Genomic DNA, 72,089 nt, shown 5'->3' with positions numbered 1-72,089 from the left:
CCTTCATTCGGTTTAATATAAGCCCTGTAAATCTATAATGTAGTCAGGACTACAGGAACATACTCTTATCTTCTTATCATCTGGCACTGCTGTGACCCTGTGTCGTGGTTTGGCCTCAAACAGCAACAAAGAACCACGCGCTGCTCTCTCGGGCTTCCCCAATATGGGAAGAGTCAGAAGAAAAAAGGCAAAACTCATGGGTTGAGACAAAGGCAATTTAACAGAACAGCAAAGGGAACAAGAAAACAGCAAAGGGAACAAGAAAACAGCAAAGGGAACAAGAAAACAGCAACAATAACACGGAGAGAGGAATATACAAACACAGTTACAGAACCGCCACTCACCGACCGGAGCCGGGACGCCCCGGCCACTCCAAGCAGTGACTTTCTGCCCCCTCCCCCCGCAGCTCAGAGTGGGCATGGCTCACATGGCATGGAATACCTGTGTCCCTGCCGGAGCCTGCAGAAACCCTACTAACCGTATCCCCTCCAGAACCAGGACACTGTGGTACCACCTCAAAACACTAGGAAAGGAAAAATTTCTGCAGGAACTGGGTGTGCTTACCTAGAAGCATTGCCAGGCTGGAGGATTAATAAGGGTACAGTAAATTTTGTGATCCATAGTCGTTAGAAAGAGTCAACATGGTTTTTTTTTTTGGAGTGGTGGAATGTATTCATAGTCCAACTACAGTTCTAAACACTTTGTATGATTTTTGAAAATTAATTATCCATTTACTTCTCTCTGCATCATATCTGTCAAAGTAAGGATTTCAGACACTGTAAGATCACCTGTTTAAATCTGAAACACAATTGTGCATCTCATTTTGACTGTACTATGCTCACAATTACCAGAGATAGAGTTTCCCTCAATTTATTTTTATGATCCTGTATTTGGTCTGGCTGGGAAGGAGTTAAATTTCTCCATAGCACCCTGTGTGGCGCTATTGTGAATTTGTGGCTAAAAGGGTGTTGATAGCACAGCAGTGTTTTGACTACCGTTGAACAGTTCTTGCACAGCATCATGGCTTTCTCTTTTTCCAACTCTGCACCCCAGTGAGTAGGTTTGTGGTGCACAAGAAGTTTACAGGTGATGCAACCAGGACAGCTGAACCTAACTGACCAAAGGGATATTCCATGCCATAGAACTTCATGCTCAGTAATTGCTCAGTAATAAAACAGAGCAAGGGGAATTTGGGATGGTGGCCATTGCTTGGAGACTGGCTGGGCATCATTCTCCTTGTGGGAGGTGATGAATGATTGCCTGTGCATCACTTGTTTTGTTTTCTTTTGTCTTCCTCTTTCCTTTGCTTACTAAACTATCTTTATCTCAACCCATGAGTTTTCTTAGCTTTGTTCTTCCTATTCTTCCCCTGTCCTGCTAAGGGAGGAGAGAGGGAGGGAGGGAGTGGTTGAGTGGTGCTTACCTGCCTACTAGAGTTAATCCACAACAGATCCTTAAAATGTTTACCTCACCTGACTTCAGCTATCAATAGATATGGTTCAGATAACGAGGCTAACCTAGGCTTTTTTTCACAGCTCCCTCTATAATCAAGTGAGAGGTACAGGTAAGGACTCACTTCACTTATTTCAGGCAGCTGTCCCAAGGGCTGACTTGCTGTCTTTGTCAGTCCATCTCATTAACTGAAGAGGCAACCTAGAAAGTACCTCAGGTAATGATGGTAGTGAAGCCAGAGGACCAGCGTGGACTTGCCATGGGCAAACCGTTCAGTATTCGCTTCACTACTTGGGCAGGTTATGGATCCCTAGCTTTGGATTGCCCAGACAGAAATATGCATGCACTAATACATTCGTGTGCTGATACATGCGTACCATGTTTCTTGGACAAGAGATCCAAGGCCAGAACTCCAGGGAGAACTGTCCTACCTTTTCTGTAAGGTTCATGTACCAAAGCCACCAAAGGGGATTTCAGTCTCTAAAAGGAAAGAGGAAACCTTTTAAAAAAGAAAGCATTTGAGTCTGCTGAGTGAAACAGATTAAAATCAAATATTTGAAAACAAAGCCCTCCTCTAACCCAGCATATTTTCACAGCATGAGTCCTTCTCTCCAGCTCTGCTCTTCAGTCCAGCAACTTTCCGTAGCTTCTTCCATTGCCACAACTTTTGCAGAAGCTCCCTCGGGCCTTTGGGTGGGCTCCCTGATGCAAGCTGGCATGCAACTGCCCTGAGGAACCCTGCCATGGCAGGCTCTGGTAGATTGGATTCTGTTTTGCTGTCAGAAAAGAGGCAGTTGCCCCATTTGCCCAGTGAATTGTGCTTGAACCTCTGTCATAAGCATATAGTCTTCTATGTTAGTCCAAGGCCATATCATTTGAGCAAAGAATAATATTCTGTACATGGTAAAATCATAGAATAATAGGGTGGCTTGAGTCGTAAGGGACCTTAAAGATCATCCAACTCCAGCCCCCCGGCCATGGGCAGGGACACCTCCCACTAGACCAGGTTGCTCAAAGCCCCATCCAACCTGGCCTTGTTGGGGCATCCACAAGTTCTCTGGGCAACCTGTTCCAGTGCCTCACCACCCTCACAGTAAAGAATTTCTTCCTAATATCTAATCTAAATCTCCCCTCTTTCGGTTTAAAACCATTAACCCTTGTCCTATCACTCGACTCCCTGATAAAGAGTCCCTCCCCATCTTTCCTGTAGGCCCCCTTTAGGTACTGGAAGACTGCTATAAGAGCCTTCTCTTCTCCAGGCTGAACAACCCCAACTCTCCCAGCCTGTCCTCATGGCAAAGGTGTTCCATCCCTCTGATCATTTTTGTGTCACTCCTCTGGACTCACTCCAACAGGTCCATGTCTTTCATGTGCTGAGGGCTCCAGAGATGGATGCAGTACTCCAGGTGGGGTCTCACGAGAGTGGAGTAGAGGTGTGGAATCACCTCCCTCAAGCTGCTGGCCATGCTTCTTTTGGTGCAGCACAAGATGCGGTTGGCTTTCTGAGCTGTGAGCACAAATTGCTGGGTCATGTAGAGCTTCTCGTCAACCAACATCCCCAAGTCCTTCTCCTCAGGGTTAGTTCTCAGTCCATTCTCCCAGTGCCTGGGATTGCCCCAGCACATGAGCAGTACCTTGCAGGACCAAATGTGAACAGACAAATCAAACAGCCCATCCATGAGAATCAGACATGCTATGCTTTTTTCTGAGCACAGGTAGTAAATCTGATGTGCACAGGAGGCATTTAACTTCCGTTGCATGTGCAGACAACGCGAGACAAGTATGTTCAAGGGGTTTAGCCAACACTTCCTGGAACCTGTGCAGTTGTACAGCACTGGACTGGCTGCATATGGCAATCCACCACAGCGCGCAGGAACAGTACATCCAACCAAAGCACACAGCAGCCTGAAGTCTTGGATATATGACTGAGAGCATGCCTAGTGTCTCCAGATGAGCAGCAGTCTGATAAAATCATCTGCCCTGCAAAGGCTATCAGTCAGTCTAGGCATGTATTGCGTTTCCTTATGGTCCACTTTAAAAGAAACTCCAGGTGAAAAATAAAAATGCCCCGGAAAACCTAGACGCTTGGTAGGCATGCCCAAGTTGGCTTCTGTGGTATCACAACTCTCTTGCTAGCAGTACCCACATTGGCGTGTTGAAATCTTAGAGAGGCTTGTCTCCATGAGGTTCAAACACAGGAATGACTGCAGTGTAGACAATCATTTGATAAATGTTATGAAAGGAACAATAGAAAGACATGTGTTGCCAAGCACAGTTCTGCGTTGCAAAGGGAAGTAATGGAAACACGAGGTAAAATATTATTTTTGGATATTGGAGACTGCACAGTATGGAATGGTTTTGAATTAATTTATATTTGTTTGGCGGCTTACTTGATTAGGACAGATAACATTTGGATTTTGTTTTGTATATTTTCTTCTTACCACATTTTTTGGCTTTTAGACATGAAACATCATGAAAGTAAAATTAGGAGGAAACAAGTATTGCCGTATTCTAAAAACTGTTATTTGCATTGTATGTCCATTCTTTTCTCCTAAGATATTGCAACACACCTGTGTTAAAAATTCAGCGCTGATTGTGGAATACAAAACAGTCTCCTCTGATTGCACAATATCTCTTGGATATCACTCCTGGCGTTTTGGATTGAAAGTGCATACACAGGAAGAAAATGGGGGACATGCTGAACTTCAAAAAAACACTTGGACAAAAATGACTGATGAGTAGAAAAAAGATAAAATTATTTGCCCTGGGGGTTGCTGCTGTGCCTCTGGTGCTCATCAATAACCTTGCAGAGTGATAATCCCAAAAGCACCCCTATGACAGAGCCAAACAGGGCAGTAAATTGAGTATTACAAATTAGTAGTAATAGCTGCCTGTCAGGTGCTAAACTTTGAACTCAGGTTCTACATGGTGTAGATGGATCATCATAGTGCATATGCAAAAGGATCTCCTTCCCTGCAAAATAAAAATCAGGTTGTGAGTATAATTAGCTAATATTCTCTGAAAATGTCATTCTTTTTCAGCCCACTTCTCTGACTCAAATCCCCAGGAAAGTGATGCCATGAGCAGCTCTCTGCTTTGTTCTTATATGTGCCACTGCTGAGCCTTTCAGATATTTTTCTTACCAGAGATTATGCTAGTAAATATATGAATTCAGGGTAAAATTTCTGCTGTCAGAATTACTATATCTGATGCTATAGAAGAAAATAATTTTTTTTTCCTCTTAGAACATAGATTGTGACCATATGCAGTGCAGCTCTTTTAATTGTTCCTGCTTTGATTTCTGTCCTTTAGACAGTTCCCATACTGGAGAGCTCCTGGAAATAATTTTGGAGTCAGAAATTCTTTCTGTGTAAAAAATTTGAGACTTCCTGCAGCTGTGGGATATGCGCCAGCAGACAGGAGATTTGGACTTTCTTGCCAACTCCTGCACAGTGCATGGCAGCAGAAAGGCCCATAATATCAAAGTTTCATGTGGAGGTTTTCCACTTAAGAAACACGGCAGCTATGAGTGTTAAACACTAGAACAGAAACAGAAATAAAAATATCATCTGGTTATTCAGGACAGCTATGTACATAGCTTTTTCACACTAATTTCCATGAAGAGGAAACAGTATCAGACGTGGCACCTGGCCCACTTACTTCTCTGTCTGGCGCGTCTCTTCCCCTTATCCACCCCATATCCTGGACCTGGACCACACATAAGGGCTTCATCAGATTGATGGTACCACATGAGCATCCCGAGCCCTCATTCCAGACAGAAGGGCGGGCTGCTCCCAGAATGGGTCCTCCCAGAACAACCTCAGGGGAACACGCTGTGCTCTAGAGATGGGAAAATATGCCAACTGGGTCAAATGGGATATCGTTTTTGTTAGCAAGATAGGAAAAAAGTGTACTTATTATGAGTGAAATTCTAGCCCTAGGGAAAGTCAGGAAGACATTGATGTTAGCTTTAACGATGACAAGATTTAACTCCACAACTTTATTGTCAAATTTAAAAGCATGGCAAAGAGAATATGAACCACTTGGATCCAAATTACCTCTCATGAAGGTTTCAGACCGTTTACTCGCTAGTTTCTGAAGTTCCAATTTAATGGCTGGGAAACCTGGATTTCTCTAGTAAAACTCCCATTAGCAGCCAACCATGAACTGGTAAATGGGTACAACGCTATTCTGCTTCCTCTGGAAATCTTAGCTGAGGTCGCTAAGTTCAGGAGTTCAGAAGTCTCTTCACTACCTGTTGCTTTACAAATTCTGGGTTTCCCTAAGACATTTATTTTAAATAAACGTCCACACTGGACAAAGCCACGGCTAAGGGTGGTGGTATCCAAGCTGGGCATATGTGGCAAGCAAGTGTATGAGGAGAAGAGTATTTATGGTAACAGGTACAAAAATAGACATGTTAAATGAGAACAAATCATTAGTTATTGGACTAGAGTTATCATCTAACCTTCAATAGGCAATGCAGTTCCATCATGGACTTTTGACTATGGACTTCAAACACAGGGCTATGATATAGTAAGTGAGGACCAAACTTCAGTGGCTGGCTGGAAAAGACAGACAGCTGGACCTTTTCTTTCCTTTAATGGGACCTGGTCCAGCCACACCGCACCACAGCTCTTCCCTGCTGCTGCTGTGCCACGTCCCATGCTGTCTACCAAATGCCGTGAGAACAAAAAGCAGAAGCAAACATAAATATTTGTTCCTTGCCTCCTAACAAATTTAGAGTGTTTAGCTAAGGTTAAAATGCTTAGCCATATGCTTGTCATATGTTTGTTGCTGTGGCTTTTCTTTGTGCTAAATAATGGTTTTATCCAACTTGAAGTTCAGAAGTTGACTTAGGGGAGGGGAGGAGACAATGGTCAAAGGTAACTCATAAGGGACAAATTTCTCATTTCCTCAAGGAAGGAGAAAATGCAATGCAATGAAAAAAAATATATTCTTGCCTTATAGAGCAAAAGCCAAGCTAATCACAGGATAGGCCTGCTGGGCCTCAGGAGTGTCAGTGAATCTAAGCACTTAACATTTAGTCCTTACCTAAGCACTTTCCTAATACATGCTATTCAGTGCAATATTTTCTGCAGTGAGGTAGGGGCTAACCAAGCTATTCAGCATCTAAAGATACAGTACCGGAATGTTTTGGTCAATAGTTCTCTAACATCTGCTACGTCTGTTTAACATCATCCGCTGCTCCTTGCTGGTGCCTAGGTATAGTCTATACAATCAATAAGGTTTTATTCCGCTGCCCACACACAGGCTTCTTCATTAGAAATGTTCTGGTGTATCCAAGGGATCCACACGGAGCTGGCAAATGTGTTTCAGGATATGCAGGAGATCAGTGCCCTTCTGGAGTCAGACAGGATCCCTTGGGACATTAAATGCTCATGTACTAGCAAGTGTATGGATGTTGATGAAGTCTAGAAAGTTATTTAGCTGACCATTGCTAAGTATCTGCCATAGGGTCAGGTTAATTACTCCATATGGCTCCATTGAATTTATTGACTGGATCGACACTGAGTGCTCAGACCCTATTTCATGTACAGAAACCTGCATAAAGCTGGAGCTGAATTCCACACTCACAGAGCATAGTCCAGAATTATTTGTTTAGATCTTTCTGGATTTTAACCCTGCTGTATTGCTATGGAGATGTGGATTCTCTCTTCTGCTTAGAAAAGACAGGGAACATTTCAGTTTTGCAGTCCTGTGCTTTTGATCTTCGTTTGCACCTTAGAAGGATTAAAATCAGAGCTAGCTTTAATTCCAAATGCTATAGCCAATCTCTTTCTTTTGGGAAAAATCAAGTCTCTAAATGACCACATTTGCTTTGACCACAGATGGATTTCAGCCTCCATGCCCACATGCCACAGACTGGATTCCTCTGGGCAGGACGTGTGCCCCGGCTGTGCGTGCAAGCTCAGCACTTCCCTGCCAAGGGAACGCTGACTGCCACAACCAAACCTCTGCTCCATTCCCTCTTGCTGTCTGAGCTATATCCTGACATCTCCTTGTATGTAATTAACTTTCTCAGCTACAGTGTTAGCCAGCTGCAGGATTTTTACTCAATGACACATTTAGACCCCTGCCAAAAAAGGCCTTGTTTTTTCCTTCTTTGTTTTGTTTTGTTTTGCTTTGTTTTGTTTCTCTGTAACAAAGACAGCCAAACACGTTAGCCTTTCTTTAGGGATTCCCATACTCTGGGCAACTGTACCATATGCAAATCTTTCTCAGAAGGAATTCTCAAGACCAAGCAGCTCCAATTACACACTTTTTTACTTCATGGCTGTGTGAGACCAACTTCCCAGCTTTTGGTGTTCCTGGCCCAGGGCCGTGGTCCACATCCTTCCAAAATTGCTCTCCTCAGCTGTGGGTCATACAGATAGTTTAGAAGAGCTTACGTTCCCCTGCCATGGGCAACTCCTGCAACATTGTTTAAATATATCCCTAGCGTAGACATTGATAATGCAAACAGTTGGGAATCAAATGTGTAGTTTTACAGAGAAGCATCAAGGCAGATGATTCTATTGGCAGAGCTGTGCAGCAGTGTGTTTTTATTTAGATTTCAGGCTTCAGTTGCCTTAGATGAACTAACTGCTGCTAAATCCCCCAAAGTGGCATGTATTCATGAGCAAAGCAGTCCAAGGTACTTAATTTTTTTCTAGTTCTTTGAGAGGTGTTGATATACACATAGGTGAGCAGTCAGACAGGCAGTGACCTGAGGCCTGTGGTGAAACCAGATCTGAATGACAAGGGATCCAGCCCCATCGTCCTCCCATGGCATCTTTCACATGGAACACACCCACACATACAATTAGTCTAAAGGCTCTGACTTCAAAACCGTGAAATGCACAGTTACTTGAAGTGGAGTATATTCAAGGGCAATATATGGGTCGCTACAGCACTAACTATACAAATACTTGGTACAAGCACCATTTTCCAAAGAACATTTTTTAAACAAATTGAGTATTTCATTAGAGAAGATATACGCGCACACTTGTGTTCTTTGCGAGCTACTTGCAAGATAAACCTACACAATATGAATAGCATTTAAAAATACCTGTTGTGCTTTAGCCATTGCCAGCGGCTTGCATATATATTGCAATCCAAGACAAGTGGGGAGCTCAGACAAAAAGTTATGGTTACAGGGCACATGACAGAATTTTTGCAATGTTGAGAGGACAGAACTTCTATCACAAATAGCAATTTTTTCAACCTGCAACAACAACATTTGAAAAGAAACACATGATGTGTCCTTGAATGCTTCTTGCCTAGGAATTAAAAACAGCAAAAGGAACTACACAGCAAAATGTGGTGCAGCTTTGAATGTGGAAAATCCTGATGTGAGTCAGAAGGGGTTTACATTCAGACGCAGACTTCCTTAGTTCTTTCATATGGCTGAAAATTATGAAATTATTTTCATGACCAATCATGAAATCTTTCTCTGTGGCTGAAATCATGAAAAGTTTTTAGCTCCGAGCATTCCACACACATTAGGACAGAACATTTTTTACAGAGTTAGTGTTGGGGTTCTTTTAATTGTTTTTAAGGGCTGATGCAGAGATTCTAAAACAACAGATACATTTGCACTTCATGAGATTAAGCCTGATTTATTCCTTAAAGTCAGGAATTTTTTCCCCTACAAAACAGAAGCTGACTTCACAGACCAGGGAATACATAGGGGCAATATACTCCAACGATTGTGCCCTGGATAATTTAAAACAGCATATAATTGAATGTATTGCTGGGCACTATAACAATTTTTTGATTTATGCAGATTTGGCTGAGAAGATATTTTAAATGTCTCTCAATTCATATTTTACTCTGAGGTTTGGCTATGTAAACGTGATGTTGTTCTACTCAAGATACCTGCTGCTTCCCTCTAATAGACATCTGATCTTCTAAATTTACTGCTTAAAAAAAATGGTTTCTCTTCTCTATTCCATGCCACACTGTACAATCTTTTCAGTACAATTTTACACAAATTGAGATTCCAGAATCTTTATTGCTAGCCCTGGAGCCGGAAAGAGCTCACAAAGTCTTTTAGATTTTGTGTTGAATTTTGCAAGGTTCTTAGCTAGTTAAAAAAAACAACCTTCTAGTTGTGATCTGAGCAGATTTCATCAAACACATCCACAGTTTAAAGACACTCTCAGACAGAATATTCAAACCATTCTAAAGTCCCGCTGCCATAAAGTTTTTAAGCTTGCTGAAAGGACACTTCTGGTGGTCTATTTAATGTCCATGCAGAACATTTGACAGGACTTAAATAACAGTATTTTTTTGCCAAATGAATATCAAATAAGCTGAAATCTGCATTTATCCTTCTTTTACTTGAAATGGCACTTGTTATGTTTGGAGGCTTCAGAAAGCTTGTAGTATTCATATAATTATCTCTGTAGTGTCAGCAGCAGTCCAGAGAAAAAAACAGAAGATGGCAAACTGTTCTTCTTCAGAATATTGGCAGTGTGTGTACGAATCTGGTCATCCAGATTAAAATCTAGTAGAGCTAATGCAGTTTACGCAAATATTTCCAAAATTGCTAGTAAATCTCTATTAAGACCTCCCCGAGCTTGTCTCTCTTCCAGCCTTCCAACCAGTTCTGAATTTCAAGCTCAAGCTATTTTTAAAAGACTCTCAGTGGAATGTTATTTTCTTGTGATTACTTAGAAGGCCTCATTTACATGGCTTCCCTGCTACAGAGTTGATAATTCTCCATCTTAACGAAGTGCAGAAGTACTTCTTACCGAGGAGATAATATTCTGTTGATATATTTATGGTAACTGAAGAAAAACATACATTGTCCACTGCAAAGCCACCCACACAACTCCAGACGCTTAATCCTTTCTTTAGAACAACAGCAAAGGAAAGCCATGTGTCTTGATGTTTTTCTTGAGCAGCTCATCAACTTCTTAACCTTCCGAAGGTGAAATCCACCCTGGTAGAATGGGATATACATCAGGCCTATATGTTACTTAGTCCTGCTTAAATCCCACTTGTGTTTGGGAGCATAAGTGACTCGTGATTGTTGCACAGGCCTTGTGCAGCCTATCAGAAGTAAGCAATGATTAGGGATTATAGATCATAATCTCTTTTTCAATTAATGCAAAAATTCCCAGAGTAGATACTGAGGGTATTTTCCCTCTCCTGAAATTCATGGCTTCTCCTTATGCCTGAGCCAAGTACATCACATCATTATTTCAGGCATCAGACAAGCTCTTTCTTCTTCCTTTCCTCTCGCACTTCCACCTGATTTACAAATTGGCCTCAATCTGTAAAAATGCAGTACGACAGTCACTGCTAGTAAAATTCATTTGGCTAATTTCAACCTTCCAAACTGCAAAGCTACTTTGAAATCAATAAAATTTAAATTTTCTCATAGCTGATCTGATTTGACCATGTAGTTTAGCAGCACAGACTGAATAACCAAGGTACAATATATCACTGGTGAATTTCCACACTAGGTTACCCACTTGGCAGATTATGTTTTGTGTGCTCCAGTAAAGATATTTATTAGCTTATATTAATCAGATTTTAAAAGTGAAAATGACATAGGTGTTTTTCTAGGCTTGACCTAAGCACAAACAAAAATCTTTCTGACAAATAAAACAAATTTTAAGCAGTACACCAAAAACATATCACAGGAATAAGGTTCAATGGAAAACCAGAGCACAAATACACACTATGGAAAAAAAAGTATCCAGAAAAAAATGTATTTATTGAATACTTACCAGTTGATCACTGCTCCAGGAGTCAGGGCCAACCGCTTTTGGCAAAATAGGCCTAAGCTGAAATCCATGTTGTAGTTACTACTGTTTTGTTTGTGGTTCGTTGTTTTTTGGGTTTTTTGTTTGGTTGTTTTTTTTTACAAAATCTCCTTTTATATAAAAGAAATCGTGTGACATCTTAATTAAATTCCATATTTACAGTGAAATAGATTGAAGTATAGACTCATAGAGAAGCAGAGATGATGACTGATACAATTTTTGTTTACTAGTTTTTCATGTTTTTCAAAACTTGCCTGGATTGTTTTGATGTTGCCTTGTACAACAGAGTGAGTTTAAGTTTTTCCAAGTAATTTGTAAGTTTTAGTTTAAAAGAGAAAGACAATGTCATTACAGTAACCAAGACAGGAGATCGAAAAAAAATATGCAGAATCTTGTCTCTATACAACTCATGATCTATAGAGGAATTTTTCAGGGGAGAATAACTTATTTTTTTTTTAGTAAATTTCATGTCAGCTAAAATTTTGAACTTTATTCCAGTCACAACTAACTCATTCTTTAAAGTTTATTTAAGCTTTTTATCTTTGTTTTGAAGGATGGACTTGGAAACTGGCGTGACACTTCTCAGCTTCATGTTACAGCTAAACTGGAAAAATGATGAGGGCACTATTTTATCATCTCTGCAGTTTTCTGTATTTTTACTTTCACTCCATGTAAGTATCAAACAGTTTTGTTGGCTTGATGTGAGGCATGCAAACTTTTTAGCTAGTAGTAATAAAGAGTAGCAATGGACAGTACTCTCATCTGGGCGCTTTTGACTCCCTGACCCAAAACCCCAGGTGCCCAAGAGGTACCTCACAGCATGAAACCAGAGCAAGATTTGAGTTCAGCCCCAGTGGGCTCTTCAGAGAAACACCATCTCTGTTTGGAAGTTCAAAGGCAGACAAAAAAGTGGAAGAAGGACAGGTCTGCCACTTCAGAGAGGGACACATGGCTCCACTGGTTTCAAGGAGGGAACACAGAACACTCTGTTTTTTTCTGTTCTGTGGAGTGAAATCTCATTGGCAGCTGCAAGGCATGGGACTTGCTCCTGGAGTCCATCTGCTGCTTTAGTTTAGTCCAAAAAGCATCAGGTTCACACACTCCAGGATGACTCTGCGTCAAGAACCACAACATGGAGTGATCAGGAGATTCCCATGAAAATCTAACTCCTGATCTCACCTAAGGTACTAACATAGTTCAGTCAGAGTTCATTTCCTAGTGTTTTGACTTACACCTTGGAAAATTCAGCAGATGCAGTTCCAGCAGCACTGCAGGCAGGAGGAAATAAAGTGATCTAAAACAATTGTCCCTCTCTCCTTCACTCACTGAAGCTGTACAGGGAAGGTTAGCAGAGGAACTAGGCATTATTCTACCCTTCCCTCTGTCAGAGAGTTGTATAGTAGAGAGAAAAATCCGTGTTATAACTGGACTGAGGACTGGTTCCAGCAGTAAACAGTTTATCAAGGGATCTTCAGGAACTGATACGGTTATAAAACTATGCTCTCTACCTGTTCCTTAGCAAGTTCACCTATTTGACCAGAGACACGGTTCCTTCAGTTCACCGTCACCACCCTCCTACTTTCACCTGTCTCTGCCTTTGCTTTATCTAATCTTTTTTTCCTTTCTTACCCACGACTGCTGTAGCTCACATTTGATGTACTGTCAAAGATACAGTAAATACACTCCAGCCAATACAATTAAAAGTCACTGGTGGATAAAAAAAAATAAAATTTTGAAACATCAGATTTGTAAATTATCATGTGTCTTGTGCATTTCTCCCCTTTCCTGAGCCTGTTTTTTCCACTGCAGGACCTTTCAAGAGAAGACTGTCTCTTGCCCTCTGCCTACAGAATGGGCCCTAATGATCAGCGGAACCTCCAAGGAATACTGCATTGCAATCAACAAGCAAAACAATAATGTGCAAAAAGAGAAGAATGTGTCTATCAGACAGAAGGATCTAGTTTGTCTGTCACTATTGCATAAATGTAATAGATTTGACCAAAATTTTTCATTCGGGTTTTCATTGCCAAGGAAGCTTTGGTAGATCATTTTGACCCAGACAAAACAATTATGGAATTGTCTGAACTATAAATATTTCTGTTTCTTTCTTCAACCTTGGCTCAAACTTATTTTTCCGCTACTTAAGCAATACTATTTCATTCTGAAAGGTTCAAGGGGAGTGACTAAAAAAATTAGTAAATAAAACAAATGTAAGATAGATACATAACAGAACCTCACTATAGTTTATCTAACCCTCACTAGTCATGAGAAAAGAGTTCTGGGGTCTTACAAGGTCTATACCCTTTGGGTAGCTTTCCAAAGATTATGAAGATTGAAACTGTAGTCCTGACATGAATTAATGGATAGTGTTCTGCAATCCCCTCGCAGGATGATATGCTTTTATGTTTATGAAGAAACTGGGGAGGTTATTGAGTAAAAGTGCATACTGCAGATTCTCCACATAGTTTTAATCCCCTTGAGACAAGAAGATGATGCAAAAAAAGCTCTTAGCGTGTCCTGATAAAAGGTAGCAGAGAATTTTAAAAGAAGAGAACATACTGCTCCAGGCCCCTTCCCAACAATCCAGATGTGCCATTCTTCTCTACCCAGTGCTGAAGACTGGTTAAGTTACAAGCTGTATCTGCAGAGGGCAGCCATTCCTCCCCTTTCCAGAAAGTTTGTTAAAGCACTTACGCAGTGCTTGCTCCAGCTGTCAGATCCTTAGGGCATCTTGTTGCAAAAACTCTCAATCTAGACAGCTATACAAATCTCAGTGTTCTTGGAAGCAAGTCTGATTTCACGATCAAGCTCTCCAAGAGCTGACCTCTGTTCTAGTGCAGAATAGCATAGCTCAGGTTGCACACTGTGGAATCAGCAAGGTAATAATTCTTTGATAAGCAAATGAGACCTAGGCTAAAGAGTGTGGTAAATCAGACCAAAGAACTCTGGCAAACAGAAATATTTTCCTGTCTGTGTAGTAGAGAGTACAGCTGAAACTGGGTTTGCGGCCTCAAAAGTCACAAAAAAATCTTTTGTTTGTACGACATCTGTTGATGGTGAGTTTTTACATGCCTTTTCAGAAACCTAATTAACCCATGGAGAATGCTGAGCAAACTGTACTAATTTCAATACTTATGTCTCAGATATAGTCTAGTCTGAAAAAAAGTTGGACGAAAATCATCAGAACAAATGATAGGTAATCTCTGAAAGAAATAATCAAGCTGACAAATACAAGATGGAGAGCAATAACTAAAGGATGTGATGTGGGACCAACAGTTGGTAACCAGCTGAATCTGTCAGCGCTGTCTTATAGCTGCAAAAAAAATCAACCAAACAAACCATGACTGCATATTCAAACAAAAGTCCAGCCTGCAAAACAAATGAAGTCGTTCTGCTTTCCTCTGCACTGTGTAGACATTGTGTAACAGAGTACCATGTAGCGGGTAGGGCTCTGTATTTCAAGAAAGATGTGAACTAACTGCAGACAGTTGAAAACTGATCAACTGCCTGGAAAATGGGAGATAAAAGGAAAGATTAAGCAAACTGTGGTTGGTATAAAACAGGGGAAGACATAATGGTCGTAAATGGCTCGTACAAAGAGTTTATTTTAAAAAAAAAAAAGTATTTTTCCCAAGGTCCACAGTGGATTGGAGAAGCACAAATGGAAAAAGCTGTTATTTGTATAACAAAGCATTGGATTCAGTAGTTTGAATGGGGAGATTAGGGAATAATGTCATAGTTTCAGTTGGGATGGAGTTAACTTTCTTACTAGCAGCTGGTATAGTGCTATGTTTTGGATTTGGGATGGAATAGTGTTGATAGCGCACTGGTGTTTTAAGTTGTTGCTGAGCAGTTAAGGACTTTTTTTGCTCCTCAAACCACCCCACCAGCGAGCAGTCTTGGAGTACACAAAAGGTTAGGAGAAGACACAGACGGGACATCTGACCTCAACTGACCAAAGGGATGTTTCATACCACGTGATGTCGTGCTCAATATATAAAGCTCGAGGAAGAAGAAGGAAGAGGGGGACATTAGGAGTAATGGCGTTTGTCTTCCCAAGTAATCATTAAGTGTGATGGAGCCCTGTTTTCCTCTAGATGAATGAACACCTGCCTGCTGATGGGAAGCAGTGAATGAATTCCGTGTTTTGCACTGCCTGCATGTGGCTTTTGCTTTACTTATTAAACTGTCTTTATGTCAAACCATGAGTTTTCTCACTTTTACTCTTCCAGTTCTCTCCTCCATTGCACCGGGGGAGAACTGCGCAAGTGGCTGCATAGTCCTAGCTGCAGGCTGGGGCTAAATGACAACAGCATCACTGGTAAATATCTACCAGAACTGATGCAAACACAGTTAATCCTGCCTTGGATGTGACAACACTTATTTTTCTACCCAAACATGGACTAGAAATAGCCATTGAATTCTTTAACGTTCACTCAATTATGATTCATGTGCCTATACAATAATGAGCAAATCTATATAATGTTTCATTCTAGTTGTAAATTCTTCTGTCACTTTGTTTCTTTTACAATGTCCTAACTTTAATCCGTATTGTCTTCATTTAAAAATATAAAATTACACTGACTGTTTATGAAATTTTTTACAGTAATATGGGCACATCTATGTGTTCATGAGTGTGTGAAATACCTGAAAATGCATCTATTGGAGTGAAAAAAAGAAAACCATGTGTGGTTGTGCATCTATGACTTTTGCAATCATGTCTAGTTTATTCCGCTTTCCATTTAAACTGGTTCTATTTGAAAAAATAAAAATTAGTGCCTTTTGTCTGTATCTGTGACTTTGGGCATCTAGCAAAAGATTTAAAACATTTCCTAATTACTATTATCCACTGATTTCTAAATACTACCAAACAACTACACATAGCAGGTATTAGATGACACTTTTCCCTAAGAGATTTCTCTGTTGTCTGATTCTTCAGTCCCTACACCCCCAATCTCATCCCAAATTGTAAAGCTCTTCCATCGCCCAGGCTCTTAATCTGAGGCCATGCTATTTATCTGCCAATGCTCATATTAAGCGCTTTACTTGCCATGCCAAAAGGAAACTATAAGTGATACTGAAACACCTTGTTAAACCACAAATATCATTGATAGGTAGGGACTGACTCATAGAAACTAGGCATGGCAAAAGTGTCCTAGGCCACATGCTATGAGATCATTTATTTAATATGTATTAGTTTAACAATGTAAATATATAAGCCTTCAAAATTAACCATATTTTGTACTGGGAATAGGCTATTACAAAGACATTTGGCGCTCTTGAGAACACATTGAAACCACCGATCTGCAACTGCACCCAGTTGCTGTGGAGTTCTTGTTTCAAGCACGACCCTTTCAAAGGGTGAGGAGGGGTGCAGAGTGGTCCCTCCATCCATCCAAACAGAACTTCAGGACCAAGGTTTTATTTCTGAGAGTGCCCCAGTAAGAGCAGAGATGAGTTATGTGAAAACGGGAAAACAAATTTTTATTACTTTTTAAGTAAAACACTGATGTTTCTCCATGACAGAACTGCTTGAAAGAAAAGGATGAAGCCTCCACCAGATCAACCTGTGTCATTATCATAACTCATCCGAAAAAGCCAAAGGTCATTTTTGGTGGGATGCCAGCAAAGCTGATGCTTAATTTCGACACTGCCTGTCTCAGTTAACTCCCTAGTGAAGAAGCCACAGAAATTCATGCAGTGGGATGACTGCTGTCCTGCTGGAAAGCAAAGCTTGGTATTGAAGCATGGAGAAAAAGTAACTCTAGAGAACAGATACAATTTCTGACTCTAATTCCTATGCGGGATTATACATCTGATCTTCTGGTTTCTGATAAAGAGAGCATGAGTGCCTTTTTAACTGATCTCTGTGGTTTGCAGAAATCTTTCACACAGTGTTTGCAGATCTGAACCACCTGGTTTGGCAGGCAGGACTGCTTTTGTGTTTGACTAAAAGACCACCAAACTTCATAACCTGGTATAAACTGCAAAATATCTAAAAATATACAGAAGAGTCAGCCCTGCCAAGACTTCTAGACCACAGAAGTTCAGAATAACGGTGGGTTGCATCTGAATAACAACAATTTGTCAGGGTCCTGTGTGGGCTTCTTCCCTCCCTCCCTCTCTCCCAGGGGTTCAGCTGGTGGCAGGCAGGGCCATCACCCACGGTAGGAGCTGCTGTGAGGGAAGAGCAGGAAAACATCCTGGACAGGGCTGAGCCCCCTTTCCTTGGGGGTTGCCTCAGCCAAGACTCGTGCCCTCAGCCTCGCCATGTTTTCCTGAAGCCATGTCTGACACAGGTTCCCCTCACCAGGCCCAAATCCCAGTGCCCCCCACCCGCAGAACCACGTCCTGGCCCACACTTGGCCTGTCCCCAACCCCAGGGAGGTGCCCAATGACTGATTTTGGGGCTGCCCCAGTGCCCCCCTGGCTGCCCTGCTCTTGGCTGGCAGCTGGGTCCTGCCCCAAGGGACCCTCACGAGCAACCCCCCCAGGTCACCAGGGAGCCCCACATCTGTGAGCCCTGGCACGGGGCACAGCAGTCAGCCTCCTGCTCCCCCGGAGGTCCCAGGAGCATGGCCCCCTGCCCCACACAGCTGTGGCAGCGCCGGGTAAGAACCTGCGCCAGGCAAAAGCTGTCAGTGGGAGAGAGGCAGCAGCCACTACAGAGTTATTATAGGCAGGAGTAAGGACTGACAAATAGCAGTGGTGGTGGAGCAGTTGTAGGTGGACGATCTAAATCCTCTGTGTGAAATTTCAGTGCTTCTTTCTCCTGTCTAAATCCAGAGACTTCTTCAATTCACCATGTGCATTAAAAAAACCCACAAACAATTAAAGTTTAACACAGGAAAGGCACTGGACAATTGCAGGTAATATCTAGGTTTGCTGGTGATTAAAGGGAGAACCAGGCAGTCCCTTTCAATAGTTTGTTCCTTTTTACTGACATCTCTGTTAAGCCACATGTAAATTTTGTTTGCTTAACACTGTCAGAAAGAAAGAAGTCAAAGATTTGGACCACAAGCATTAGGACTGCAGGTCAATCATGAGATCCATGTTATGGGACTTAGATTTCAAATAGTCTTACTTTCCTGAATAAAACTAACTCAACAGATTTTGAGGAGAGTAGCATTAAAAAAACATGTCCCTTTCATCAAGTTGCACAGCAGCTTAGCTCCCAATAAAAGTGAAAATAATACACTGCACACACAGGCATTGTTCATGGGATTTAGCACACTGAAAGTAGTCCCATTATCATACTCCTGGCCTTAGTAAAGATTTGTTGTGTATTAAAAAAAAGCCAAACAACTGCATCCAGAAAGAAAGAATCTTAAAGCATTCTTGTAGGTAAATTTACCTCATTATTTGTTTTACAAGCTTCAGGGCCAGGATTTCTGAAGCTCCTTTTTAGTCTGCTTTTAAAGTGAGAATACGGCCCATCCTTCCTGCAGGGCTCCCCTACATTTCAAGTCCTCATCACTTCAAGGTTGTACATAATGGAGTTGTTTAACTGTGGCAGTAGGTGGTCTAATGAAATATTACTGCACCATTTCTTCAAGGACTCCTTTGGCTTCTTGTGTCATTTATCCTTCTCAAAATCACAGTATTTACTTTGGACTGTTTTGCTGGAATTGCTCCTTGGTGCCTGATTGATTTGATGAAAAGAAGGACAGGCCGCCAGTGCCCCTTGGCCCCCTTCAATAACAGAAATGTTTCTCCGAGGCTGGCAGCCTGCTTTTGCTCTAGGCGCTGATCCAGGTTTCCTCCGAGGAGCAGCTCTTTGATGATGCTCGGAGGAGTCCTGTTGACATCACCAGAATTGGCTTCCCTTGCACACTGGCGGTAGGAGATGCAATTCAAGGAGACATGAAAGGCACGGGAGGATGGGGGAAGGAATGGTCTTCTGCAAGTCGCAGATCAAATGCCGTGTTTCTCCTCCAGAGTCAGAAGCCGGGAATTGAGGCTGTCAGGCCGAGAGCAGCTGAGGCTCCAGCTGAGCTGCTATTGTTTGTTTAGCGACAACAATTATTCTCAGCTAGGACCTTCAGCAAACAGTATGGGTTTGGAGAGGCAGGACAATGCTGCTGCTGCTGTGAAGTACCGACCATCTCCCTGTTGTGATAGCAGTGGAAGCTGAGAGCTCTCAGCACTTTGTTGGCAGTGATCATCACCTCATGATTAGGCTCATGGACAATTAAGGCTTTCAGATATTCCCACACAGAAGTGATAAGGAGTTGCAAACATGAGGTTCTGATTCTCACTGCTGTTATGAAGTGTGACTGCGGAAACATTTATTTCCGCTTCGCGTATTTGTCCATATGTGTACTCCAGTATCGGTATGCATGCACAGTATGGGGTTGAAATTTAAATCTTTGGCCAGCAGTATCTTCTGGGGACATTTCTGCTTCTTGCATGTCTACCTGCTGTGGTGCTAAAAGTGTGAAGGACAGTTCAGGTATAAAAGCACAGTTTCTTCTCAGCATTCATGTTCTCCCAGTATAATCATTTGTACCATAGTCAATATATGCAGTAGTGTTAGCTTAACAGTGTTTATTAGGTAGCTGTTCTCTGAAAGTTCTTTAATCAGATTTAGTTTGTTTTCAGAAAGCAAATGAGCTTCCTTCTTTGTGATAAAGTGTTCCACACTAGGATTGCTGGATTAAGACACTGCCCATTTTTTAAGGCAGAATTACTTCTTTCTTAATGAAAGTACTTCTTTAGAAACAAGGACCTCAGAAACTGCAAGAAGTATCTAAAGATGTTGTTTTCCTTTTTTTTTAAATTGTCGTACACCCTTCCCTATTCAGTACAGCTTAACCCCATCTGAAACCCCACAGTCAAGAGCAGAATTTCCTCCAGAGTTCTGTGTGCTCAGGATTCATCCCCATTCCTCCTGGTTCGGCAAGCTCTGCTCACCCTCATCATTCTTATCCTGAAGGGAATGTCACTGTCAAAGGGTGCATTTTTAGGACAGCAGTAACTGAATATGCAGTCTAGATTAAACAGATCTCTTTAATCAATTTTTTTTAAAGAAACCTGATTGGTTTATTCAGTCTTGTATCAAAGGGACTCTACAAACAGAAGCATGTACTTCAGAAATGAAAGAGACCAAGTCAGCATCTGCAGCCATATCCTTACCTAATTATCTCTGTGGAGACTGGAATGACTTCTAACATTGCTTACAGAGCCCAGTGGCTTTGTTACATTCAGTCATAGGAAGGGCATCAACACTGTACACATTTGCACCGTTAACCTATGCCCGTGATGGTCCAGAATGGAACTCACAGCACTGAGTAAGATCACAGGGGCAAAGGGCATCCAGGTTTTGAAATAGCCAATCACTCCTGCTCTCAAAAGTAGACTAAAGTACACCTGCAACAGGGGACAACCTGATACAGACAAGTGGAAATGCAACCAACTGTCCAAACAGAAAGCAGGTGGCACAAAATTTGAGTAATGGAAAACAAGAGGAGTATTTCGGCCCCTATAGTGTATTACTTCTGAGAAAAGATTGATATTGGCTTGCCTGGGAGGAGGGGATTTCAAAAAAATTTAGGTCTTCAAATATGTGAAAGGTTGCCACAGAGTTTGGCAGTGAAGTGTTTTCTATGTTCACTGTGGATAGGACAAGAAGTAATAGGCTCAAAGAACAGCTAGAAATACTTTATGAATTAGAGAAATTCTTCTGTCTGTAACTGTAGTTAAGCAGAATATGTAGGGCAGTTCTGAAATCACTATCCTGAACAATAGACCAAGAAAATCGTCTGTCAGGAATGTCTTAGCAGAGGTTGCCCTGCCTTGAGGAGCAAGCATGGATCTGGGCTGTATACCTTTCTTATTCTATGGCACTGCTTTGATGTAGTATGAAAAGGGCCGAGGTCCATGCCTTAGAGAGGTCTTCACAAAAATATATTTGTTAGAAAAAACTGCGGTTCATTGTTCCATCTTCAGTTTTTATTCTACTACTCTAAATTTCAATTCAAACCAATCTTTCTTAGTTTTTCTCTTTCCCACCATTTAAAATTCAAGACTTTTGTTCTCACCTGTATAAGCCTGTTCTGTGTAATTCCCCTCACCATCGACCTTGCTCAGAGCCACTTTTTCTCCATGTGGTATGACCCGTATCACTTACCACACTGCCACCTGCACAGTCTTTTCCCTGCTTGACTTCTATGCTTTCTGTGTGTTCCTCAACATCTGAGATCTCACCTTCAGAACCCTCCACGATGCTTCTGTCTTCTCTAGTATTAAAACTATTCTGCAAAATAAACTTATTTCATTATCTGTCAGTGGACAGCTTCCACAAATCATAAACCTGCATCATGCTTCCTTATAGTAGGAAAAAATCTCACACAATGTATTAGGAGTTATAAAACACGAATGGTACATCTAAGCAGCCCTTGAACAGTGGAGTCTTCAAATCTAGGGCATTATTTCAGTCCCAAATATAATTAAAGACCATCCAGGTGAATACTAACAGAAGTATATAAAATGAGAAGCTAGGAAATATGCTCAGCTTCTTGGTGCTTATTTTCTTTTTTAGAATAAGATGAATTGAAGAGACATTGTGTGCTTTAGCAATTTCTGTGAGAATGGGAGAAATTCAATTAGGCCATTCAGGCACAGCAAGTACTAATCTGGGGTAATAAATCCTCTTATTCAATGAAATTATCTAAGGTTAAATGTATTTGAATATTGGAACTGATACAGAAACAGAGTCAAACAAGATAGTTTCCTTAGTTCTGGATTAAAACATTTTGTCAACCAATGAACCAAAGTTAAGTTGATCAATATATCTGCAAAAATCAGTCAATAATGATGTGATTGTGTACATTTTCATCTGGTTGGTTTGCAGGCGACATGTTTTCTTCAGGAAGTCAAGAAAGAAGATCAAATACCATGGCTGTCTAAGGGGCTATAAAGAGCAAAAATGGGATCAAAGACCTTATAAAGTTCTGTCTCGGAACTATCTGACTGTTTAATTATTTCAAACTAGTTTCTGTTGAAACATAAAGAATAGCAGATCTCAAAGTGGTATGATTTTTTTTTTTCTCTAAATCTTTTCCTGTCTTTTTTCCCTGGATGCATGCTTTTAACTTCTACCCATATCACCATAGACAGCAATGTTTCTGTCCAATAACATGGAGGAAGGCAACTAGTCTCAAAGATCTTATCTGCTAGTGGACAAACCAAACTCATTCCTTTTGCCTATTCAAATCCTGCATAAGACTTCACATCAGGTACTAATGAGAAAGAACAAAAAGTGACATTTGGGAAAATTGCGTTATGTTCTCAGTTCCTCACCGACCTTTTACGGGAATTTGGGGAAACCCCTTTACCTATCTGTTACACCGCTCTCCGCCTACCTTTCCTCCACTCATGACTTCCAACACACGCCTGCACACGTGTGTCTTTAGTCTGTCTTGACCATTTAACAGATTTTCCAGGACAAGAATCTGCAACTGTGTTTGTGCGATGCCTAGCAAGTAATCCCTGAAGCTTGGCTACAGCTTTCAATATTAATATAGAACACAGAAATGATAACAACGACTTGGGTTTGTTTGTTTGTCTTAAATTCTTGTGAATAGGCCATTCATATGAGGGGTTTCCCAGTATTGCCAGTGGCACAAATAACTCCATGGGCACTGGAACTAGTGACTGGCTTTCAATGCATTTATGTCTTCTAGCCAATTTTTCACTGAATTATATGAATGCTGCCTCATGAGCTTTACCTTTATTAGACATCAAAGAGAAAGAGATTAGAGATCCGCCAATTATGAGAAAAGATTTCAGTCTTTCTACGACTTACTAGTAAAATGAGAATCCACATGGAAGATCAATCTTAATCAATTCTATCTGTGAAAAATATCATATTTACTTAATAATCTTTGAAGTGTCTGTCAAATTCAGCTCTGTCAAGTTGATTAAAACTAACCAATGAGCTTAAAAGTTCTGTTAGTGATTTACTAGCAGATGACAGACTGATGGATAGTATGATCATGCCAGCTTAATTTATTTGAGAAACCAGGATTAATAAAAAGCCTACGTCAGTTCCCAGTTAGTTTTTCACTGTAAAATTGGTCTAGTAGGTACAAATCATATTCTGTATCCTTAATGGTTTACTTCTTTTGGCTGTTCTTTTTTTTTCTTTTTTTTTAATACGTTTTATATTTTTCTTATCCAGACTGCAGTCAAGGGAAAATTTTTTCAGTCAGAGGAATAAAGAATTGGAAGCCCTTGAGAAGAAGCATCATCATAGTGCTCTGCAATCATCTGATTTTCTGATGCAGAGGAGGTATCTTGGGACTAATCAGGCAGTTCTGATAATGGTTAAACCCAGTGCCAGCTCTACACATCTGCTGGTCTAAATAGGACAACACTGATTTCCTGCGTCTGTCTAATAGAGTAATCAGGACTCTGTCTTCCCTCAGAGCTATGTAATTTGATGTCCTGCATGTGGTACTAACTGTAGGTTAAATATAAGATAACTATACAACCTCACGCATATCATGGTTCCTTTTTTTTTTAAAGTCAGATTTAAGTTCACCTTTGAAATCCCAAATTACTTACAGATTTTCTTAGTCTAATTCGCTGTTGAAGCTTGGCCATTAGTGATGAAGCACCTGAATCTGGTGCTTCTAGCAAGCTACGTAATAGCTCCTTTAATTTTCCATCATCTTTTATAGAGCCACTGACTGGTTGGGAAGGGAAGGGACCTCTGGAAATTGTCTAGCCCAACCCCCTCTGCTCCAAGCAGAGCCAGCTGGACCAGTTGCTCAGAACTGATTTTTGGTTTAGTCATAAGGTTTCTTATACCCCAGCAAAGGTCTATCTATCACAGCAGCGTTCCTAAATTTTTAGGAGATGATTTATATCTATTACAATATTGTTAATATCTCTAGAATTAGCAATGTCAAGTGAATGCAACAGCTAGGAACCAGAATCACAGCCATTTGGATCCTTCTGTCTGGTCAGAATCTTTTTACTTAAGCTCAGAAATAAGTCATTAATGAGTCATTCTATTCAAACATCGCAGTGCAGAGGTGTGAGTAAAGCAAAAGTCGACCTGGATGAAGTCGATTGAGTGAACACAGGTAACGAATCCTTCTGAACCAGCATAGTCAAAAATGAGGCCCCATCCCTGGAGACGTTCAAGGGCCAGGCTTGATAAGGGTCTGAGCAATCTGATCTAGTTAAAGATGTCCCTGCTTACTGCAGGGGGGTTGGACTAGATGACCTTTAAAGGTCCCTTCCAACCCAACACATTCTATGATTCTATTTGCCTGGATAAAATTAAAAGCACCTTGAAAAACCTTTATGGAATGATTTTTCTATACACCACTAAGAGTGCATAAGAGAAATGTTCTCACTACAAGAAAATATCAGAAAAATAAAGAATATCTCTAGTGTTATAGTCACTTGTGAGTGGGGCACAACAGGAGAGGTGCTTTCCTTCTGCATCCTGAAGAATATTTTCTAAGTGCATACCTCTTTTGGCTTGGACTTGAGCTTTTCAGATTTATTTATCCTATTTTATACATCTATATTAAAATAAAAACTTTGTTGTAGGAAAGCCTGTTTTTCTTCACTAACTGAAAAGGAAGTATAAAGAATTTGGCCAGGTATAGATGTCTACATCTCAGATGATTAAATCCCATTTCTGGTTTGGGGTTTTTTTCCATTTATTTACCAGAATATCATCTGTCTCACACATCTGGAAACAGACCATTTCTTACAGCCATAGCTGCAAATGGGACGTTGCGATACACAGATCAAATGGCCAATCCTTTATGACCAGTATTCCTTTGGGAAATAGGATTTAACAGTTGCCCTCAGCTCATCATTAACAAACTCAAATAATTTCTGTTTCCATCTTTAAGAAGTATCAGTATTTCTTAGATGGATCAGTGGCCTTCATTCTGTTCTGAAAGGATGAAGAAAACAGAAAAATCTCCCACACAACAAATATGTAAGTGAAAAATGCCACCTCTGTAAGCTCATTCAGAGGAACAAAACTGTGTTTTATGCATACATCTAATTCTTCAGCCTGCCTTTGCACAAGTGAAACAAGAATTTGGCTCTCTGGTTTTAAAATCTATTTAATAAAAAGTACAAAGCAACAAAGACAGACTAGCAGCTGGCTTCTGATGCACACAGCACAGCAGTTCCCCAGGGGATCCTGCTAGGCATCTTAGGTGGTTCAGATACTGACTGATGATCTCTGCAGACAAGATCCTGTATTGCTGCAAGTACTGCTTATGACTTTGAGCACAGTATTTCTCTCCCCCTGCCCACCTCTTTTGTGTGGTTTTTCAGTCCCTATAAAATTTTGTGCGATTTTATTGCTGCTGCTTTCCCTGCACTCATTCCTCTAAGCCACATCTGGTATGTTACATGTCTCCATCTGAGATATTTCTGCTGGCTTGCCAATAGCTTCAGTAAAGTGGTGTTGGCATAGGTACTTTAAAAAAGCAGAGGCCCCTTTGCAGCACAAATCATCACAATATGTCTCCATCTGCCACTGAGCCAGTAAGTTTAGTATGGATATTTTGGCCTATGACTATTTTGAATCGGCAGCCATGCTTTTGTTAACAAGAATTGTGCAGGAGGTTCGCTTTTCATTGTGATTTTCAGGCAAACCCCTGTGCATATGAGCACTTACTTTGTATATGTCTGTATACAGGTTTGTGCATATGCAAGTGTACTTAAAAATGGATATAAGCACAAATGCTTCGTGACTCACCCAGGGTGAACAAAATGAATATCCTTGACCCAGTAATCAACAGAAAGCCTATATTAATAGACTTTATTAATAGAGTTTCCCGAGGTTTTGTGCCTCACAGTGGAACCACACAAATTCAGATGCCTTTCCCCCTCCTCACCCTGCAATATCTCTGTCTCATCACAAGGGCTGAATTTTCCTTTCCATCCCCAGCAGCTGCTCTGGCACTCGTGAAGCTCACTATCTGTTTCTGAAAAAGTAAAAAAACCCTCTCTTTGACAATTAAACAATTCTCTTTATAGTATAAAAAACGTGTTTCCTTCATTATAAAAATAAGGAGGATGTTTTTTGCAATGTACCCCCTGAAGTTTTACCAATATCAACATGAAGTATCATCGATGGAAGAGAAAGAAAACAAACAAACAAACCTTAGATAGATCAGGTAACAAATATATTTGGCATGCACAGTTTCTTATTAGACAAGTTTTTTAAAAAATCCCTTTGGCTTGAAACACTTCAGGATATTTAATCTGAAGAAAATTTAGAAACCCCTAAAAGCCCCCATCAGGAGCTGCTATTTGATGTTGCGAGACATCGAAAATAGCTGTACAGATTCCTCCTATCAGCCTTTTTGTCTTCGTCCTTCTCCAGTTTCCTTCTCAGCACCTGCTGGTCTGTGACAGTGGGAGATTCTGCCTCCAACCACCTTGGCATTGCTGTGCACTTCTGAGAGCTGTGTCAAGTAAAATAGGGATGATTTTCTACCTTTCTTATAGGTTTATCCCCGGGAGAAATGGAACTACTTCTCATGTGATAAGAACATCACAGCGCAGTGCATAAACAAGTGTCAAAGCCCCAGATGATGAGACACAAAAATATGGATATAGCAGGAAATTAAAATCCTCTGAGATTGTTTCCTTTTGAGTTAATAACTCTTTCCACGGCTTTGTTTTTATCTTATATTTCTAATAAAAAACAGTTGCGACATAAGAAGCATCAGGCTTTTTGCTAAAAGATGATGTATGTCCCTCAAAATTATAAACATGTATGAAAAACTGGTAGTCCTAATAAGGCAAATTGTGAACATCGGTTCATCCTTTATGGACACGTCTATGCAGAGCAAAGACTGAGCAATAGAAGAGGTAAAGGTTTCTCGGATACTTGCTATTTCTTACTTTACTTATTAATCACTTCACAGTGAAACACTTACAGTTTCTTGCAAAAATTCATCTTTCTTCTCGAGAAACACCAGTTCTGCAACTTGAATTATATAGACGTTACAGCCGAAAGGTCTTCCAAGCCACTTTGCAGTGTTAAAACTTTTCTAGAATATGGCAGGAAAGGGCACAAAAATATACATTGATAAAATCTTTTCCGTATCCATCTTGAAGTGTCAAAATTTAAAAATTCATATTACTATTTAATCAAAAATGGACAGAAAACTAAAATTCCTCTTTATAAGAAGGCCATATGTGCAAGTGGAGCATTAATTTATTTTGAAGCTATGGAAATTAATGTAGTAGTTTTCCAAGTAATCTTTTGTTTCTGAAAGTACTGCAAAAAATACAGTGGCTCCACTCTGTTTTGGGAATTGGGCAGGACCTAAATAGCTGATATGAAGTGAAATAGGTTGTGGTGTACCAACTGCAATGTTAAATCACAATATTTCATGCTCTGTTGGGAGAAACAGTACAGGGGTAGAAAGTATGTTCATAATTATGGAGATAAACAATGTACACTTTTTGAGAAATAAGAGCCACCACATTATGAACTTGTCCTGGACAGGATTGAAGATGCATAAGCAACAGTCCTTCATGGTGCTACAACACCACAATGCTTTGCATTGGAGTCATTATTTCATCCCCTGGGACACACACAAGCATTATGAAATCCTAGTTCATAGAAAGGAAAAACAACACTGGCATGAATATTCCAGAAATAAGCAAGTAAAACTCTTTAGGTTAGTCTATATGCATCATTCAGGTGTTAAATCTGGAACTAGACTGTAGACAGATGCATTGGCATGAGGGTAGGGAAAGTATTTTAAGTATAGGCAACACAGCAGCTATGGAGCTGATCTGCAGACATCAGTGTTTGAAGTAATTCTCTGTGGGCTTAGCACATTTTCCCCTTCTCCTCTGTAGGGGACTGCCCACGGCCATAGCTGCATGCCGGATTCCTTACCTTGGCCATTTCTTTGGCTGCTGCAATGGGTCAAGCGGAATCATGTCACAGGTGCCAGCTCCTGCTTTCAGTAACTCAGCTGTACTATTTCTCTCGCCAAAAGGCAGTCAACGAGCACTGGAGTAGAACCGTTCTTCCTCTCTGCAGAAGAAAGAAATGGTTCTGGCTAGAACTTTCCTTTCCAAGATTTCAGTAAAAACTTAACCGGACATCAGTTCTTCCACATAGTTAAGAACGATTGCTAAGTTTCTCATTTTTATTCACAGAAAGTTACCAAAGATGGAAATGGAACAAAAAAAAACCAAAACAAAACAAACCTAAGAGTTGAAAGATTTTACATGGAAGAGCCTTCAATCACTGCAGAAAAGTGGATATTATCCACTCATTTTCAAATGTAATACAGTAAGTATTTTCCCCCCTTTTGAAAATATTCCACAAAGATTATTTGTCTTACTAATAAACTCATAATACAAGAGATGCCTGAGTCATTTGTTAAAGTAGCCATTAGCTCTGAACCATTTTTCTGTACTCAAAACTGGAGATATGTTTGAAAGTCTGGGCCTTCCACTGTATAGGTCTCAACTTACCAAATCTAACAAGTTAGCAGAAGAGTGTTCTTTTGATCTATCTCTCCAGCATGGTGCCCCATGGTTGGATGAATAATCAGAATTTTCAGATGTAAAAAAAGGAATACGGAAGCATTCAACTAAGACAATTTTTGTGATTTTCTGTCTTCATTTTTCTTAGGGGGACATTAATTCATTGTTAGATGAAAGTCTGAACAGGAAATAACAGGAGCTGATGTTTTCACATCGCTGTCATAATGACTTGTGCCTGTTTGTTTTGAAATGGATGATCTTGTGATAAAGACATTGACCTAATGCTCAGAAGCCCTCTGTTTCATTTCTGTTCAGCCACAGCTTCCCTCTCCCTCTTGTTTAACAAAGGGAGACTATTATCTTCTCACACCACAGGAAAGGCTGATGCTAGGCATGAAGAATGATAGATTTCATGATTGTCCAGTGATGGAGGATACAGTTCCTACTCAGCATTGGGTAATCTTCCTACTATAACCACGAATGCTTTAATTTCTTTCCATTTAGTGAATAATACTGATTTAAGGTCTATTTCAAGCTCTGGACACCTGCCTTCGATGGAGATAACATGTAAGATGATCCAAGCGAGTAACTTATTATATTTGACCATTTTATTATTGTTGAATAAACCAAGAAAGCTATAAGGCCTTCAACTGAAAGCAAGGAATTAAATCCTGTGGAAGGATTTGGCTCTATATAAATAATAGTCCTCTCAGTTCCCTCTGTGTACAGTAGAGGATTCTTCCTTCTCAAACAAGTGGGAGCTTTTTATTGATACGTTAATAACAAAACTGAATGCAGAGTGACACTTTATTTCTGTCTTTTTTCTGCACTTAACTAAAAAGAAGAATTTCCAAGAAGAAAAAAAAAAAACAAGAATGTGGTTGCTTGCCATTTTACTGCCTATGGATGCTCCATTTCTCTGAAAATTGTATAAATCTTAACTTGAACATGTAACAATGTTCTGGTTTTCTCCCAGCTCTTGATGTCCTTTACAAACATTGGAACTTCTCTCTTTGAATGGAGAAGTGCTATTGTCTAGAGCAATGATTGCCAGTATCTTTGTAACTGAGTCTCACTTGAGAAAGGTAGTGATCTTCCACGTGTCACTGGTTTCAGCTCTAGACATTGTCCCCAATTCTTCAGCATCAAAGCTGAGCTACTGTGTATAGTTAAACCCATTGGATTACATCCATGACCAGCTGGGTGGTCCTTTACTTCTGACTGCAAAATTCTAGAGTGGAGACACTTCAGCTGAATCTTCAGAAATCAGGACAGATTAATTTTCTTGGCCTCCACGATCCAACTCTAAAGAACTGGAGCCTCACCAGCAAGGAAAGTTTGAACAATTGGTAGCCCCTGCTCCTGAATAGCTGTTAAAGCAAGCTGAGATATTGGTTTTGCTATATCTTGAACCATTGTCTCTTTATGATAGGTAGATCCTTCCTTACAGTTTCTGTTGGATGTTGTTGCTACTTTCAAGACGGCAGCAGCAGGGACTCTAGGAAGAAAACTGGACAGAATGATCAATCAGAAGACTATCTGAGAGAAACCTGTCTCGCATGAAACTGAAAACTCTGGGTTTCATTTTAATCACATATTCAAAAAAGTGTTGGTCAAAAATTATGCACTGCAGCAGATGACAGTGCCTGCAGCTCTCCACCCTCTCCCTTGCTTTCTTTTGTGTCAGCATGATTTAAAGAGAGGAAATCAGCTCACAAAGGGAGTGTGCAGACTATATCTCCTAAAAGTTACTGAATGAATACGTAATCTCAATGACTAAAAACAAGTCACAAGTTACCTTATTATAGCTGTTTTAAGATTTGAAGTATTATATGCAATGCATGCCTCCAGCATCCAGAGACCGGTGAGCTCAGCAGTGCTGAAAGGAGTCTAGAAATGTTCAGCAGATGTCTGAAAAGGAATTCACTTTCTTCTAAAGGAACAACACCAAACATGTTCACGTCTAGCTCTACAAATACCAAGATGAATGGGTACTGATCAATGATCATTGACAGGACAAAAGGTTGTGAAAGCTCTGTCCAACTCATTTGCCTGATTCCATCTGTGGCCAGTAGCAAATGGCTAGGGAAAGCATCAAGAACAAGACAAGCAAAGAATGACACCCTTTGCAAAATATGTAGATTTTTTAGTGTGTGTAGCATCCTATATCTTAACAGAATTGCAACATGACAGCCAATCTTTTCAGCAAGCAGAGGAAATTCTTCTACCTTTGATGTACTGCATGACCCCATTACAGACACATGCACACAGGCAGTAAAAGTAAAGCAGTAAAAAGTTTTTCTAACATGCAGTTTTATGATGAAATATATACTGTTCACTCCTTCCTAACGTCTGTGAGAAATAAAGCCTGTCAATGAAATTAAACAGTAACAGACCTGAAATCGGTAAAAGGAAATTTACACTGCGTATCATGTACAATCAACCTCAAGAACTTTCAATAGGTTGAGAAGTGGGATTAAAAACCCGATATATTTATATGAATGACAAGAATATTTGCAGTTATATTAGTGCAAAATAAGCCATGCAGGAATGAAGGCAGAAACCACTCATTATCAACCTGGGCCTAGGAATGATGTTTCCCTTCTAGGCATGCTAACATATGATTTTTAATGATAAAGATTTTACACCTTCCTCTGGTGCATCTGGTACTGGCAGCTTCCAAGAAGCAGGATAATGGATCAGAAGGACCCTTGGTTTAATCAATCCCAGGTTTCTTTTGCTTCAAAGTCTCCCTTCCTGATCTACAAGGGTGGTCTTCTCCACATTGGGAACAAGACTGTGCCAAGTTATTACACAGTTATTTATTTTTCAAATGGCTTTAGAGAGCAGATGTTCCCATGCGAGCATTGGAGCTCTTCCGCTATGGAGGCTTGCAGCACAAGCCAAACCATGAATCTCCTCCAGATATCACTCAAGTCCACAGCAAAACTCCCACTGAGCTGACCAAGATGAGGATTTGGACCACTGACTGTGATCGTCTGTTCAGCTTCTGCCCCCATTGCGTAGCTACCAAGGAGTATGCACAGATGTTAGCATTCATGATGCTAATATTTGGGCTGCCTGATTTGTGAAATCACACATATGATCTGGGGTGGATTTTTTTTCCTTCCTTTCTGGAAAAAATCGTGGTAAACGTATTACTCTTACAATGGAAAAATCCTTAAATGCTGCGAGTTCAGCTTAACTTTTCAGAATTCAGAGGCTTATTCAAAATTTATGTGAAAAACCCATGTTTTAAAAGTGGTCAAGAAGTCTCATCAGAACTTAATTTCAGGGGGAGATTTCAGGATTTCAGTATTTCCTGGTTTATTGGTTTTAAAGGGGAGGAAATTTATCATTGACTTTTAGTAGATGGGAGTCTCATACTCAGGGAAATGAAAAAAATTCTGCCTAGTATCACACAGGAGTCAGTGGCAGAATCAACGCCTGCTCTACTCTGCTTCCCTTTGTGAGAAAAACAGGCCGCCTTCTTCCGTGCCTGTATCTCTCTGGGAACCAGAAGTGCAGAGGCTGCAAATTTTTTGAATATGTATTTTTCCCGAATCAAACAAATATTCCTGAATATCTTCAAAAGCCTATAATTAGAACAATGGACAGAGGTCAGAGGATGTCACTGCTTTATGTGAACCTGCTCATTCACAGTATAATATTTGCTTTTTTGATCCTTCCCTCTCTGTTTTTCTTAGAGACCCTGTACTAGTACTGAAGTGCTGCTGTTATGGTTTCACATTTCCAGTCATTTTGTTTCCCTGTCTCTGTTTTGCAGGCTTGTGTTTGGTTGCCATGAAGGGATTTATTTTTTCCTTCAAATCATTACTAAGCACTCATGCTTAAAAGTCTCTTGGAGATCCATACCAGAGATTTAAATAAGACTCTTGAGAACATGGGTTACAAGATATTGATCACACTATTACCTGAACAATGTCAGGAAGCCACCTCTCAAGAAGCCTGAACATTTGTATTATTTTAAAGGACTCTTCCAGAGATTGTGCTGAAGACTATATGGCTTTCTTGTGTAATGTCCTGAGTACTCACACCAGAACCAAAAGCCAAGGAGAGCAAATAGCTGGGATATTTGTAAGGCCAAGAAAAGTGAATATTTGTGATATTTATAAGAGAATATGACTTGATTTCTCACCTCAAAATTGACATTTTGGCACGTTGGGTATTCTTATGTTTCCTAATCCAATTCAAATTCCCCTCCCTGGGAGCAGTTCATACTCATGGCAACAATCTCTCTACGCGAAGAATTTTTTCTTGTATTTTATTCTCTTTGGTTAGTGACGATCCACTTGTTCCAGAAATTCTCCATCAGGAAGGCAATCCTTCCTCACACCAACGAATCCTAATGACTCAGATGGGCCTCACCGCGGAAGCAGTCACAGAATAGGACTGTACATTTGTTCAAACACATCGGCCACGACACAATACAGAGAATGTGTGCATGAGTCCAGCAAAAAAAGAGAAGCAGGACCAAAATTTCTCAGTCGCAATGCCATAAAGAAAACTTGGGATAGTTTGCCAGATAAAAACATCATGGGGAATGATGACTTGTCAGAGAGACTAGGAAACCTGCTGTTTATAACCTTAGAGGACAGTCGCTGATTTGTAACCAAGCAACAGCTTTGCTGGTTTGCTTGACATGAACTGGCTTATAGCAAGGCAAGAGGCTTATTTAACTGAGGGCTTTGGGGAACGGAATACTTCCTTTAAAGAAACATTTTAACTATAAAAAAGGTAAAGAGAATTTTGTTTATAAAACCTTTTTACAGTTTATTTCCTATCATTAATTTCTTTATATATATATATATATATAAAAAATGAGGATCTGACTAAATGAATCAGGACGTTAAATGATAAAGTTCCGTCCGTGTAAACAAATAAATAATTATTTACAATCTTTGGCAAAACAAAATGAAATTTCATTGATCTCACTCTCTCTCACACACACTTGCAAGGAAAAAAATGAAAAAGAAATTAAAAAACATCATAAATAATTTACATAAAATAGGAAAATTATGATACAGTCCAAATATTAACATCTTCACCCCCACATTGATGTCCCTCTCTGACAAAACAAAAAACCCTACACAGCCATTACAGTCATTACATTTAATGAAGTCACCCTCCCTTCTGCTTGGGACTTGGGGATACAAATTGAAACACCAAGAGTAAGAAACTGAAACATTTAAAAACCTCATTAAGAGGATTTGGAGAAAAAAAAAAAAAAAAAAGAAAACAAAATCACACACCAGCAACAAAACAAAACTGAAACAAAAAAAGAGTTGATAATATGAACACTATAAAATGTGCAATACAGCCAGCAACTGTGGATTCCTCTCTAATGAATATAGCAAGAAAATCTATTTCAAGGGAGAAAAAGTTGATTCAACATTTAGCTCACTGTGCCCTATAAGGCGGCAGAGGTACTGTATTATTCTATTAGTAAACCCATCTATGAATAAAATTACACCAGCGTGTGTTCTTTTTGTGAACAAAGCTCATACAACTTAAACAAAACAAAAAAAAAAAGTGTTAAACAAGTTTATACTATTGTGTATCTGAGTAACTGTTGTATCTGTTTAGAATAAACACTGGTATCCCTTCAGCATTATTTAAGAAGTGCTATATACAGCAGACAAAGATAACAATATAAAATATTAAAATTAGGGTAACTGGATATATATTAAGGTTCCATTTATAAATTCGTTATTATTATTCATTTAACTTTAAAGCATACATGAATATAACCCATGAAACTATACTTAAGTGTATACTATGCTTTGACAATATCTAAATGTTGTGATATGCTTTTAAAAATAGCTTTAAAATATCATTATTTGTGAACGTATTACTGGTGATATGTATACTGATATGATGAACGTATACTGATACGACATGCTTTAAAATAAATTATCAGAGAAGGTAGCTCAGTGTGATAATCATAATAAATACTAACAAAATATTTATAAATGGAACCTTAAATTCATATGTTACCAAATTAAGTAACAGTGGCCTTGCCACCTTTTCAAAAACCCACATCAGGATTCAGGATGTCAAAGTGCTTTCTGCAGCAGAGGTGGGAAAGTGGTTCAGGTTCATTTTGCTCCACGTGATTATGGTGTATTCTTTATTACAAGGAAATGCAAAATATGATGGAAAGGGAACAACTGGAAATATTTTTTTGCAAGTCAGACAGTAGTGATAGCTTTGGATGTTTAAATGAATCACTCTTCCCTTTCCCATGCGAGTTTCTAGTTCAGTTCTGTTTGGCCTGAATTAAGTCTCTACAAGACAATGCTTTAGGTTGCAAATTTGACATTTCTACCTACTGTAATTCTAATGGGTGTTATTAAGAGCATCCTTGTCAACTAAAGAACATCTTTTTGGATCATAATATGTTCATCATTGACCTTTACTTTATTATTCAAAGGCATTATCATTGTTATTATAGATATTGTTGGCGCTGCCCTCCATTACTTTGTTAAAATTAGACCCCAGGCTTTGTGTTACTGAAGTCCAGCACTGATCAGAGCAAGGAAGTGTCAACCATACAACTAAAGTTATTCAAACACCTTTTTCCTCACTTAAAGACAATGACTAATAATCATCACCCCCCTCTTTTTCTCCATATATATAAATACATTAAGTAATTACATTTTTATATGTAAACGTCATTCCTTAAAAAAGACAAAAAAAACAAACAAACAAACGTGTTTTGCTAAGTTTTCACTGTACAAAAGTGTTCTAATGTATCAATCTGCTTTTGCTTCAGTGGTGGGTCAGACGCTCACGTTTAGGTTTCATTAGTCCTGGCTGTGAGAAGGCACTTGGGTGGAGGGATGGCTGAGGCACTCCTGGCAGGAGGGAAGTACCTGGTGAGTGGAGCACGAGGACAGAGGACAGGAGGTACACAAAAATAGAAACTGGGAGTACCAGGATGTACTGAGGTGTCCAGGTTGCATAGCATTTACAGTACTTTGCTGGTAATGCAGCAACCATTGCTCAAGCATCTGAAAGAAATGGGAAGAAAAGATATTAGCTGTGGTTGGTTTAGTCGGTTAGAAAGTCAACTACACAAGAAGAGAGCTCCAGCATGATACTCTATAAGGATGCAGCACAATGCTTCCTGTTCTGCACTTTCCTACAAATGTGAAGACATTTTTATATAAATAGGTATCTGCCTATACAGACAGAGACACACGCATATGTGTATGTGCACCTATGTATCTAAATGTACATAAAAAAAATCATATATGAGAAAACCCGGAAAAGCATTTTCTGTATTTCAAAACATTTTGAATAAGGCACTATAGTCACACATGCTCGTTAAAAATATCTCTTGTCTCCTTCATGCCTGTTGAAAGAGGGGTGATCAAGAAGTAGTAGCTCTCTGCGCACACGAGACACTGAAATAGCCTACAAAGCGAAGTGGATATACAGAGCGAATTCTAAGCACGTCTCTCGCTCAGATATTTCTATTTAATTTTTTCCAGGTGGGTAGTATTAGACATCTGGGTTTTGTTATTCAAAGTGAGATTACTACAGGGGCAAAGGGCATTTGTGGTATTTCAACAAATCAAGGTTTACTAATATTACAGATTGCTTTCCATTACTAGAGGATACTTTTCATTTCCATATTTCGTGCTTGCTCCACAGGTTATCAAAGGTTTCAGCATTTTCCAGACATTTTCTGTAACTAACCTCTGCATTCATATTTGAGGTCAGAGAAATAGACCATCTCTTGAGAGAAGACAAAGAGACCTAATCGTCCACCAGCAAAGGTTGTATCATAGATTGGTCCAGAATCCACCATGACTTGTTTCCCTTCATACACTAAAACTCTGTAAAAAAGAATATGATTTAAATTAGACAAGGAGGATAATGCAGAGTCCAGTGCTAAGGGCTGGTGAAAGTTCCCAAGAACTGAAACAGAATTATTTTTAACAAGGCACCAGACAACCCAACTTCATTGTAAGGATTGCTTCTCATCTCTATTTCACACCCACCTGGCCGGCAGCCACAACACATTAATCAGAAGCAGTGGAATTGTTCCATAAGTAATTTTATGCAAACCATCTGCAAAAGATTTCCCAATTCTTTATTTAGAACAGTCATGTCTCCTGGAATGAACTATGTGATGTACTAGCACTCATTGATAAGACCCTGTCCCTGTGAACTCAGAGGTTAATACAAGACCTCGCCACATCACTTAACAAAGTCGTCTTTACAGCTGTGTGAACAGCTGATTTATTTATCTTTAGGTGCAAGGGTCAACATCAGGAATTGGAAGAACTCCCTTTAGAGTGAAAGAAAACATTAATTGGAGACACGATGAATCTCAATTTCAGACATTTTTAGAGCTTAATGAAAGATGGAAGGATTTGGACACTAACAGCTAGACTAATAATAAATTGTAAAAGAGGGAGAACTTGGGGTGGGGGTTTTTTGGGTTGGTGTGTTTTGGGTTTTTTTTGTAGTGTTTCAGGCATCCACCCTGGAGCCAAAAGACCTCTAAAGACATCTCTTCATTTTCCTTCTCTATCAAACAGACTGTAGTTCCTTGAACTTGGATTCTCCACTTCTCATGGGAGAACCTTGAGAATCCAAGGTTCTTCGGATCTCAGGCTCTTAAAATAGCCTTAGGGCCAAATGAGAAGCGACTCTATAGTCTGTTAATTTGAGCACTCTCTGGAGAAAGTGATTATTGTCCTGCTTCAACTGACAATACATTAGTTATACAAAGCAGGATGGCTTCACGTGAACACACTAGAGCAACCTCCTGTAACTCAAGGGTTAGGGACAGATTTCTACTTAGGCAGAAAGGCAGGTCCAGCACTTGCTCTACCTTGAAGTGTTTTATTTTCTGAAAGGTGCCCAAAGACAAGTACGAAATTGCTCCCTGAAAAGAGGATTTAACGGATGGTAAAAAGAACAGCAAAAAGACTGACAGGTTTTCATGTTCATGTAACCCTATTTAACAAAATTATCAAAATGTAAAGAACCCAAAACAATGGGAAGAGCTTAATAAATTATTCATCCCAACAAAAAAAAAATTATGCAGATCTAATCATGTTAATGCTAAATCGCTGTTTCTGTACAAATAAAACGGTTTCATGACTACATTAGTGAAATAGTTGGGCTTATTTATTTTTTTTCTATAAAAATACCCTAAAGAATGAAGGAATTTAATGCCCTGGACCATATAAATGGTCATGTTATACTAGATTGATCTAATGGGATAGCAGTTGAAACATGCTTTGTCTGATACTAAGTAGATTCTGCAAAGGAAGATACAGGTAACAGCAACACGACTGAAAAAAAAATCAAGTTTCCTTTAGACCTGCATCGGTCAATGCTTTGCACTGCAATACTTTGATGCATAAAGAAACTCTTTTCTTTCCAAGAACAAGATAACTTACTCTATCCAAATTTGTCTACCCTATGTCTTTCACAGCCAAATGAAACTCCCCTGTCCATAAGCACAAACAAGACCTTAAGGGGTATGGTCAGAGTCTGCCCCATCAAAAACGTCCTTTACAGTTACAGTAGTTAGAAGAAGATAAAATTGACATGGACAGTCCATGCTCATTCTTTGGAACACCAGATAAACAGCTGGACTCCAAGAAAAGTCATATGTCGTAGCTCCTTGTTGTGTGCATTACAGATGTGCTCATGGCTACTTCTGCAGTATCTCGTATAAGCCACTATGGGAGACAGGATGCTGAAGAAGACAGGCCGTTGGCCTACTTCCCTGTGGCAATTCTGATGTTTCTAATTAATTTCATTTGTTTGAATTCCAGACGCTGGGGCTAATCTTGCTTTGAGTTTTCCTCAGGAATTTTTTGTCCCTTTAAAGAAGAGCTATTGAGAAAGAACTTTATTTTTTTCTTTCATTTAAGACTATTTAGCTGATGTAAATACTGAACCAGCCAGACTAAATTAAATAGATCTGAAGAGGAAAATAACTTATTCTAAAGATAACAAAATGTTCCCAAAATATCGGAACAAACTGTCACGTAAGTATCATCATTACCAGAACAAAAAACTTGATAACATAGCTCTTATATCAAAGACAAAAGTTTTGCTACTAGAAAATATAGAGGTGCAGAAACATTTCTTACTTTATTAATCCCGTTTTAGGCCTATGAATCAAATGCCACCTGTAAGCAGTATAATCTTTCCAGCCAATGTTCTTGGGATCATGCCACAAAGTACGCACCTACAGTAGGAATACAAATGATTTATTAGAAACAGACTGTGCTCCAGTAACTGTACATCCACTATAGTAACTGTACACAGCCAACGCTTATTTGCTGCAGAGCATGAAACTGAAAATACTGTTTAACATTTGATGGTATTATCAGCAGACCTCTTTTATAGAGTGAGAGTAATGAAAATTTCTGTCTTAAATTATTGATCAGTTACTCATCTGTAGTTTCATGGCTGGAGTCACTGAAGACCATTACAGCATTGAACCTGACTCCCCTTAGGAAGTCCTGCCCCTGTTTGCACGTACACACCCACGCTGCCAGAGTCAATGCTACTTTTCCTATCTGTACGAGTGCCTCCACTGAAGTGGAGGGACTGCAGCTTGCACAGATGTTACTGCCTCTGGCCTGCTCCTTGAAATCTCTCACTTCCTGCAAGGAGCTCCAAAGTGTGAAATTCCTATCCACGTGCGAAGCGCCAGTGACTTAATTTCCAAAAGGCACAAGTTTCTTCCATGGCTCAGCCCTGTTTGGAACAGCAGCAGTTTTTCTCTTTGTTTTCATTTCTTTTCTCTTTGGCTGTTACTGGTTACTGAACTCTAAACCACGTATAATTAAAACAAGCTGGAAAGCTGAAGAAGCAAGCGCCAATACAGAGGTCACAAAGGATTTGTGGATAACTGAGACCTCTCATTCCTTTTTCATTGGACCACACCACACCTTCCCTTTTATATATGTCATTTTTTCCATTCATAATTTTTTTATATGTGTAATGTTTTCTTTGAAACACAATGCAAATGTTAATATTGACATTAGTAATATGGGAATTGAAGAAAAGCTGATAAACATCTGCAAAAAAATTGAGGTGTGAAAGGAAATTCTTTTCGAGACACCCCCCTTTTTTTAAAGTATTAGTCATGCATTGTTGGCCTGAAGTTTTAAATCTCTCACCTGTCCAGGGGTGTTTCCTGTGTGCCAGAGAGCATTTCTCAAGTGTTCACCAGTACCGGTTGTAGAATTCACTACTTTAAGGGACACACCAGAATAGCCGTAAGCCCTGGTGGGTTTGTCCTCCCAGTAGGTCTGAGTGACCTGCTTCCACATCAGAACATAAAACCGGCTGCTGGACTGGTAGCCAAACACAAAGCCAGCGTAGTCATCATCACGGTCTGTGTTAACATAGAACGTCCCACTGAAGTCAACAGAGCTGAACTCATCGTAGCCTGGGAGAGGACAAAAGAGACAAACCATCAAGTTACAATGCTGAGTCTTGCTGCCCACGCCCAAGAGTCCCAGCTCTATCCTGAGTTTTGCCAGGAGTTGTAAGCTATCTTTTTCAGTTTCCTTACTTGTAGGAGAGGAGGTAATTGCACTTGCCTACCTATCGCATGAAGGCTTCCGGAGAGAAATAAGTTGTTTACAAGGGGTGCTGAAGACAGTAGGCACTATACTTATATCAAGTTCTTCAACTGCGTATTTTATGTGTGTTAGTGATGAGATGGTCAAAGGCAAGCAGCATTGAGCTGTTTTTAATTTGGGCATATATACTGTCCCTGTGTGTCAGTCCAAAGCTTGCAGCACCAAAAAGGTCTTGTTTATCTACTGGGTTTTTTTTCCCTTCCTTGTTACCAGATCACTGGTTACTTTTCCAAAGGTGATGTCTGACATCTGATACTCACCTACGGCGATTCCAGGATCAGAGTTGGCAGTCTGCACCAGTTCCTTGCCTTGGTGGCGAATAACCCAGTTGGGATCAATCTGAGCTGTTCCCTTGGGGTCCAGGGGGACCATTTGGAACTTTCTGAAATCAGTTTCACTGATGGCATTGTTTTCAGGGCATACATCATAAATATCCGGGACGTTGTCATTGTCAAAGTCATCTTTGCAAATATCACCTCTGCCATCACCTATAAGCAATGTGAATAAACAAATGCAATTGTTAGCAATTTATCCAGCCTTCATAAGAGCTCTCCCACTGATGGAAGAAATTTATAATACATATGGGGCATGTTATCCTCTTGTTTCTCAAAGAATGCTCCAATTTAGTCCAAGAAAAGCTTCCTTCTCTGAAAGTCCATTTGAAATGGTGCTGGTAATGACTGGAAAAAGTCATCAGCTTGGATGAGCGCCAAAATCATTGCTAATAAAACTGTCCCATCAGTGGTTTATGACAGTGATCAATCTGGCACCAGTTGATAACGCTGCTTTAGAATTGGGGTGAGAAAAGTTGGAAGTTTGCTATATTGATGTAATTCACTAATGCTTGTATTACATTTTCATTTTGATTTGTCCCAGATGTGGACACAATGCCACATTTTAATATGTGCAGTGTAAATGAATTCAAACAAGTGTTAAAATCCTAATCTTCCTGCACATTACTAAATTCTTATATAAAACTGAAGATGTTAAACTTTTTTTTTTAGACAAAGATAAAACTTTGTCTCAAGATTCCTTCAGCCACAATCCAAGGTACTTCAGATTGCGGAAATGTCACATCTATGTCAAAAGTAAGTGGGTCAGTATTGCAGTAAAATATGCATACATGCTGAATCACTCTTTCATTTGTGCGTAGAACAATTTGTCTTCTAAAAAATGTAGTGCTTCAGAAAAACATAGGAAAAAAGAAAGAAGCACTGTATCTTACAGGACTAACCTTGGAGGAATGGAATTATTAAGTTTTGTTATATGAATCACAAGAAGTTTTTTAGAGAATCTAAAAATACATCCATAGAGCTTTGCTACAGTTGTGCTGCTGCTCAACACTTTTACTACACCCAACATTTAAAAAAAATAAACTCCTTTCTTAATTTACCCATGATTTTGGTGGAAACCAATAAGTGTAACTTGCCTTGAATAGCAGGTGGTGAAAGGAGGTATCTAAAAAATTACCTCATTGACAATGACACTGTTATTCAGTGGCATACAATAGTACAAGCACTTGAAAAAATCAAGTAGAAAAACTTGGCTAGACAAGTATACAAATTCACAAATGGCTCTCATTTTTACAACAGAAACCACTGGATATTACACTGGGTACTAATGTAAAACCAGAACTGCCATTTATTTGTTTCTGTCCTCATATAGCTGAGCATCTGCTTTTTTTAATGTAAGAGTTTGTGACATCTGTAACAACATGGGAATTAACACAATAGGAAACGGCAATGATCCGGCTCATTCATTGTCGATCTACTACTAGATGCTTCACGGACAAATGGAAAGCTACATCACTATGCCTAACCAGCATAGCATTATCCAAGTATAAAGCTTTCAGAGAGAAAGCAGAGTGAATTTTAGGCAACAGATGGAAAAAAAAAAAAAGTAGTTAGAGAAAGATGAAGCATCTATGTCTCAAAGACTTTCTGCAGTTCAGATATGTGGTAAAATGGTCCCATTTTCCACCCTGGCAATCAGCAATGGAGAACTCCAAATCCTGGCCAGCTACGTGCTCCTGCACCTGTTTGTCTTAGCACTTATTGGAGAAAAGAGAATGAACTTTCAATTTTATTCCCTTTGCCAATATCAAAGAGGTAATTCTAAGTCACAGGAGAATCTAGTTATTCACTGAAAGTCCAGCTGACATTCATTTGGTACTGAGCTGCTGTTGACAACATTGATTCCCTGTCAAGGAAAGCCAGAAAGCATTTGTTTACCCAGCCACGTCCAACAGCTCTCTCCAGGGCCTCATCTTTATATGCTATAGCTCATATCTGCAAGAGCGTGGGAGCAGCTTTTGGATTTATTTATCGCCTTTCCAAGATTTCTGTTGGACCTGCTGCTAATGACAGTGATGAGCTGGCTAAACTGTTTAAATTTACTCTTTTTGTGAATACTTGCTCCATACATAAATGTAGTCTCTTTTGCAAGCTACCTCAATTTTGGGGGCAGCCTTATTCTGGAATATTTCTGTAATGAAATATTACACCATATCTACACCATATTTTTTTTCATTTTAATTTTCAGAAGACAACTTGTTTTGAAAGCAGAACAGCTCATTTTTCATTTTTAAGACATCTGAAATTCAAGCTATTTGAAATATTTTCCCAAATTTTTTTCACTTTGAATTTCACAACTCAAAGTGAAAATCAGAAATACATTAAAAAAAGTGGATTTTGATTTTTGTTTTAAATTTTATTCTAAGTTTCTTAAAGGGGTTCTTCTATAAATAAATATATGCACATTTGAGCCCCTATCAAAGAGGTTTCCTAATGCTCTAACTCTGGACCAAACTGGCCAGTGCAGTTCCACTGAAGTCCACAGTGTCTCAAATGTCAAAAGCAGCTCACAGTTTGAAGTATGAAGCAGCTCAGTATGAAGTCTTTCATTCATATGACATTGTTCTTACCATCAGAGTCCTCCTGCTCAGGGTTGTACCTGAGGCGACAATTGTCCCTGTCATCTGGGACACCATCATTGTCATCATCAGGATCACAGGCATCTCCTTTGCCATCTTTATCATGGTCAGCCTGGTTAGCATTGGGGATGTAAGGGCAGTTATCTTGATTGTTCTGGTGGCCATCTTCATCTATGTCCTCATTGTTGTCACACTGGTCACCAACAAGGTCATTATCTGCATCAGTCTACAAAAAAATATAAATAATCAAAAGTAAGTACATTTATTATTGTTACTAAACATGAAAGTATGGATAGCCTGGTACTTAATTTTTCAACATTTTTCTTCAAGGACTTCTCTGGAGACAAGGGATATCATGGTGACAACCATGTTTAAAGCAGAAACATTAACTTCAAACTCCTATAGCTACTTATTCTACCATCAGTGCACAAGATCTGGTCACCAAGACATTTCCACAGCAGGCTTTCAGCCATGATCCTCATTGCACTCATTCTAGAGATCACAGGGGAGCTGCAGTTTGGAAAGCACATTTTCTGATTGCTTCTGTATGCTTGATATTACTTATCTGTGCATGGACCAACAAACTCAAGCATACCAAATGCAGCCCTGAGGCAGTTCTCACTTGCCACAGAGGAAGAAAACAGTTCACCAAAGCCTTGAAGATGGATTAAAGGCATCATCACTCTACTTCCCTGATGCAAAGAGATCTGACAACCTGAGATACGCAAGTGAGCAATATAGATCCACCTCTTCAGCTCTACAGCAAATAGGGACCGATAGAAATTCCCGTGTTCTTTTCTCTGCCCTTGTTCTGACATTACCATTAAGGAAACCATGTCTAACATTTACCTGGTCAGGATTATGCATCAATGGGCAGTTATCACACTGATCACCAACTCCATCACCATCTGTATCACTCTGGTCTGTGTTATAGACGTAAGGACAATTATCTCGTTCATTAAAAATGTCTATGAGGAAAAAAAAACAACAAAAGATTGAAGAAATCAGAGTGATGATACAGCAACCAACAGAGACAGCCATAAACTGCAGGAGTCCCCAGTAGAGTAGCAAGGCTCTAAAGGGGATCATAGGCTTTATGATTGCTACAACATGAAATAGTGAAAAAGCTAATATTACAAAAAATTACAGCATCAATTCCACTTTTCTTGCTACGATAGACTTCTATACATATTTTATTAAGGGATTTTGCTAGAGTAAGGGCTCATTATGTCTTAAGAATTTAGCCCCTTTTCATAAAGTAAAAGATAAAAGGGTGGGTGGGGTATTTTTTAAATAATTTCATTCAGATTTTCTTCCCAGATACTTTAAGGAATGGCACAGAACACACAACTATAACATGGTGGAATTTCTAAAGTTTTGTATAGGAACAACTGCATTAATATTCAGCTGCCTCAGCACTAATTAATTTTGTTTTACCAGAACACGTGCATCATTTGTTGTACAGAATGCCAAATTTTCAAATGAAAGTTTCCTGAGGGGGAACAGTTTATTATATAACTGATGTTCTCCTTCAAAACTATAATATATTGAAAAGAAAGAAAAATAAGATATGTTGGCATAGCTGTCTGGAAAGGATGCAAGTACCTTCTCCTACATTATACAGTCCCTGGGTATTTGCATAATCTTTCAGCCAATACATATGATGACATCTTTCTTCAAATGCATGACAAGTACTACCAAGAACCTGATGATCAGAAGGATGAGAAGACTTCAAAATGTTCAGTAGTTCAAGTCAGATAAGCATGCAAAAGTTTAAAACATTAATGAAGGAAATCTAAAACCTAGATTTCTTCAACTTCTAGTACTTCTGGATTCTCATAAATTTGAAATGCTGCAAGGAAAGACATTTAAGTGCTTTTCCCCCTCCTTAGTTCTGATCAAATCTGTGTCATATAGGCACGTACTGGTAGATGAAATAAACACCTTTAATAATATTTTAGGACACATAAAAAAAATGTGTATTTGGATTACTGTGGGCTTTGCAGTATGTTCGTGGAAAAGCAGATTAATTTCCTACAGATATTGTCTTAGCCGCACAGATGTTCTGATATTACTTTCCCTCCCTAAAAAGGAAAAAAAAGGTAAACAGAAGTGTTATATTAGATCCTGATTATTTTGGAACACAGACGAAGGAAAGAATTCTTTTTAAGATTACACTGATAAAAGACTTGCTGTGATTTATTCTTCAATAATATCCACTGTAGTCATTTAGGTACTATGTGGATGACTATACTACACAGGACAGATCAACCTGTCTTCTCTTTCTTATCCTGCATTTTCGAGAAGCTAGACCCAATTTTATTCCATGTATAAAAGCAGGTAGCCCATCTTACTGGACATAAAGCAAAGTGTACTGGTAGAGCAGCTCTTAATTAGCAAAACTGAAAGCATACCATCTCCGTCAATATCCACAGCACAAGAGTCACCCTCCCCATTATTATCTGTGTCAATCTGAGCAGGGTTGTGCACATAGGGGCAATTATCACAGCGGTCACCAACTTCATCCTTGTCATAATCAAACTGACGAGGGTTGAACAGAAGAGGGCAATTGTCCTAGTAAGAAGAAATAGAAGATTTAAGAATGTAAATCACAACTCATCAGAGCATACTATGAAGCAGTAACTCTTCCTGTTCATCTTGGTCAAAGGCGAAAAATCAAAATATTAATCCGCTATTTTTTCAATGGACAAGCTGTACCTACAATGAAGATCTTGGTGGTAACAGTATGGCATCTGTACAGCCTGGTTTACTGTCTGTTTTTGTACAAGGCATGCGAAATGTGTCATGTATCTCACTAGGAGAGCAACAGGCATTTTAAATTGGATCTGTACTCAGATATTTCCAATGAAAGCGTATTACTCGTACGTGCATTTAAAAAAAATAATAAAATCAGAATGTATTGTAAAATCAGGCCAACTTCAGTTGCATATTATATTTTTTGGAACAAACTAGAATTGTAACTCTGAGATTTTTGGAACAAACTAGTATCAATATTCTCACTTTTAAACCACATATTTTGATTTTTCATTTTAATCAAGGATTGACTATTTTTGTGGGTTGTATTAAACTGCATATGATAATAAAATGTAAAAAGTTTCAAAAAGCAAAGTGAAAATGAAAACCTGTCATTGACCCAAAATATTTTTTTTCACTAAGACCATTCCTTTTAGTAGAATTTTGAAAATTTCATTTCAGTTTCATCACTAATTTGAAAGTCTTCCAGAACAAGAATTCCTATGTTTCATGCATTCCCAAATTACATATGGACTTTTGCACAGGCACGAGGAAGTACTCAGTGTGGAAAGCAAAGAAGAACAAAACCGAACCAGTGGGAGTGAGGGCTACATCAGCATCACAGAATCTAAAAGGAGGTCATTTAGAAAAAAAAAAATCTTTAAACTACTTTTCCTCTGATTTAACATTTACTAGAAAATATTTTTTTTAGCCTAAAATTTTTAATTCCTTGGAAATACATTTTATATACTCAAGGACAAAATAGAGACAAGTCAAAATTTTACATTGCCCATGAAACGGAATATGGCTACAATTTTTCAAATATATGTACTAAAACACATTATTTTATCAAATGATTCTTGGGTGTTTGAAATATTTTAAGTAGAGGCTCCATGAACACAGTTCTAACCCAGCTTTAACCATCTGAAGATCTAGAGCATCTAGGCTCCCTCTGAAGGGAACAAAATGGAACAGTAGTTTCCCAAAACCAATTCACTCATCCTAAACACTTTCATAAAAGGCACGGTGAATCCCACTCTGGAAGTGCCTCTGTCCTTTTGCTGAGTGTACAGGGAGAACAGGTTTAGACCAATTGCCTATCTATCTTTTAGGTTCTGCAGGTACATGAATTTCAGTCTTGTGGGCAGATCTAAAGAAGGAAAGCATGAACCAGGCTAGGTACTTTCCACTCATCATTACCCCTTGATGCTGGCTGTGTTTATATTATAACTTGTTTCCAACAAACCTCAGATACAGCTTTTCAAATACAATGGACCTATCATTCTCCCATTGCAAAATAAAAAAATCCAATACCACCTTCACGTAAACTGTTTCATGCACAGAACTGAATCCAGAGCTGATACGGAAAACACAATTCAGCCCCACGTTGCCCAGGCTGCTTGGCTCTGCACAGTGCTACTCTCCTTTGACCCAACACAGCTTTACTCTGCACCAGGCATCATTCAGGGAAGGCAGTGCAGAATAACCCAGCTGAAGCTCTGAACAATAAAGCTCTCATCTATTGTAATGGCTTTCCTTAAAACCAGATGTTCAGGTCAAGCATACTAAAGACACAGAAATGCATCTTACTTTGTCATCTTCGACACCATCATTGTCATCATCCTCATCACAGGCATCTCCTTTGCCATCTTTATCAAAGTCTTCTTGGCCAGAGTTTGGCAGAAGGGGGCAGTTATCCTGTCCAAAAGAAATAATCAATACTTTATGTTTAAATTATGCCAGAATGACTTGCCTGGGCAGAATAGTAGATACAATATAACAGAGGCTATAAAACAAAAACAATCAATCACAAGTACTTTTTAAAGTGCCTGTTTGCTGCCAAAGATAGTAGTTCATTTGCTGCTTTCATATTGCAAAGTGAAATGCATCTGCAAGTCATTCTATTTCCCAGCTCTCCTTCTGTTAAAGGGATGTTTCCACTAAGTTTTAGATGAAACTATCTAGCAGAGAACAAACACACCACATGCACACACATGTACTCTTACATCAACTTTTTATAGACAACTCATAACGTATGTTTGAAGATTACACATAAAATGACCAGGTTTGGTTGCCAGAAAAATACAGATACAAGCCAGGAGATGGTCTTCAGAAATAGTTGTTCATATGGAAAGTTACTGGAATGAAATAGTACACAGCAATGAAGGAGAAAACTGTAAGAAAGGGTTTTGAAAAACATGCCTTTATACTGTTCTGCAAAACAGTACCTTTCCACTCCCACGGCTTTGAAAATAAAAGGCAAATAAACGTAGGTCTTTATTTTGTGTCACAGCTTTGTGAAGAATGATTATTTTAAACGAGCAAGTCTTATGTTACACTGAAAAAATAAGAAGTGAAATAGCTTGCCAAACTTTTAACATGTATTCCTTTTTAAAGTACTAAAATCAGCTAAAAATGGATTGCAATTCTACCACTGGCTAAGAATAAGTACATCTATAAAAACCCACTCTGTTATTCTCACTTTTTCCTTACATTCCATCTCTACCTCAGTCCAAAACTGAATCTGCCAACAGAGTGCAGTAATATCTTTTTTGTAACACTTAGCCTAACAAAATTAATATTACAGTAAGATTCCTAGCCCTGTTTTCAATCTCAGTGGTTCTAATAGATAATTTATTCTTAAATAGATAATTTAAGAAAAAGAGAACTGGAAAATTGGTGATAAATATCAAAACTGCAATGCAAATACAAATTTTTGTGGCAGTTTTTACCAAATACCTGTGAACAGCCTTGACTGTCCAACTCAACACTGGCTACCAGAGATATAAAAAAAATTTGTCTGAAACAATGAAAGAAATTAGTGAAACCTTGCTTAATCACTTTGTTTGTGTCTATATGTGCGTCTGTCTGTCTATATTCTCTATAGATTTGAGTAAAATTTCATACAAGTCAAGTAGTAAGGTGTAGACCTCATGGGTAGCAAGTTCCTACAAGTTTGCAAAAAAGAGGTAGCCAGGTAGAGGAGAGAGATCCTACCAGTGGACTTTAAAAGTCTCTTAAACATTAGAAAGAGGACTTATTAGATATCACATCTTCCACCTGGAAACTCAACCTTGCGGCACAAGGCCACTGAAAGATATGCTTCTTTGGTTCACCTATTGACAAAGTTGTGGGTTGGTATGATAATTCTTATGGAAAAAAAAAAAAGCTATTCTTATGTGAATGAAAAAGAAATTTACACCAAAAGATATTGCTAAGCTTTTATTCTTATTATTTACAACTACTTGCTTTATTCATACAGCTTTGCTTAGACAGTAAGTTATTTTTCAACCATTATCAGCTCGAAGAAAGAAGCTTTGGTTTGCTTTTTCAAAAATCAGATTACTCAACTAGGATATTTTGTAATGAATGTCAGGACCTGGAAATACCTGGTATTTTTAAGGGTTTTGTGGGGGTTTTTTTGCCTAAAATGAAGTACTTGTGTCTATTAAATCAACACATGTATTATAGAAACCATTAATCAACCTTTGAAAACAGATTTTTTCTGAATGGGTTCAGCATGTTGGATTTTTAATGAAAACTAATCATTTGCATTACATCTTGAGTCAACGTGTTGCAGATTCTGATGACAGGAACCAAAAATGAATATATGAACTGCAATTGCTGAATTGGCTCGATCCACAATAAACAGACATCAGCTACAGCAAGGGTTTTTGAGGCTCAAATTTCCATCAAGCTCTGAAATTCTTCTGCTGATAAAAGCCAGATTTGCAACTTTAACTGGATTATACCTGTGACTCCTGATTCTCTCAAGCAGACCAATTTCAAACTTTCCTAGTCTCTTGATCCATATTTGTTTTGTTGGTTGGTTTTTTTAAACACTGCAGTGGTCTAGAACTCAGTCGTTTTTGCATTTCTTTCCTTATTATTTAATCCGAAGTTATTGTGATAGAACTTCATGACAGTTTAGAGGTAAATCGCTTTTACATGTAGAAGAAGAAACCAAAGTGTTTCAGATCTAAGGGGGGGCGAAATAATCCAAGAACCTCAGAAGAGAAAGCATTGACCTTGTAGCCACGACTGATTCAGCAAATACTTGAGCACATGCCCCAGTGAAAGCCCGTAGGTAATCAGTGGTCGCATGGGTAGGTGTTTAAAACCGAGCACTTGCTGATGCCTTCTGCTCAGGTAAAGCTCACTTCATCCCAGTTGCTTAATTTGCTGCTGCAAACAGAGTAAGCCCCTCTGTATTGTGCCTGTCACTCAGCCATCAGGGAGGCCACCACTCAGAACTGGGATCCAGGGAATTAACCGAGGGGTGAAGGAGCCCACTGACAGTTATTTGGTCCATTGTTAAACTGGTGGACCTGGAACAACTTTCAGCCTGGTTTGGCACAGCAGCGTAGCTCCATCAGGATGAGACACCCAAGTGTGCTCACTGTTTTTGAGCCATTTCTGCTGGAAGGAACATGGAGCCGAGGAGAACTTATAGTGTGCTTCAGGTGAGTGAGCACAGAACCAGGTTCCAGGGAACGTTCCATGGTAGGCACCCACTGCTAAACCTACATACCACCATTTTTAGGCTCCCTGATGCTTATTTTCTCCTTAGTGTAGTAACATTTCCTTTTTCACTACAATGGCACAGCTGCAGCAGCAAGGGTGGAGAACAGTCCCCTGCCAGGTCTAGAGCCAATGGTGGAAGGAAGGTCATTCCCCCCAGGAGGGTAAGAGCTGGAACTCCACATCTCTGAAGAGTAAGAGAGGCTGCATCTCCTATCCTCTCCCACTGAGCTTTTGCAATAAGAACTCTTCTGTCTAATTGCTCATTCATTCCTCTCTTAGGTGCCTATTGACAAAGATTTATGTCAGGCTCTTAATGATCTGCTTAACTCTTTTAAAGGAAGGGGTAGTTCAAGAAAGGATTTAGAACTGTACACCTTACATGGCTGTCAGTGTCTTGTTACAAGCCTTGCAGGTAGGATTTCATACTCACCTGAGCCCAGAGATTCCTGTTTAGTTCTCACTGTGTGCTCTGCACCTGTGCTTTGGGCAGCTCCTGCTCAGTGTGCTAACTCTATTCACCAGCATCCCAACCTTCTGTGTATGCTGAGCAGGAAGAAATCCAAAGCAGAGGACTCTGGACTTCATTTTGAGAATCCCTTACTGGATCTAGTGTTAAGTGAATGCACATTTCACAGCATCTCCCGGAAAATGAGCATGCTGTAACAGTCAAAGCTTAAAGAAAGCAACCACAAGCTTGATGCTGAAAAGTGTTATTCACAACTATTTTGGAAAAAGAAAATTTGATTATGGCGTGGCATTTTTATTAACCTTTTTTACTTACCTTCACACAATGGTATGTTGCATTAGCAGCACAGACCAAGTTATTATTAGGCCAGCCATCCAAATCTGAATCCTCACCACAGATGCGTCCATCTCCAGCATAACCTGTCCTACATTCACATTTGTACATCGGATCACTGAAATGGCCCAGATAGATGCACTCTGCAGATTTATGGCAGCTGTGTGTCTTGTCCTTGCATGGATTCTCAGGTTCACAGACCTGTAACAGATAGATCATACTCACTAAAACGTGATGAGATTCGTGGCCAGCTGCGTGTGCCTCAGCTTTGTCAAAATCAGGCCAGTTACTTAGACTATGCCTAAGGACGGGAACTTTGTTTTAATTGTGGTTAGTAAGTCACACTGCTCTGTCAGTTCACAGCTCCAATGTGCACAATGAAAAAAAAAATAATTAAAACAAACCACAGGAAAAATTGGACATTATTCAAAAAGCAATTAAAGTGATTAACATTTTCAGAACTCCATCTACTTTCTTCCAGATGTCATTAATCCCCAGAAATTAACTGCAACAGAAAGCAGACTGTACCCACCTTTTCCTTTACTGTTCTGCCTGTCAGTATGCAAGGACTATCTTATTTTCTTAAATCAAAGAGACCCTAATGAATTCTCACATTCCCCTCTAGTAAGTTTTTGTCACCTTTTTCTTATCACCTTGCTCATTTTCATTGACGGTATCTGGGAATCTTACTCAGATGTTTTACGTTTAGACTTCACATGTTGAACTATCCACAGACTGATTCAATGGCAACAAAGAGAATGCATCTCATGACATCCATTTTAACATTTTTGTCTTGTCTATCAAACAGCAGTCTTCAATATCACTTCCACTTCCTTCTGTCCTTCACCACTGATAGGTGTTGGCCCAATGGAATTTAGGGAGTCAGAACTTCAGACATATGTCTGATGACACCCACATTAACAGCATTATATTTATGGAGAGAACGATACCGATCCTTCAGTTCCCAATCCCCAGAGTAGGTATAAAGACCTGAGAGAAAGGAGTGCAAAGCAGAGGAATGCTTGCTCCTGGCATTTTACACTCATTTGGTGCAACTGTACAGATGCCTAGAGAAAATAAAACCCTTAAAAAAAGCCACACCCAAATTCAGTGTTTTGTTACTTGAACCAAAAATATCCTGGAACAGCAGTTATCTATTTTAGGTTATCTTTGGTACCCAAGTTTATCACATTCACAGATATCGTCAGGTGAGAGTTACTTGGTTTCAAAGCCACCAAATTCTCTTTGACATCACCTACTTGCTTCTCTGTCTTGGCAACTTCCAGCCCTACACCATAGGGCTGACTTCCTTTATAGCGTGGAGGACATGGCAAGCAGTGGAAACCTGGATTTGTGTTCACACAGCGGTGGACCTGATTCACTTTAAAGCAAACATCTGACACAGCTATACACTGCAGGAAATGAAAGAAAGAAGAAACCAATTAGACAGCTGTGCAATTCCCAAATAATGAAAATCTCACAGTGATTTCCTGATGCTAATGGAAACAAAGTCAGTACCTCATCAAGATCTTCACAGACGGTACCATTGCCAAGGTAACCTGCTGGGCATGGCCCACATGACCAAGACCCATCTGGGTAACTGTTGCATTCTGCCCCAGGAAAGCAAGGATTTGACAAACACCCATCTGGCAAAGACACATAAAAGTGTAAATTAAGTTAGAAGCATAAAAGGCATGTAACACACTTCATTTAAGAAACGGGTATTATCTGTTCATTAGCTTAAATCACATCTGATACAACAGACTCTTACGAAAACCCTTAGAATTAGGGTTATAAAATACATTTAATATACTATTGATTTAATATGAAAATATTACAGATTGCTGCATCAAATTGAATACATTACAGCATATAGAAGCCCTGTTTAAGAAATGCATTCTTGTTCAGGATAGGTCAGTATTAAGAATGTATATAAAATCCCACTGATCTAAACAGCACCCAGAATAGTTAAATGTGCTTTCCTGAAACAAAGGTATAATTAGTAGATTTCCGTAGTGTCAATTCATAATTATCCATTAAAGAAATAACAGCAATAATAATTATTCAGACTGAATACAGAATGACAAAATACCAACCAATCGGGCAATCCTTCTTATTGCACATATCATGTTGCTTGGTATCTCCCACACATGGCTTTCCTCCATACTGTGGCTCTGGGCTGTTACAGAGGCGAGACCTCTCACGAATTCCTCCTCCACAGGTTACCGTGCAGGCAGACCATGGAGACCAAGGACCCCACTGGCCATTCACTAGGATATGCAGAAGACAGAAGAGCATCACAGGCAACATACTGGGGACAACATTTGGTGCCAATGACAACAACTCTTTCTTCAGACCCCTGACTGGAGACAGTTTCTCCCTATGCACATAGGAGGAAAGGTACTGGCAAAGCCTTACACTGAGACAGCAGTATTTCAGAAAGAAAGAAACAAACAAAAATTACCCAACTGCTTTATGGGCATTTTTTGGCCAATAATTAAAACAACATGCTGTGCCCGTGGGCATGGTGTATTTCCATTTAAGTTGACCAGAACAAGTACGGTGCCTTCAAACCTCCCTACTAAGCTTTCATTTTGTACACAAAGAAGAGTGTGACTACAAGATACAAACTTCTGCTGAGCCAAACCTGAGCTCTATGGCTTTTTTTATAGCAACAGTATGGTCAGTAAGGTTGCAGCTGTTATTCTTGTTTTGTAATCCATTAGTCAGTGCATCTTCAACAGTATTGCTTGACTCAGTATAAATAACTTATTTCAATGATTCTTCTGCACATTTTATATTGGTACAACTCTACTGATCCTGTTGTCATCAATCCTGAATTTTCTTGATATACAAACATCTTTGAAGCAAATTCTATTTTCAGTACTGCAAAAAACCATAAGGGCAATGGTGTCTGTCCTTAAATAAATAACATTTTCACTAACTTCACATGCACAGGTAGACCGAAAAATAGATGAAGTGTGTATTGCTATTTAAGTACTGTTGGGTTAGGAGCTTGACATCATTTTCAAGCTCATATCCCGTAAGTAGAAAGGCTGAACAGAGGAGGAAATGGAGAAAGATATACAAAGGGGAAAAGGTGAGGACAAATTACATGAAAGCAAAGTGAAAGGGAGTGGAATGAATGCTCTCTAAAAAGGTTAAAAAGTATAGATGAGGAAGAAAGAATTATAATAACAATTCAATGTCTTGAATATGTGTAAAAGATGTATGCATACTTTCAAAGAAACCTGGCTATTGGGGGACTGCATGTCTATTTCTAACACGTACAGCATCGGCTTCCTTTTAGAGAGAAAGTGTTTATATTTTTGATATGCAGAGATAAATCACTAAGTTATATAATGAAAATTTCTCAAACTCTTAATGTTTAAAGCCAAGTTATAACTTGCGAGGTTTCCAAAGCCGCCAACTGCATTGTTGTCTTCATTTTAAGAGCACCCTTCTGTGTTATTTCACCCCTAAGCTACAAATTATATTTTCCATCACAGAAATTCACTGTAATTTAGAACTGAATAAAGAGAAGAAATTCAGCTGGATTATTATTGCGTCACCTTGGATTCAAGACCACAGACGTACCTGGACATGGAACCTTCTCACACTTCTCTGTTTCACGTCCATTTCCCACACAGTTTTTCCCACCCATCTGGGGGATAGGGGAATTGCAGAGGCGGATGCGGGTGATATTTCCTACTCCACAGGTAACTGAACAGGAAGACCAGGGAGACCAGTGACTCCAGCCACCATCTTGACGTACTGCCAGAGAAAAAAGCAAAACTCAAGGAAATGGCCCAGCTGCAGCAGTAATACAAACTCAACTTGTGAAGTTAACCTTGTAAGACTCTCACTACATCTGATGAATGTCCCACCTCTTTCCTACCACTGTCACTTAAAGCCCAGCATGTCCGCTCAGACTTTCAAGTACAGCTTTCTTAAGAATCTCAGTGACCAACACATGACTAACATGCATGTTAGATGTTTTACTTAAAAATAAACTTGTTCCAATGAAATAAATACTTGTTTAAAATGCACATTTGGATATCTAGCAGCTTCATCAATAGCCTTAGGACATTAGTAGCCTGGATATAGCAGCTACCTGCAACACTATTAACTGCAGTTCTGGAGACAGAGTATGATCCTTCTAAATGCCTTCAATATAAAAGCAGTTTGATACTTTGCAATAGTCTTCTATGATTGCTGCATTCCTAAAAACTACTAAGCTAATGGAATGGACCAGTAATCGAAAATTAACTGCAGATCAAAACATGACCCCATGTATCATGATTATGAACTGGGCGCGGCCTCCAAACTGACCTCAAACAAGAGACTCCAGTTCATAATGTTAACAAAAAGGTCACCCGCTACCTTTTTGTTTAACAGAGCTGAGCCCAGAATGCACATTCCTATTAAGTGGTCAGGAAAAAGAGAAATACTTGAAAGGCAGGGATGACAAAGAATCTAATGACAGCTACTTTAATTATGCATATACGATTGTTCAAATACATACTGTTCTGACTAGTGAATGTTCATAGCAAACTCAGACTAAGCTTGTTTTCACTTAGAGAAGTCCAGAGAAGCTTTAAAAAAAAATGGAAGAAGTTTTATTACTTACTGCGATGGTCACATTTCTTAAAGCTGCACATCCTTGTCTGGATGTGTGGACCTGTACAAGCACTCCTGGTGACATCACACGACCTTCCTCGCATCTGAGTCCCAGAGCCACAGGTAACTGAGCACTTTGTCCAGTCTGACCATGGTGACCAGCCTTCCTCACTGTCATCAGCTGCAGAGCAAAAGGTACAAAAAAATACTCAGCATTGAATGTTGCTCCATTATCCTACTCAGAAGATTTTCACTTCTCTGTCTGTAGAACATATGACTTGTCCTTTCTTTTTCTAATTTAGCTTTCCCAAACTGCCATCAAAGTTAGGGAATTATGGTTTAGTGTAATGAGAGGTTAGCACAAATAAGAATCCTGGATTGTCATGAACTTGTACGCAGTGTGTTTGTACAAAGCACTGACCACTGGAGAAAGATCATCTTATCCCTAGGAAGGACTGAGCCAAAAACTTGAATTCCAACTGCCTTTGACTTCAGAATATAGGTCAGTACAATGAGATGTGGCCCCACCTCTGAACAAAACATAACGATGAACGTGATCAAGAGCACATTTTAAGAATACACTCTATGCTTGAATAGGCAAAAAACTCTGAGTATTTTCCCATGCATTTTCATTTAGAACATCTAAGTAACTGTTTTCTTCTGTAATAGACCTGTCTAGTAGAGTGAAATGTACTGAAGTGACACTGAAGTCACTTAATTAGTGAAATTATTAAAACCACTGTCACTCCAAAATCTAGTTCACAGCCTTAAATGATCCTTGACAGCCTGTTCCACATAAATAAAGCATGATATCAAAAGAATATATATAACAGAGAAGAAATAAAACAGAGTAACAGCATGACAGTAACAGAGAGGAAAAATAACTTGCACTCTTAATAAATATTGCACCTAACTGCATGAAACTTTTGATCTGGAACTTCAACATCCTCCACAAGGAGACCTATGTTAGTTTGTTTTAACCAGGCACTATGGAAAAGAAATAATAGTGCACAGTGCTATTGCAAACTAACAAAAAATCAGAACGTCCAACCTCAGGGGTTTTTATTTGATCTTAGTTGCCTCAACCTCTTACTTGTTTTGCCCTCTCCAGCACAGTAGCAGTGATTTTAAATATTGCCAAAGAGTTTCTTTCTCTTTGGCTAAATACTCACAGTGAGAGCAGACTGGACAGCATTCGCCTTCAACAAAAGATGGATCAGCACAGGAGACTGCTGGGCAGGTGATTTGATGGCACACAATTTTAGAATCCTACAGGCAAAGAAATCAACTTACTGACTTATGTTCACATACAGAGGCAAATTAAGGTGGGCATCTAGCGAAAGTTTCATGTGTGGAAATTCTTTGATTTGTTCTAAGTGTGATGGACATGGGGAATACTTTTTATGAATATCAGTAAGTCTAGGCCAAGATCTGAGTAAGTATGACCTGACCTGGAGCAAACCCACTATCCATTTTTGCAGAGAAGAAGAATGTTTCCAAAACCTTACCTGGCAGGTACATTTGGTGCAGCTGTCTACAATCCAGCTTTCATTATCTGCAAAGACACGGCCATCCTGCCAGCAGACTGACTGGTTCTTCAGTGTTTTGTTAGGCCCAATCAATTCCCACATAATTTGGTTCTCTTCAGACTAGAAGATGAAGCAAACGGAAAAAAAAAACAGAGTAAGTTGTTAACAAATCATTATAAATAAGACAAAACTGAAACACTACTGGATTTCATTCTTCCTAAAAAAAAAAAAAGGTGCATTTTTTACGTCTTTATGTACATAAAGTAGAAGATCTCAGGTACTGCAATAATGCATAGCGATTTCAGCTAACAGTACAGACACAGTCACACAATACTACGGGAAATCTGTTCTCAGCCATACAATACAACTCATCTTTAGATAGGAAGATTTTAGTTCTGAGACATATGGCATAGTAATAAACTTCCTTCAGAAAGGAGTAGCTTATTCAGAACAAGAAGAGGGGCAGACTTCAGTAACATGCCACCCTCTTACTTCAACTATGAAAATTCCATACATTTACTTAGAGTTTACATACCCCGTGTAGCCACTTGCTGATGAATTTATAAGTGGTATAAGCATGGTAACAATGCCTCAACAGTATACAGGCAAGGTTGGGTTTTTTAGATTTCGATTTCCAAACCTGCCATACATTTAAAAGGATTGATTTCCTCTCTGTATGAGTGCATGTGTGTGTTCTTTTAAACCCAGTCTGTGAAAATCAAGCCTTCATTAAAGTGTTATACTCAAGAACTACCTAACTGTAACTGAACTACCTACACTCTGAAAATGTAGGTTGTCTCTACATTATGTAGATATACCAACAGTTATACAACACATACATGCAGAAACCTCTACTAAACACCTGTGGTATAAAACAAAGAAGGAAAGAGTACTGCACAACAGACCTCTTTTGGTTCTTCAGACTTACAGGTACCTACCACTTTTTGGAGGTTATCAGCTAAGTTGTTGACCACGATGCGCAGGCCGGTGAGCTCTGTGAACATCGTTCCCAGCTCTTCGCAGGAGCGGTCACAGAACTCAGCCTTCTTCTCTGGCTTCTCACCCACATACTCAGTTGTGACAGCAGGGCTCAAGTGAAGGATTTCAGTGCTCTCGTTGATGGTGTTCACTTCAGCTGGTAGCAAAAAAGGAAAAAAGAAGAGCTGCATATACAAAGTTCTTCTACAGATTACAGATTTTTGCTGAAATCACAGATTGGCACCCATGGGTAGGGCTTAAACACATCTATTTTGGCACAGCTTCATGCTAGATTATACCCATGAATAAAAGAGAGGGGTTAGATGTCAGCTGGTTCCAATTATAGACTTTCCCTTTTCAAAATTAAGACCCAAGCTGTGTCTCACATGGCCCTCACTTTAAAACATTGTTGGCACAGCAACACATTAATTTATGAAGAAGGTGTAACAAAAGGACACAGTATCAAAAAAGCAAACCCATTTTATCCACTCAGAGCCATGGAAGGTTTCATTTTTTTTCATGACCTATCACGTTTTCTCAATGCAGAGAAAAAGGCAGGAGAAAGTTTCCTTGCAGAAAGTCGTTGTCCTTGTTCTGCCCACAAATTCCATGGTTACTTGGCTCTAATTCAGACCATTATGCAATTTATACCAGACTCTGCGCTTCTCTGTGTTACACTGCCTGGTGTTAAACTCGGTGGAGATGTTATGATGATAGCTTAATTCTGAAGTGAAATGGAGGTCAAGCTAAGATCAGGCTGAATATTTGATTTATCACTCCAAACACTCCTCCATCAGGCAAATCATAATTAAAACAGAACTTTGCGCACACAATACAGGGAGAACTGGACACGTACTACCAGTTTAAAAGCCCTCCTTGTCTATATCAAATTCTTGAGAAGGAACATAACAGAAAGCATTAGCAGGAATTCATAAAAAGGAACACAGATAATTAAATAAAACAGTCTGCATTCTACTAAGCATTTAAATCTCCACCAGGTAAATATCTTATAGATTCCAGAAGCTTTCTCTAAGGACTCGATGCTACACTCAACTTTGGTATCAGCAATACTATATCCATCCGTACTGCCCCATCTCTTGATAAAGACTTGTTTACCAGACTCAGGAACGTTGTAATAACTCAAGGTTACAAAACAGAAAAGAGAAGCAAAGAATATCGCAATTCAAAAAGAAGAAATCAGCACAAGAATGTGAGCAATAAAACATATGCTCCAAATCACCCCAATACCATTCAGTGTTGACAAGTGACAGAAGGTGGAAATGCTTTAAAAATTGGCTTGATCTGATGCTTGGTTATCCGATGTAAAGTGTTATATTTAAATATATAAGCAATGAAAATGGGAGCAGAAGTACTCTTCATTTGTTTAGAAGGCTAAAAATAAAAGAACAAAGAACCAACCAATAAGATGGCATCAAATAATTACATCTCAACCATACTTAAAGTGATTGGCTAGATGTGCTTTTCAATTAGCTATGAAGTATCTGCTGCTAGCCAAGGTCTACAATAAATTGTTCACGGTATTCCAGAGTTGAAGTAATTATCCAGCTACACTTACAGGATGGGAGAAAACCGATATACCACATAGCAGATCAGAACTCTGTGTCATAACTGTTTACTTCAGCTCCTTTTTGAGTCCCTGGAAAGAATGCAATTTTCCTACCGCATTGAAAGACTAGGTTTCTCAGATTCCCTCATAGCACTTCTCAGGTCATTAATTTCATATTTTTCAAGCCAACACGGAGTGTGCCTTGACCGGAACATTCTGAGGACATTAATAAAGCTGCAATCTCAGCAGGAAACATAAACCAAAACTATGTTAGAAGAACTAAATCCACACTTCCTACTGATACTTGGCAGCAACTGAAAGAAGATGCCTGGGGATCATTGGGAAATCAGTTCTCTGCTGCTGGCTTCCTGCTAATTTCCTAAGGACCACATGATTATCTTTAAAACGAGAAACCAGAAGAGCAGAATGTGCATCCCTTCACATATGCAAATGTCATTCTGTTGATCTAGCTGAAGAAGGGATTTTATTGATGTGCCTATTTAGGCATGTTTTTGTCATGTCTCCTTCCCTGTGCTGTGTGTAAGTCCTGCCTAAAGTATTTGCAACCACCACACTACAGAGATACTTTCCTACCCTCAACCCAACAGCAATCCCAAGTTACCATTTTACCATACCTCATATTCTCATACTCGGATTAAAGACACAGTAGAAAAAACACAGTCCTGTCTCCAAAAAAGCTTTTTGTGTCCTCAGAGCTGAGGACACTTCACTGATAACATCTCTCATGTGGGACACTCGCATGTAAATTTGGCACCTTAGTGTCTGTACCCCAGGTCAACAGGTGGGCCATCAAAATGGGAAAATATTTATGTACCTTGTGGTCAGTAGCATATCGCTCATGGTTTTTCAACTGTGGTAATTAAGCTGGACAGGCAATGCCAGAAAATCAGACATGCATTAGCAAGCCTCTCAAATAATTTTGATGGCCTCAAGCTACAGTGTGCCATTAGCCCTCTTCTGTTGTTGCACAAGCAATTTCCATCTTGTAGTGTTCTCTTGGTATTGCAATGCAAAAGTAAAAATACCATGAATTGAACTATTTGCTAATACTTACCAAGAAGGATAAAACAAAAAACACCCAAACCTCTGTAATTTATCATACCTGAAAATTTGGTAGTTGACAGATGTGATAACAAATAAATTAAAAAAATATTCTATGTTGGTTATTAGCTGCAACAGCTGAACGTACATATCAGCATCAAGAACTCAATTACCCCTGTACACTCCCATTGGCTTCCTCTTTACAGTAGAAGTCAGTAACTTCCCGTTTTTATTTGATAGTATTTCTAAACATTTGGCCAAACTATTTCCCTTTGTGGTAATCAACTAATAATAATGTAAAACCTTTGAAGATACCCTCTTTTATTGGTTTTGCTGGTTCAATCTATCTACACCTAGGGACTTCATCCACTTGAATGAGGCTGTTCTGTCTCTGATTGCTGAATGTGCCCTCAAGGTTCTACTTCACCTTCTGGGAATTTTGTTTTCACTGGTAAATGAAGTAGGATAGCTGAACTGCATCATTCCTGAAACCATCCTTCTCTTACTCAGATTACAGTTACACCTAAATACACATTCTATTTTCCCACAGCAGTTCTGCTCCTCAAGCATTTCCTTCCACTAACAAAGCTGAAAACCAGTAATAAGTAGCTCCGAGTAGTTTCTGAGTACAGGAAAAAACTTGTCTGGGGTAGATGACAACCAACAAATGAGGGCATATCTTCTTGCCTGTGCCATCTAAGGCCACTTCCATTCTAGCCCACACAACTCATTTCTAACACATATCACACTTGTGTCTGAGGTCCTGCAGCCAGGCACACCTCTGGAACATATGAAAAAACAACCAATATCCTTTATCAAGATTTAAAAACAAACTAGCAAGCTTAGTTGATTTTTTTTGTGCATACACTTATAGATACACACACTTTTATATACCTTATAGAGAGTTTTCACTACAAAATCTCAATACTCTGCCCCCCTTTTACAAGTTAAGACCTGCTACTGCTTAATTTATGGGTTTCGCATAAACAAGGAAAAAAGTTTGCTTAATTGATTTGCTCTACGTCTTATGTTTTGGCGAAATGACAGAAATAAAGGCATTTCATATGGTAGGAGTTTCAAATAAAAACATTTAAGTCCTAACTCCCTTGTGTACCTACCACGTTCCTCTGGTGGAATCAGCTGTCTCTGATTCTTGACTGAGCTCTTGCCAGTTACAAACACTGGAAAGTAAAATAGCCAGCACCTCCCATGAGCTGAAGTATAAAACCTTAGTGCATACTTGACAAATTTTCATAATTCTTTCATGATGAATCCAATATACTCCCACACACAGAGGGCTCCCCTCCTGATGAGGTCAGCATGAACTGGACTAACAAGAACACATGGCAGCTTGTCACATACATGCCTTCCATACCTCTTTTGTTTTTTTCTTATTTTCCTTAGGTTGTTTTGTTTAACAATGCTTTGGAATTCAAACCCAAAGCCTCCTTCAGTCAACAAACTTATTGCGGAGGAATTCAGCGTCTTTAAGACTTGAAGACTTGCTCATGGGCCCACTGAGAGTCAGGAGCAGAATTCAGAAGCAACATCCCCAGTCTTCTACTTAAAGAATCATGGACAGCTCTTGGAAGAATGTAGGTATTTTCGTATACATATGCATTTTTCCTTCAATTTCTAATAATTTCTTGCTTAACAGCTTTTTTGCCAACTTAAAAACAGAGGCTCAGAGTTATAAATCTAATCAATAAGAACTAAAATAGTAGCCTAGAGTGTAGAAATAGCATCTCAATATAGCTAGCAAATATATTCCTATTACCACCAAAAAGCAACTGAATTTTCTTTTTTAAATAAGATTCCTCTACCATTTCAGAAAGATCTGTTGCATGGCTTTAGGACAATATGTCACCATCGACATGTCTCATTTTCAGAGTTAACTGAACAGTATTAATGAGGTAAAAAAGCCTTACTTGACTGGCTTCTTTGGCATCCTTTTTTACGCAGAACATCCTCGATTGAAGTATCAAATATTAACTGAATATTTTGCAAAAGACCCTGTAATAATAATAATAATAATAAAATATTTTAAAACAGTTAGATCAATTTAGAATTAACCAATAAATTGTCTGTCTCAAACCCATGCTACTGACTGGATTTAGCCATAAGTAAATATATAAAAAAAACCAAAACAATCTACGAGGCATTCAACCTGACACACACTGAAAAAAAATTCTGTTGATAGTTTTGTTACATACAATTTGAATACTATAAGCAACAAAATCAGGTATGTTCTGAAATAGGTCATACTAAAACAGTTATTAATCAGCAATGAGCTCATATCTCCATTTCCATAAAGTTAATTTTAGATTACAGTTCTACGAGACATTTATCATGAGACCAAAGCCAACTTTTGAAGTTCCTGACCGATTGCACTTCCATCCTTAGCCAGTCATTCTAAAGCACCATACTTCACTGTCTCCTCAAACGTGCCGGCACCACCCTGGGACAACACTACAAAGCCAGACCAGCGTATGTTTCACTTAAAAAAAAAAAAAACTTAAAAAAAATTTCATTTGAAAAAAAAAAACACAGATTACTTCAGTGACCCACTTAACGGCACAGCTCCATAACCAGTTCTATGAACGCAACTGATGGGCTAGGAAGGGAGGCAGAAATGGAGAGGTTGTGGGCAAGAGCTTCTGGTTTTCCTGCCAAAACCGGTCACCCTATGGAACCACATTCCAGCATGTCATGCTCCGGCTGACAACTAGATGGCACAACAGGATGGGAAAGAAAAGTCTTTTCAAATTTTTGAAACGGTGTGAGTTCAAGTTTGATTTCAGCTGTGAGTGAAAAGAAGCCACCCTTAAAGCACTTGGGCCAGATCACATCACTGTATGAGGTAGGAAGAAACTTTTATTTTATAGGAAAACCAGAAAGTTTCTAATTGCTTCATTTTAAAACTAAAGAGAAACAATAAAAGTTTTCCAAAAAAAGAAAAAAAAATCTCATTTACAGGACTGATCAAAACATTTTGTTCTTTTTTTTTTTTTCTAATTGAAACAAAAGTCTATCCAGAATGGCAAATCAGGATACTCTGTTAGGGGAGGGACCAACACCACATGCTTCAGCTCCATTAAAAAGTCTTTCTTTTCTCCATTCTTCTTTTTTAAATAAAATTTAACAAATATTGACAGGTTCCTATGACTTGAACAGATATATTTCAACAGAAAAATAGGTCTTCAAGAAATTTCCAAAGAATTCTACAAATCACCACAAAAATGCAGCATGTTCAGAAGTCCTAAATCTGGAAGAGAAAGTGGATGGTTGCACAGGAAAGCCCGTAAACTGGTTTTGTGTACTTTTCATGGCCTTTGACTTTGCCTTACCAGTTCTTTCTTTTCAGCAACCCCCAAATTCACACAACACGCATCCAGTAATGAATAAAAACACACTCTCCAGAAATTCTGCTTGGGTACACCTATGACCCCACCAAAGCCATGAGGTGTTGGGAGAACAAAACCGCACCTATTGCATCTTCTCAAACTAGTTGCAGCTACACCCTTACCTCACCAGTGACCCAAGCTCCTTCAGGTTACCTACCCTGAAATGATTCTCCCGAATGGACCCTTTCGCCACATACATTCTGCTGTTCTCTGCTTTCAGCTGCTCATAGAAAGGCTCCTCAAGGATGAAGCTGTCAATAAGGTCACAGCCAACATAGAGGTTGTAGTTCTCCCCTGTTATTTGCACGGTGAGGTTCTTCCACTGCGAGTCGGCAAGGTCCACGTCTTCCAGGGAAATCACGTTCTGGAAGCCATCCACCCAATAGATAAGGTCCAGGGTGTTGGCCCGGCCATTGGAAATGATCTCAAACTGCCTCTCACTGATGCCAGGACCCTCTAAGGCAAGGATAGTGCCTCTAGATTGCCTGTCCTGTCTCAGGGTGGCTGAAAGGATAAAGCCCTCATTTTGCCGTATGAGTTTGACAATCTTTTTTAATTTCTCTGGTTTACACGGAGGTATATGGTCAAACCGAATGAAACGATATGCTGGGATAACGGGGTCTGGACCCCGAAACAATTTTGCTCCAATTGTCTTTCGGTTTATGTTACTGATTTGAAGTAAATCAAAAGTAGTCTCCTCTTCCTTGTCACCATCTGAAAAAGTTAACAGCATGTGACAATGTGTCTACAAAAACTGTTACAAGAAACACAACCCTGCAGACTATACTTAGTAACTGCAATTATATGACAGACATAAAGAACAGCAGAGTAAACATAATACTGTCCTACTTCCACAAACAGAACTGTTCCTACTAGCATGCAAGTGAATCGTATTTTCCACCTGTCATTTCCATTTACATGGCAACTCTCCCCTTCCCTCTATGTAGGTATAAATATGTTTGATTCTATAACTAAACATATGGCTATGTATTTTATAGCACTATATAATACACACTTGTATATAAATGCATGCTGTATGTTCATGTATATGGCTATGCATGGATGCATGTAGGAACGTAATCATTAAATATTTTGTTACATATATAAATGGATAAGCAAGTTGAGCCAATATCTGTATTTTAACTGCCAGATAATAAAAATCTAATTATGAGAAGCCATGTGGCCACATGACAACAGGAAGCAAGAGAGTTGTTTTTTAAAGATTCAGGCCAAGAAGTTAGATGTAAATAAGAGCTTGGCACTGTGCCAGTTTACATCCTATTTATATTTGGTCTGTAGAGATCTACTTCTCTACCTCTATCTTTTTAACACGTTCACCCCACTCAATGATTCTGTTTATGTTACTTTTACCACTGCAGAGGAAAGTATAATAGCAATTATTTCTGAGATTATATACATTTTGATCAACAATTTCTAAAGAAAACAATTTTTCAATATTTATTGTGGAATCTTCATTTAACAGTAGTAAGACGTCTCTACTGAATAAAAACCTCAGCAACTACTATTTCAGGCACTTGTAAAAAAATCATATGATTACTTTGCCCACTGTAGCTCAGATAAACCTATGTTTAACACCAACTTTTAGCCTTGGGACTTACTCTATATCTAGTTAAGAAGTGTCAGAACTTACCCTGAGCATTTGAGGAAGCCCACAGGGTAATCAACACAGCAAGCCACAACAGCCCACTCCTCTGCAGCATAACTCCTATGAATAAATCAAAAAGTTATAAGTATTAGGGAAACAATATTTATCAACTATAAATATTTTAATTTACCTCATGAAATGCCACAAATAGAACTCTCATTATAAGCAAATATACATATAAAATCATGACATCAAGTGAAGGGATTAGGAATTCCTGACAATAAAACTCCTTTTTATGCAAATATCCCCAATAATAAAAAGGAAAGACATACAGAAAATACACACTATTATTTTCTCCACGATTTTTCAGGAGCTGGCATAGGGACCACAAGACACTGATGGAGATACAGCACATTAGTAGCGGCATCTTTACTTTGGAGGAGAATGTTCAGCTGAAATTCCTTGTAGGATGATGGGACATAAGCAGATGCTGGTTCTGAGTACTAGGGGTACTTTTTAGGGTCATCATACCAACTCCTCTCTCTTTCTTTTACATATAAATATATATATATTAAAAAAAAATAATTTACCTATTCTTACAATCCTCTGTACCCAAGAGCTAACCCAACAGCTGGATAAAGTGACTTTCACCGTGATGCTATTTTTGCTCCGCAGCACTATGCAGTCCTAAGCCACGTAATTGCATCTCCATATGCGCGTGCACTCGCAACGAATGGCACAGACAGGGTCCACGGGAATGCGTGGACATTCATTTCCCTGGATACAGCCGCATCCCCTCAACGCCGTGCTAACTCCATGCATTTTTAGAAGGGATGCCACCTTTCACTGCCAATACCGTCTTGCTCCCTCATCACCTGTCACCCCGAGGTACCACCGCTAACACCAACTACCGGCAGACTCAGGGACGCCCCTCTCACCCCCCAGACCCAGCGCCTTCCCGGCGGGACCCTGCCGGGACGGCTCCGGCACAGACCCGACGGGGCGGCGGGCAGGTGCCGCACACCCGCCTCCGCCGAGCGGTCCCGGGGGCAGGTCGCTTCATCCTTCACCCCGAGCACCGGCGGGGGGACGGCAACGCCGGGCTGCCTCACGCCGAGCTCCGGCCGGAGCAGCCCCCGGCCCCGGCGGGGGCTTCACGGAGCCTCCCCGCCTCGCGCCTCACCTGGCATGTGGGGAGCCGACGGCGCGCTGAGGCGGTGCCGGTGGTGAGCGGAGCGCAGTTCCCTGCCGCCGTCGCAAGTCCCTCCGCAGCCCCGCGCCCCGCGCCGCCGCCTTTATGGGCTGCGGGCCGGGCCCCCGCTGTCAATCAGCCCCTCCGTGGCAGTGACACGACACAACACCCCCCCCTCCGCCCCCGCCGCCCCCTCCCCAGCGGGCGGCCCGCGATCGCCTACCTGCCAGGCCATCCCGGGCCCGGGCCCTCCCCTGCACCGCCCCACCGCCCTCCGCGGGCGGAGCGGGAGGCGGGGCGGGCGGCCGGGGCCACTCCCCAGGGAGCGGAGCGGCGCGGAGGGGTGGGGAGAGGGGGTGGAGGGCGCACGTCGTGCCCCATGCCTTGCCCGGGGTTTTGCGGGGGGAAGAGGGCGCCCGGCCCGGCCCGACCCGGCCCGGCGCGGCGGAACACCAGGGAGGCGGCGCCAGGCACCGGCAGAGGGGCTCCGTGGGCGGCCGGGGCCTCCCGAGCCCCGTCTCCGCTGGCAGGGAGAGCGGCACAGGCCCCTCCGCCCCGGCCCGGCCGGGGGCTTCGCGAAAGCTGACCGGCAGAGAGGGAGAGCGAGCTCAGCCTTCCCGAGGACCCCATCCTCTCATTTTTATCCTTTTTTTTTTAAAAAAAAAAGCAGACATGCCCCAGTCACCTTTCCCCCCTCCGTTTGTGAAGCGCTTATTGGAGCAGCTTCTCAAGTGAGCCCCAGCACCCCCGACCTTCCTTCCTCCGTGGGATGCAGCACCATCCCCGTTCATCTCAGTGAAGGCACGGTGGGCTTGCTTAGGCGTGCTCCTGGTGGAGGGAGTCTTGCCTCGGGCTTATGAAAGCGGCACACAAGAAGTCTCACACTGCTCCCAGTCTCGTTGGGAGGACTGGAAAGTATCTCCACAAGCAAGGGCTCCAGTCTTAGCACTTGGACTGGTGGATTGCCCTGATGAGGAGCAGCCCAGCGTGGCTGAAGGCACCATGCTCCACGTGGAGGTGGAGAATGGAACCCTATCGTGGGTCCACAGAACCTGCCCTGACATGCCGAAACATTTCAGAAGTCAAACAAGAAGACCAGGATCCCCGCTGCTGAGGCCCGAACGGGGGTTGCAGAATATCTTTGGAAGTATCCTGCAGCTGACTCAAAGAGGCATGAATTTGGCTGAGTTGCCTGCAGAATCCAAGGAATGGAGCCCTGTCCAATGTATAGATGGATAAATACCACAATTTTTTTTTAAAAAAAAGATGTTAAACACCACAAATATTAAAGAAAAAGCAGCATAGAAAGTCATCAACTTTGCTCATCACAATTTGAAATTCTAGTAGAAAAAGGTGTTAATGTTTCAGAACTCGGAAGACTTCGAAAGGCTCAATCTGCCACTAGAGCAGAAAACGCCAACGCAAGCATCGCTGCCTTTCCTTTTGCCACGGAAGCTCCTTCCAACTTGGCTGGCCTTGGCCTTGCAGGGTAGTGGGAGCCAAGGAGCCTTCCCCTTTCTCACAGGGTCCAGGGGAGTGAGCCAAGCTAGGAGGGAGAGGGCTTTTTTGTCTTCCTAAGACATTTGGTTTTCAGTTTTGCGAAACCTCAAGAATTTAAAAAAATAGCTAATGAAGTTCACAAAACCTCAAATTCTACTGAGTTTACTCATTCTCCCCACTATATTAAGACTTAGTCTTTATATCTATATATGTAGCTGCATGGTGTGTTTTCCACAGGACTTTGAACGGCACTGGCACGACTCTCATCAGGAAGCTGCACTGGGTTTACAGTTGGAGAAGCGAGGGCAGCAAAGTGTTTAAGACACCTAGAAGGTATCTTTGACACAGTACAGTTCACTGTTGGTGCATTCATAGAAGAACCCTTTTTACAGTGGAAATTTTTAACTCAGTAAAAAGACAGTGCAAAGCAAAGCGACAAATTTTATCACGATTGCTTTTAACCAGCTACCTCATAGCAAAATTCTTCTTCCCATCTCTGTGGGCGTTGCAGGAATGAAGGACTGATGGCATATTGTTTCAAGCATAGTGATTTATATAGAGGATGATGACCTTTGAGAAGACAGATTTGCTTCTGTTCTTTCCACAACTGTGAAAATGCTCACTGCTCGCTTTCCCCAAGGTGGAAGACGTAAACATCCTCTCCTTTCTGTGATTTCTGATGGAAAGGCTCATGGGAACGAATGGGCACTCTGTGTTCCCCAGCTAGCTGATGCACACACGCAAACATTAGAATTGCATTCACGTTTCTCAAGCTACCTGCTTTTTTAGCACAAGGTGAAAGCGAGCAATGGTAACTAGAGAGATAATAAAGTCAGATTTACTAACATTTGGGAACACGAGGGAGGTAACAGTAGTTCTCATACTAATGGTTTTCTGTAGCGTTTTACCTTTCATTGCATTTTGCTTCATATTGGCACATCAGACATGAGCGCAGGTCCTTAACTTCTCATTCTTTTATGCCACCTCCCTTTGCCTATTTCAGTCTACCCTTTGGGTTTTTGCTTTTTTTCCCTTCTGCACCAGCCCTAGGGGACTTCCATTTTGGATCATGTGAGCATCGTGCACAGTAACTTGCGTTACTGAAAGTCACTGGGGAATGGGAGGATTTTGGTATGGCACTGTCTCAGAAAGAACTGTAATTTGCTGGATGTCCATCAAATAATCCTTGGTTTTGCCTAAGAGTTTATTACTGACATTCTGACTTAGCTTAGTTTGGGGCAAGACTTGAACTCTCCTATGCTAGAAAAAATCCCACCAAAGAAGTAGAATATGCTATACATACTAGAATTTTTTTTTATTTGACTTCTTTCCTGATAAAATTGAAGCTACTGTGGCATGATGCCGGAGGACAAATTTGCTGGGTGAAATCCTGATCGACTTTTTTTTTTTTTCTTTTCCCACAAAAGCATTCCCGCTAGTTGAAATGTATCTAATTGCACAAATATGATGAAGAGTCCTTCAGGTCCTACCCTGCAGTCCTGGAATCTCTCCTCATGCTGATAAACATTCTTTCTGAAATGCTGTCCCGCGAGCATTAAGAATTATTCACAGCAATTTCAGTAGAGTCAGAAGGCTGAAGAGAAACTTTAGTTTCATGCATGCCACAAGAGCTTTTTAATTATGTTATGGATTGTACATACACTTTACATTATTTTTACTGAAGACTATACATTCATCAAATAATAGACACTATGCTGCAACTTTTATGTGTGCGAGTGAAGACTTATATGAATAATTCCCATTTTTGATGTCTGAAAGCATTAGCTTGTGGTTACAGATTTCATGGGAATTCCTGAAGTTAGGTGTCTACACTTATTCTATTTTCACCATCCTGCTTCATTCATAGGAATTACCAAACTTGATAAGAATAGGTAGCAATAAATCATCATCATCATTAGTAATGGCAAGGATTAGCCTTTTTCATCTGTTGTATATATTCAGTCTGGACAGAGGAACAGAGAGGAAAAAAAGTTGCAGGGCTCATGCAGCAAACTAATGATAATCTTAGGACTATTACTCGTTTCTTCTGTGTCCACATCTAGTCTTTTATTCTTTGAGGCAGTATCTCCCCATGCGTTACACTTTCCAACATCAGTGAGTATCAGATGCATTATGAGAGCCTATAAAGTCACCGTGTAAGAGCATCAATATTTCTACAAAAGTAATTGCAAAGGCCCATTAATATAATCACTATTTTGGGGGAAATCCGTTATTATTGTACTTATTATACACTGAGAATAGCAAGTGTGTGACCGTTGATTTATACTGTAGATAATCTTTCTTCCCTTCTATATAGACATACCAGAACTAGAAGACAGCAGTATGAGCAGGAAGAGGCTGGTCCACAGTGGTTCTCCAGTGTTGATTGTACAGGTCGTGAACTACCTTATATAGCAAACTTCAACTTCATTCTGTATTCCAGGTTAAAAAAAATAATAGTAACTGCAACATATTGATTTCCCGTGTAATGGCAGCAAAATTAATCTCACAAATGTAATCATTTGCACAAGCTCTAAGTATTGTCTGTGGAACTGCTGACCTTTTCTGAGCAGCTGGTTACTGGTATCAGTACAACAGCAGTGGGGTAGGACTCCAAGCCTCTGTTACGTAGGTTATATTGAATATTTTAACAGTCCTCAAAAGCCTTGAAATCTGTGGATCTCCAAGTTTCCTTTACAAGTGCTACTGGAACATCTGTGGATTCAAATCCTATATTTCTACTAATGTAAGATCCATGAAACTCAGTGTTAAAATGGAGATGACACTTTTTCTTTTTCTTTTTTTTTTTTTTTTTAATTACAAACAAATACATGTGATACAGCAATGCAGTTTTTAGTTTCTGTGGTGAGGTTTGATTTTCATAGTTCGCTATATCTGGGTTCCAAAACTGAAACAGATGACTTCAGATTAGCGTGTGACTCAGCCATTCAGTTTTCTGAATGAGGTTGTAGTGATAGGGAGAAAGACCTGGGTGGTTCCTCAGATAGCATTTTGTAAGTACTCCAGCTAAATGCACATTTCGAATACTGGAATAGCTTACACAAGGGACAGTAAATTCATCTATGATGAGGGAGAAAGTTATTTTTGATGATGCTTTTTGTATGCTGTAGTTTAAGTTCTGGTGCATAAGTAGTCAGAAAATGGGCCTCATAACCACATATTTAGTTTTCCATTCTTTGATTCAGAGGGAGAAGTGTTTTATATCCAACCTTTCTTA

General features: G+C 39.8%; 1 protein-coding gene across 3 annotated transcripts; it reads right to left on the bottom strand.

Annotated features, from left to right (window-relative positions):
* Positions 1-33,220: 33,220 nt before the first annotated feature.
* THBS2 (thrombospondin 2) lies at positions 33,221-67,600 on the bottom strand. 3 transcript variants are annotated; one of them, XM_054197040.1, is made up of 22 exons: positions 67,575-67,600; positions 66,205-66,279; positions 64,711-65,267; positions 63,078-63,162; positions 58,481-58,677; positions 57,522-57,662; positions 57,186-57,282; positions 56,024-56,194; positions 54,991-55,167; positions 53,490-53,663; positions 52,912-53,039; positions 52,653-52,805; positions 51,376-51,594; positions 47,661-47,768; positions 45,731-45,890; positions 44,166-44,284; positions 43,308-43,542; positions 40,645-40,872; positions 39,917-40,188; positions 38,879-38,976; positions 36,459-36,598; positions 33,221-35,767 (listed from the first exon to the last, which is right to left on the bottom strand). In XM_054197040.1, the coding sequence occupies exons 2-22, from the start codon at positions 66,272-66,274 to the stop codon at positions 35,760-35,762; spliced, it is 3,537 nt and encodes a 1,178-aa protein (XP_054053015.1). In that variant the 5' UTR covers positions 66,275-66,279; positions 67,575-67,600; the 3' UTR covers positions 33,221-35,759. The 3 variants fall into 3 exon arrangements, with proteins under 3 accessions (XP_054053015.1, XP_054053014.1, XP_054053017.1); XM_054197039.1 differs by lacking the exon at positions 67,575-67,600 and adding an exon at positions 67,343-67,498; XM_054197042.1 differs by lacking the exon at positions 67,575-67,600 and adding an exon at positions 66,750-66,809.
* Positions 67,601-72,089: the final 4,489 nt, after the last annotated feature.

This window comes from Rissa tridactyla, chromosome 3 (genome assembly GCF_028500815.1).
Source record: "Rissa tridactyla isolate bRisTri1 chromosome 3, bRisTri1.patW.cur.20221130, whole genome shotgun sequence".
Lineage (NCBI taxonomy): Eukaryota > Metazoa > Chordata > Aves > Charadriiformes > Laridae > Rissa > Rissa tridactyla.
The sequence above is the reverse complement of the archived record's forward strand: the minus strand, read 5'-3'. Positions and strand labels throughout refer to the sequence as shown.

What these genes read in the sequence shown, in the direction of transcription:
- THBS2 (XM_054197039.1), bottom strand. An exon ending in CAACATACCATTGTGTGAAG is followed by an intron (nt 47,769 to 51,375) that starts GTAAGTAAAAAA and finishes TCTTTTGGACAG; the next exon opens with GATAACTGCCCCCTTCTGCC. An exon ending in CCTAAAACGGGATTAATAAA is followed by an intron (nt 36,599 to 38,878) that starts GTAAGAAATGTT and finishes TCTTTTTTACAG; the next exon opens with AGTTTTAGTGTATGAAGGGA.